A 60,948-nucleotide genomic window follows, 5' to 3' on the forward strand; every position below is an offset into this window, starting at 1 on the left:
AGGTTTGGGAGAAACCGCGTGAGCTTGTCCACATGTCCTTTTTTATTGTCTTCCCAAAATTTTTCATCCTTTCTCTTTTTTTTTTTTTGTTTTGTTTTGTTTTTGTTTACTCCTTCTTAGATCTTATCTTTTGTCCCCTTAGGGTATGTTCACACTGAGGAATTGGAGAGGAATTTCCACGAGTAATTCTGCTCGCTTTCTCCTCTCCCAATCATTCAGCAGTGAAAACCCCATAGAGCTGTACAGAATTTCTGCCCCTCAGTTCAAACTGAGGAATTTCCTAAAGCAGAATTCTGACGAGGAAATATTTTCCCCTTTAAGAAAGAACATGTTCTTTCTTTCTGGCGGAATCAGCGTTGTTCTCCCATAGAGATCAATGTTATATATATTTTTTCAGTCAGAAGCATTTCCACACGGAACCTGTGCGGAACTAGCACGGAATTCGAGCAGAATTTCCGCATGAAAAAAAAAGAGGAGTATTTATGAATAAAAAAAATACATATATTACACACACTCTCCACCCCGGTATTCCGCGCAAAATCGCTGCTAATTCTGAGCGGAAAAAAAACAGTATTTTGGGGTGGAAATCTTCAGCGTGATTTCCGCCCCAATTCCTCAGTGTGAACATACCCTTAGTCGTTCTCTTTATACTTATCCTAGTATTTTGTTTTACTACTTCTTATTACTTGTAGTGTATTACTCTCATATTTCACATTATCCACCACTTGCCCGAGTATAGTTTGAATAGAGCTGCCTACCAACAAGTTTAGCTACATTTAACTCTGGACCCAAAACATATGCTCTCCTATTCAACTTCATATAATAATATGGATATTCTTATTATGCTGAAAGGATATGCAACATTTCAATTTCAAATTGAATGCGGTCCAGGAGTCCAGGATTTTCTTTGGCTACTATTGTTTTCCACAAACGTACTACCTATGCTTGTCTGTATAGGCAAACAAGTGAGATTTAATGTACTATAGGACAGGTGCGATACTATACTTGTTAGAGAAATGTTATTGTATTTTTTCTTTGATGTTTTCTACCTTGTCTCTTTTGATAATATCAAAAAACAACAAAACTTGAATAAATAAACAGTTATATATATATATTTAAAAAAATACATTATGTCAAAGAAGGTGTGATTTGTAGTTTTTATTGGTACAATATATTTACATTTTTTTATTTTGGATCACTTTTTTGGTATTCGATGTTACCATAAATCAGCAATTCTGGCATTTGGTATTTTTTTCATTTAGGCCATTCAGTAACATCATATTTTAATATCTTAGTTGTTCTTTATAGTATTTCAGTTTTTCTGTTCCTCTAGGGATCATCCGATTGCTTACATTAATCAGTGCAATACATATGGCACAATGTACTGGCAGATCTATCACGGCAGCCATGGAGGTCTTTAGAGGGCCTCATGCTGTCATCACAACTGATCAATGTAATCATGGGGTGCCAATCAGACCCCTGAAACATGCCCAACATAACTGTCTAGATGTTGCCATCCCTATTGATCAGACAGTAAAATCTCTAATCCCAGTATTTGGTGGTGGGTGTCAGTGGCAATAGCAGCCAGCACCCAACGTGTATGGAGAGGGTTTAGCTTCTAAGCTTGTGCCATACTTCTTGATGCACATGTACATGACAAAAGAAAAAAAGCTGCAGTTGTACTGTAAATCACAGAATTTGCAATATTACCGCACAAACTGTATTATTTATTTATTTATTTATTTATTTTTTGGGGAGTGGATCACAATTCCACAATATTTGGGGTTTTGGCTTTTTTTTTACACTTTTACACTTCACTGTGTAGTGTAAATGACGTGAACATTATCCTAGGGGTTATTGCAATAGTCCTATTCTGACCCCTAAAACTTTCTTATTTTTCTGTATACTGGGCTGTATAAGGCTCTTTGTTTATCACGTTTGCATATATTTGATATTTTGATTGCTTCTTATTCCCTCTTCTTTTGGTATGTTATGTTTAAGCCGTTCACTGTTCAGGATCATTATTAGAGTTGAGCGAACCAAGGCCCCGGAATCTGAATTCGGTATGAACTTCAGGGGTTTCTCGGCTCCCAGAACTTTCGAACTGCGGGCACAGCTCAGACCCTATATTGCCAGGTTCGGCTGTGCCGAACCTGGCAATATAGGGCTGTGCCCACAGCTAGACAGCTACGAGCACAACTCATGCTGTAATACCTTGTTGAGCCAGTCCAGCAAGGAAGGAGTTAATTAGTGCTGTTGAGTGCTAAATGACTCTTTAGGGGGGTTGTACACAGTACACAGCCTTTGCTTTATACTGTATGCAGAAGAATATTACTTACAAACCTTGAAGATTACTTACATACTTCTTGGTCCATCAATCTTCTTCTATAGCCCCACCTTTAATGATGAAGTCATTAGAGGTGGAGCTACAGAAGAAGAACCCTTTTCCAAGAACAAGGCTGGTAAGTATGGGTCTGTTCACACTGAGCATTTTTAGCATAACTATGTGTTTTAAAAAGTCATGTTAAAAATGTATAACGTGACAGGAAACAGGAAGCCTCCAGCTGTTGTTAAACTTCGATCCCCAATTATTCCCAGACAGCCAAAGGCTGTCTGGGAATGATAGGAGTAGTAGTTCATCAACAGCAAGCCTCCAGCTGTTGCTAAACTGTAGGCTCCCTGTTGCTTAAGTACTTCTCTCATTATTCCCAGGCAGCGTCTGGCTGTCTGGGAATAAAGGGGGTTGTAGTTTAGTAACAGCTGGAGGCTCCCTGTTTGGAAACACACTGCTTAATTGGCACTCTTTCCAGGGAGAGTGTCTTAAATGTGCTAAGCCATTTTTTGTATTTTTCTTTCTTTCTAGTTTCAGATACGTGTATTGTGTTTGTGTGTTTTTTTGTAATAATTTTTTGTAAACATGTTTTGTGTTTTTAAATTTGATTTTACAAGCTTAGAAATTGAAGCCGTCTCATAGACGGAATCCATTACTAAGCCGGGGCTTAGCGTTAGCCCCAAAAACTGCTAGTGCTAACCCCCAGTTTTTACACCAGGTACCCACCGCCACAGTGGTTCTAGGAAGAGCCGGTATATTCAGAGTCAGGGGGTCAAAATTAGCGCTCCTGGGCCTAGGCAGTAACATAAATTTCAGGCATTTTGCAGTGTTCCCTTGTCTGACCTGCAGAAGTAACTGTACGCCGGACCATGCCACAACTGATGGCACTTTACCATCATATGTTGTATCAGTTAAAGGGGTACTCCACTGAAAAACATTTTCTTTTAAATCAACTGGTCCCAGAAAGTTAAACAGATTTGTAAATTACTTCTATTAAAAAAATCTCAATCCTTCCAGTACTTATCAACTGCTGTATAATCCACAGGAAGTTATTTTCTTTTTGAATTTCCTTTCTGTCTGACCACAGTGCTCTCTGCTGACAGCTCTGTCCATGTCAGGAACTGTCCAGAGCAAGAGAGGTTTACTATGGCGATTTTCTCCTACTCTGGACAGAGGTATCAGCAGAGAGCATTGTGGTCAGGCAAAAAGCAATTTCAAAAATAAAAGAACCTCTGTAGTATACAGACGCTGATAAGTACTGGAAGGATTGAGATTTTTTAATAGAAGTAATTTACAAATCTGTTTAAATTTCTGGCACCAGTTGATTTAAAAGAAAATGTTTTCCAGTGGAGTATCCCTTTGAGGCCGGTGATCAGTACTGAGCTGGATCGCTGGACATATGTGACATCACCCTAAATTATCAGCAGAAGAAGCAAGGCACCCATTAACTTCTATACTGCCCTACTCTAGCTATGCATGTTTTTGATGTCATAAAGAGGTTCTTTTTTGTTAAATTGTGCAGGAAGCGACTCTATGTTCCAGTGCCATCTACAAGAAAAGACGTTTTAGGGACGTTTAAGGACAGTACAGAGATCTTTCTAGTTATCTTTTTATACCTAGGGCAGTAACCATTACAAGGGGGCATCCTCTACATCTAGAGGAAACAATGTTTCACCATAATCACAGATGGGGATTCTTTACTGTAAGAGCAGTGAGACTATGGAACTCTCTGCCATGTGATGTCTGACTCAAGTTCAAGGGGGCTTTGGATGTTTTTCTGGGAAAATTTAACAATACAGGTTATGAAAACATACGATGGTAATTCGTTCCAAACGACCCATCGTTTGTCGAATCCATCGTATGTTGAGGGATCCGTGCAATGTAAAGTATAGGAAGCTGTACTCACCTGTCCCTGCCGCTCCTGACCAGGTCCTCACCGCTCCCGATCCTGTCCCAGGGGCTCCCGATGCTGTCCCGCTGCTCCGGTGTCTTCTTCGCGATCCTCCGGCTTCTTCCGCATCTTCTCCGGTGTCAGGGCCTCGCTTTCTGGTGACGTTATTACGCTGCTGCGCTGGCGCGGCGTGCGTAGTGACGTAATAACGACGCCGGAAAGCGAGGCCCGGACCCTGGAGAAGATGCGCAAGACACCGGAGGATCGCAAAGTGGACCCGGAGCAGTGGGAATAGGTGAGCGAACCTGCCAGGGATGCTTAAACTGCTATCCGACAGCAGCTTAAGCATTTTGCGCTGTCAGATAGCAGTTAATACGATGGCCCCGTCATATAAAAGCATCGTATGTCGATGCTGACATCGACATGCGATGGCCTCTGAGAGGCCATCGTATGTCGATTTTATCATATGTCGGGGCCATCGTAGGTCGGGGGGTTACTGTAGTAGATTTATGTGAATAGAACGTTGATCCAGGGATTTATTCTAGTGCCACATTGGGGCCAGGATGGAATTTTTTCTCTAATACAGTACAGACCAAAAGTTTGGACACACCTTCTCATTCTTTATTTTCATGACTATGAAAATTGTAGATTCACATTGAAGGCATCAAAACTATGAATTAACACCAGTGTTATAACATAGTGTTATTATATACATAACAAAAAAGTGTGAAACAACTGAAAATATGTCATATTCTAGGTTCTTCAAAGTAGCCACCTTTTGCTTTGATTACTGCTTTGCACACTCTTGGCATTCTCTTGTTGAGATTCAAGAGGTAGTCACCTGAAATGGTTTTAACTTCACAGGTGTGCTGGTGTGGAGGAGGAGGTGTGATGGTGTGGGGGTGCTTTGCTGGTGACACTGTTGGGGATTTATTCAAAATTGAAGGCATAGTGACCCAGCATGGCTACCACAGCATCTTGTAGCGCCATGCTATTCCATACGGTTTGCGTTTAGTTGGACCATCATTTATTTTTCAACAGGACAATGACCCCAAACACACCTCCAGGCTGTGTAAGGGCTATTTGACCAAGAAGGAGAGTGATGGGGTGCTGCGCCAGATGACCTGGCCTCCCCAGTCACCGGACCTGAACCCAATCGAGATGGTTTGGGGTGAGCTGGACCGCAGAGTGAAGGAAAAAAGGGCCAACAAGTGCTAAGCACCTCTGGGAACTCCTTCAAGACTGTTGGAAGACCATTTCAGGTGACTAGCTCTTGAAGCTCATCAAGAGAATGCCAAGAGTGTGCAAAGCAGTAATCAAAGCAAAAGGTGGCTAGAACCTACAATATGACATATTTTCACACTTTTTTTGTTATGTATATAATTCCACATGTGTTAATTCATAGTTTTGATGCCTTCAGTGTGAATCTACAATTTTCATAGTCATGAAAATAAAGAAAACTCTGAATGAGAAGGTGTGTCCAAACTTTTGGTCTGTACTGTATGTGGCAACTGACATCCGCCTCATGGGGGTTTTGCCTTATACTGGATAAACACAATAAGGATTTAGGTTGATCTTGATGGACCTTGGTAGTTTTTTCAACCTTACAAACTATGTAACACATGCATGTAAGATATGTAAGCGAGGCAGATCAAAATCAAATCCGGAAACACCCATTAATAGTTACCCAGGGATTTCAGAATATTTGAGGTATATCTGTATTGATACCATATTTGTCACAATGTTGGGGAATGAATATCCTTTTGTAAAATACAGATTGTACCCATGCAAGAGAAAAGTGTCTGATAAAACCCTCAATCTTGCATCTGCGTCACGTCTTGGGATAAACATATGCTTTTCTTTTCATGATTATAAGGAACATTACTTTGCAGGAACAGTAGAAGGAGGGATCCATCCACCCCATTGCATTGTATAATGACAGAGGAGACTATGTGATCATTAAGTACTTTGCTGTTTACATGGAAATATAATTAGTGAGTGGCGGATAAAGCAGAGCTGTGTGTGCGGCCCCCAACACTGGGCCCTCCCCTTAATAGAAACACATGAAGTTTTTCAAGATTTTTTTATATATATATATATATATTTTTTTTTATTTTTTATTTTTTTTTTTAATTCTTTTTGCTATCTTTCTTCCATAGCTACTCGAGTCTTCTAAGGGCACCACTGGCTTCTAGTGTTTAGATGTCTCCCTTCTCCCACTTATCAAATGATACAATTTTTATGACAGCTCTTGATGTTTCTGCCTCTTGAGGCAGAAAAAATAAATCCTGGAATACTCCTTTAATACGAAGTTATGATCATTATCAGAACTTCGTATTAAGGGGGTATTCCAGGATTTATTTGTATTTGACTGTGCTTCAGGGGCTGTAAAGTTAGTGTAGTATAGTGTCAGTACCTGTGTTTCATGGTGGTCTGGCAATTCTTATGTGATCTTTCCCCCGATGTTTATTTTTAACAGCATACAAAATGACTGTCATCTCAGGTTTTCCCTAGTTGCAAGGCAGCCTGAGACTTACTAGTCAGGTGATAAAAGGGAGCCTGTTTGCTTCATTGGGTGGAGCAACCGCTGGATGGGAAGGAGATCATTTTGCAGGGAATTGTAGTTTTGCAACAGCTGTTGGCACCCTGGTTAGAAAACACTGGTCTATTGTTCAAAGCACAGCATGGAAGGCAGATCACTTGTGCTTCAATGGGTGGAGTTGTGAATGTGTAGGAGGGAGAAAAGTGACCTCACACTTACAAACAAGGAATAATGGGACTTGTAGTTGAAGGGAGAGAACTCTAACAGGAAAAAGCCATTTCACAAAAAGAAATCAGAAGTATTAAAGTGGACTCACAAGACAAGACAAGCACAGATCCTTCCTAAGCATGTCCATTACTTTCTGGCAGGTAAGTACTAAAGTCACCTTATAGTGGATGACCCCTTTAAAATTTAAGGATTTCCTTTTTTATCAGTCCTGCCATTGGCATTTCGATTGCTATCATTTAAGTCGCTCTGCAAAGCACATGGACTCACAAGTCAAGTGTTAGCCGAGATATCTTGTCTTTGCAGGTAATTAGATTGGGAATTAAATGCCCTGGCCACAATGCGATGTGCAAGTTTTCATTACAATTTGGCCTTAATTAAATATTTCCCAATGTCGCCATCAATAATAACTTTCTGAAATAACCAGTAAAATGTAACAATTACTATTCATTACCAATGTTGGTGCGCTAAGCAGATACAGAGTTAGGCTATGTTCACACAGCAGAATATGTGCAGAATAACCTTTGCTTGATTCTACAGCACTAGGACTGCTCGCAAGTGTGGCGTCTTCATAGATAGCAATGCATTTCTGAGCAGAATCCACAGAAATAGTGAATTGGTTGAAATCAATGGGAGTCCTGTGGAATTTTACTTTGCTGTGTAGATTGACTGGGATCTCTCTTTAGGCTAGACACGTTTCAGGGATCTTTCTCTTTCTTCAGTATACTACTGAAAAGAGGGAAAGATCCCTGAAACGCATCTAGCCTAAAGGGAGACCCCAGCCAATTTGCATCAGAACGCTAACACAACAAAGAAGGAGCGCTTGTTTTCCAGCGCACTTCGCCGGACATCCCACCACCGCTCACAGAGTACCGAGCTTCATGGCGCTTGCTGTATAAGACGGCCGGCTCCCACCAGCAGCCACCACACACAGCTGGAAGTGCCACAGACAAGCCCATATTCCGCACCAGGAACGAGTGAACAGGACATAGTCCCCAGACTTTCTTTTCACAGAACATAGCTCTGCAGCATTACCTTCAGGGCCGGTTCTGCCATTAGGCAAACCAAGCGTCCGCTTGAGGGTGCAAGGACTGCATAGCCGTTGGGGGGCGGAAAAAATCAAGACTTTTTTTTTTTTTTACTAAGACCCCACCTATGCGCCCTGCCGCCGCAAAGCAGTGGTCCCTGCCGCCGCTTGCTCCGCTGTCCGCTCACTCTGCTTTTATTGCTGCGGGCCGCCTTGATTCCTGGGCACCACTTTCACTGTTAACCTATCTGCAGCCTGCGGCAGTGACGAGGTACGTCCTCCTGCGCCGGGGAGCCGCGCAGGAGGATGTCACACATCAATGAAGTAGCCGCCTTCTCTAGAAGCCCATGCACCGGCAGCAACAGATTATTAGAAGTTTCCGGCAGGCTGCCTTGATGAGGTAAGGGCAGCTTTCTAAGGGGGGGGACACCTTCCGCTGGGGTGGAACCCTGACTCCGGTGCAGCCATCCCATACCTGTCACACACTGTTGCACAGTACTGGAGGTGCCTTACTTCTATGCTGCACCTCCAGACATCTTCCTGTATCAGGTCAGAGGGGAGGGGGAGGGGCAGAAGGAGCACAGAGGCCTGAGAGGTCAAAGGCTATAAAGCCGGAGGCCCCTGTGCAGTCAGTCCCGTGCCCTCCTCCTCTTCATCACTTCTGCTGATCTCCTCCCGGCTGCAGACCCCCCTTCACAGCATCCCTGAATGGGGTGAAATGTAAGGAGACAGGCTGCATGAGGTAAGTGTATTACAGTGGTCTCCAAACTATGTACCTCCTGCTGTTACAGACTACACCACCCAGCATGCCCAGAAAGCCTTTGGCTCTCCAGCAGTGGCGTAGCTATATAGGTCGCAAAGGTCGCAATCCGGGCCCACCTACCACTGCCCTATACTATACTTATATGCTGCAGCGGCAGGGCCCTGGGCGCAGCCCAACATTTCATTGCATTATACAGTACTTATATTTCGCAGCGGTCAGGCCCTGGACGCAGCCCCCTGGCCGGGCCCGCTATTGCCAGCACTTTTTTTTTTATTACCCCTAAACGGTAAGCGATACACGAACAGGCCAGGGGCTGATGGGAATAGACGTGCCCCGTGTAGGCACGCACGTCGCTCCAAGCCCCTGACGTGTCACCGGCCTCTGACTCTCGCGATAGCTATGCCCGGCAGTGAAACAGTATCAGCAGCCTCCCCGGTCTCACAGCACTGCACCGCTGATCACCTCGGATCTCCGGGAAGGTGAGGAGACCAGGGATCGGGTGCGGGAGTGGTGTGATGAAAGAGGAATGAGGACGGGGTCCGGGGGGAGGGGGGGTGATTCCAATAATGAGGATGGGGTTCGGGGAGGATGGGGGGGTGATTCCAATAATGAGCATGGGGTCCGGTGGGGGGTGATTCCAATAATGAGCATGGGGTCCGGGGGGAGGGGGGTGATTCCAATAATGAGGATGGGGTCCGGGGGGGGGGGGGGCGATTCCAATAATGAGGATGGGGTCCGGGGGGAGGGGGGTGATTCCAATAATGAGCATGGGGTCCGGGGGAGGGGGGTGATTCCAATAATGAGCATGGGGTCCGGGGGAGGGGGGTGATTCCAATAATGAGCATGGGGTCTGGGGGGAGGGGGGTGATTCCAATAATGAGGATGGGGTCCGGGGGAGGGGGGTGATTCCAATAATAAGCATGCAGTCCGGGGGGTGATTGCAATAATGAGCATGGGGTCCGGGGGAGGGGAGTGATTCAATAATGAGCATGGGGTCCGGGGGAGGGGGGTGATTCCAATAATGAGCATGGGGTCCGGGGGAGGGGGGTGATTCCAATAATGAGGATTGGGTTCGGGGGGGAGGGGGGTGATTCCATTATGAGCATGCGGTTCGGGGGGTGATTCCAATAATGAGCATGGGGTCCGTGGGAGAGGGGTGATTCCAATAATGAGCATGGGGTCCGGGGGGTGATTCATATAATGAGCATGGGGGGGGCGGTGATTCATATAATGAGCATGGGGTCCGGGAAGGGGGGTGATTCAAATAATGAGCATGGGGTCCCGGGAGAGGGGGGTGATTCATTTAATGAGCATGGGGCCAGGGGGGGAGGGGATTGGGGGTGATTCATACAATGAGCATGGGGTCCGGGGGGTGATTCCAATAGTTAGCATGGGGTCCGGGGGGGGGGGGGGGGTGATTCCAATAATGAGCATTGGGTCAGGGGGGGGGGGGATTCATATAATGAGCATTGGGTCCGGGGGGGTGGGGTGATTCCAATAATGAGCATTGGGTCCGGGGGAGAGGGGTGATTCCAATAATGAGCATAGGGTCCGGGGGGTGATTGCAATTATAAGCATGGGGTCTGGGGGGGTAATTGCAATAATGAGGAACAGGGTTCGGGGAGAAGAATTGCAATGATGAGCAGAACGAGGATGGGAATGGGGGGGGCCGAATTAATGATGAGGAGATTGAGGATGGGGTGCGGGGGAAAGGATGGAATGATGTGTAGACTGAGGATGAAGTCCCCGGGGGGGGGGGGAATAACAGGATAATGAGGAGATTGAGGGTGGGGTGAGGGGGATATGGAGTGCAGGGGGGAGGAGACCAAGGATGGGTGGGGTGGGGGGTGAGGGTATGGCAGTATTACATTCAAGGGGTACAGTGTGTAGCAGTATTATATTCAGAGGGTGCAGTGTGTGGCAGTATTATATTCAGGGGCACAGTGGTTGTCAGTATTATATTCAGGGAGTACAGTGTGTGGCAGTATTATATTCAGGGACACAGTGGTTGGCAGTATTTTATTCAGGGAGTACAGTGTGGGGCAGTATTATATTCAGGGGGCACATTGTGTGGCAGTATTATATTCAGGAGGAACAGTGTGTGGCAGTATTATATTCAAGGGGTACTGTGGGTGGCAGAATTATATTCAGGGTACAGTTGTTGCCAGTATTATATCCAGGGGAAATAGTGTGTGGCAGTATTATATTGAGGGAGTACTGTGTGTGGCAGTATTATATTCAGGGGGTACAGTGGGTGGCAGTATTATATTCAAGGGGTACAGGGGGTGGCAGAATTATATTCAGGGGTACAGTTGTTGCCAGTATTATATCCAAGGGAACAGTGTGTGGCAGTATAATATTCAGGGGGTACTGTGTGTGGCAGTATTACCATATATTCGGGGGTACGGTGTGTGGCAATAATATATTTAGAGGGGACAGTGGTTGGCAGTATTATGTTCAGGGGGTACAGTATTATAATGATTATTGTCTTTATACAGAGGATGAGGATCTGCTGACAAATTAAGAAACCAATGATGTTCTGGCATCAGACTCTGCAGAGAAGATGGAGTTGGAAGACGTCCTGGTGTCTGGACCAGATGGAGAAGAAAAGAAAAGACAACAGAGAAGACGTCACTCAGGTCAGTGATATCATTGTGTGTTCTGTCTGACCCAATCTGTGGCTCTCCAGCTGTTATAAAACAGCAATATTCATAATGCCTGAGGCTCTCTAGACATGATGGGAGTTGTAGCTTTGCATCATCTGGAGAGCCACTTGAACCAAGGTGATTGGTGGGGGTCCTGCCCTGTCTTTAAGTGACTTCACTTTGTATTCTCCTGACTGTGTCTCATCAGTGCTGTGGTCACTGATCTTATTGTGCGGCCGAGTAAGGGTTCGTCAGGGAGTAGGGAGGTGGGTCGTCAGGGAGTAGGGGGGCCCAGGACAGTTTTTTGCATCCATGTGGTTTCTAGCTATGCCCCTGCTCTCCAGGTATGCTGGGAGTTGTAGTTTTGCAACAGCTGGAGGTACATAGTTTTGAGGCCATGGGTGTATTGTATAAAAATGTGAACAAGCCCCTTCCCCAATAAAATGGAGCTTCGCTTGTGTAGGCAGAAATCCTTGCACTGGCCCTGATTACCTTTACAGGCGAACATTGGGGCACTGAGCTCAGCCCATTGGTTGCCTATAGTTCCTCCTGAGGATGGTGCTAAAGCACTGAAACTAGTAGAGGGAGGCAAATTTCTATTGTTTTTAAACAGCACTAAGGCATTCCAGCTATAAAGGGAAAATGCAGGTCCCTACATTATACACTATGGGGTTGTCCCAATGAACAGTTACATCTGGAGCCTTTTGATGCTAAAGTTTTAACAATTTTTGTCACTAATATGCATTTTAGGTTATTAATTAATAAAACTTAAATTTTAAGGGAGCTTAATTTTAGAGTCCTGCCGCAGCTGCCGGAGCCGAGATCGTGCCAGTCTCGGCAGCATTAACCCCATAGATGCCGTGATCAATCCTGATTATGCATCTCTGGTGTTGACAGGGGGAGCGTGGCGCCACGATATGATCGTGGGTCACCGTTGGTTGCTATGGCAGCAGGAGGTCAGATCATCACCTCCTGTCTGCCTGCTACAGAAGCCTGTGAGATCAAGCAGAATGCTAGTGGCTGAATAACCACCTGAAGTTTGTGGCAGCATGAGGAGACCATATAGTGGCTGAATGGCACAACCTGGAGTTGGCGGCAGCATGAGTATAACATATAGTAGCTGAATGACACAGCCTGGAGTTGAGTATAACATATAGTTGCTGAATGGCACGTCCTGGATTTTGTGGTAGCATGAGGAGACCATTTAGTGGCTGAATGGCACAACCTGGAGTTGTCTGAAGCATGAGGAAACCACATAGTGTCTGAATGGCACAGCCTGGAGGTGGTGAAGCCTGAGGAGACCATATAGTGGCCGAATGGCACAGCCTGGAGTTGGCTGAAGCATGTGGAGACAATATAATGTCTGAATGAGACAACCTGGAGGGGGCAGCAGCAACATCAGGAGTCCTGAAAGGGTCCTGGTGACAGAGTGGTGTGGTGGGTGGCAATACCAGTACCCAGTGACGAAGGTGGGTTAAAAAAAGGTCTGATGCGGAGGAATGCTTGTAAGGCTAGGTTCACACTACGTTTTGTACTTACGGTTCCCGTATACGGCTGGGAGGAAGGCGGGGCTTAATCACGGCGCCCGCACTCAGCCGTATACGGGAACCGTATTTAATGCATGTCTATGAGCCGACCGGAGTTATCACGTTTTTTCCTGCGGTCGGGAAACCGCATACGGCCGAAAACGCAGCCGACCGGAGGCTGCGGTTCACTCCGGTTGGCTCATAGACATGCATTAAATACGGTTACCGTATACGGCTGAGTGTGGGCGCCGTGATTAAGCCCCGCCCCCCTCCTCCCAGCCGTATAGGGGAACCCTAAGTACAAATCGTAGTGTGAACCTAGCCTAACTTGGGAGCAGCGCCTTAAAACTATCTATATTTGTGAAGTGTTGGTGTGGCACCATGGTCAATCTATTCTGATGCATAAGGCATTAGTGGGTGGAAATCCTGGCTGATCCATGCCTGATTCATCTTCACAAAGGTCAGTCTCTCCACATTTTGCATGGACAGACAAGTTCTCCTTGGGGTGACTATGGCCCCCGTCGCATTAAACACCCGCTCTGATGGCAGACTACTGGTCGGACAGGACAGCTTTTCCAGGGCAAACTCTGCTAGTTGCGGCCACAAATTAAGTTTGGCTGCCCAGAAGTCCAACGGATCTTCAAGGTGTTTTGGCATGGGCATGTCAAGGTATGCCACCACCTGCTGGTTCAGGTCCTGTTCCAGGTCTACCTGCTGCTCATGTGTTGCTTCACTATGCGGGTGAAGAAAGGTACTCATCAGCGACTGTAGACTCTTGATGCTGCTGATGGAGCTGGTACTGCTCCTGCCACCCCACCCCTCCCCAGCAGCCATGGCAGTGGAAGGTGAGTGCAGAGGGCCCCCGGAGTCAGACCTGCGAGGGGATGGACGATGGCACCGGCCAACTGACTACATAGGGTGTCTCTGCAATTGGTCAGTTTGTCCTCCTTCTCAGTGAGTGTAAAAAAGGCCCCCATTTTGTGGCAGTAGCGAGAGTCCAATAAGTGCCAGGAGTCATCCCGCTGCTGAATGGTGACAATTCGGCGGTCACTACGCAAAGAAAGTGAGCATGCATCGTGCCATTTGTGCAAGTGACTTGGAAGGATTCCCTGACTCCATCTCCACTGCATACTGCCACGGTGTGTCTGGGACCTCTGTCTCACCTTCCTCATAACCCTCTAGCTCCTCTGGCTGCTCATGCTCCTCCTCTCCTGTCAGATGACTAGAAAAACTGCCCACTTCACAAAACCTAAACTATGCTCCACTGTGCCCCTTCCCCTCCTCCTCCAGTTCAGCCCCCACAGGGCTCATGTGGCCGTGAGATGTAGGCACCATGTCTCCATTGCCCTGACCAGCCATAGTTTCCAACACGTGTTGTAGGAAATGAAGCAGTGGAATGACGTTGTTCATCCCGTAATCCTGGCGACTGACTAATAATTAGTGTTGCTCACGAATATTCGCAATGCGAATTTTATTCGCGAATATCGCATATTCGCGAATTCGCGAATATTCGCGAATATAGCGCCATATATTCGTAATTTCGAATATTCCTTTTTTTTTTGTTTTGTTTTTTACAGTACACATCACAGTGATCATCCCTCTCTGCTTTCAGCTTGTGTGGTATAAAGGAGTCTCTAATACTACAGTGTGAGACTGGTGTGCGAATTTTCGCATATAAGAAAATTTGCATATGCTTGCTAAGTTTCGCATATGCGAATTTTTGCTTATGCTTTAATTTTCGTATACGCGAATGTTTGCACATGCGAAAATAAAACGGGATATTACGAATATGCGAATATTCGCGAATATTTGACGAATATTCGTCCATATATTCGCGAATATTCGCGAATTCGAATATGGCCTATGCCGCTCAACACTACTAATAATGTGGCTTCCTCAAAGGGCCTGAGCAAACGGCAGGTGTCACATATGAGCTGCCACTGGTTGCCATTGAAGTTACACAGGGGAGTCCCCCTATCTGCTTGGATCATCAAGAGATGGGTGATGGATTTTCACTGTTCGTATAGTCAGTCCAACATATGGAGGGTGGAATTCCAACGTGTGACAATGTCTCAAATAAGACTATATTGTGGGATACCGTTCTGACGCTGCAGCTCAAGGAGGGTGTGCTTTGCGGTGTACGAGTGGCTGAAGTGCATGCAAAGCTTCCTTCCCGTTGTTAGGATGTCTTGCAAATGGGGGAAACACTTCAGGAACCGCTTGACAACTAGTGTTGAGCGGCATAGGCCATATTCGAATTCGCGATATTTCGCGAATATATGGACGAATATTCGTCATATATTCGCTAAATTCGCATATTCGTAAAATTCACGTTTTTTTGCATATGCGAAAATTCTCAAATGCAAAAATGCACATATGTGAAAATTTATGAACTTTATAGCAAGTATACCAGTGTAACTTGATAGAAGCAGCAGAAGGGAGGGATCAATATTCGCGAATATTCGCCCGGCGGTCTCACACAGTAGTATTAGAGCCTTCTTTAGACCACAGAAGCTGGAAGCAGAGAGGGATGATCACTGTGATGTGTACTGTGAAAAAAAAAAAGAATATTCGTAATTTCGAATATATAGGGCTATATTTGCGAATATTCGCGAATTCGCAAATATGTGATATTCACGAATAAAATTCAAATTGCAAATATTCGCGAGCAACGCTATTGACAACCAGATTGAACACATGTGCCATACAAGGCGCATGGCTCACCCTGCCTTGTCACAGCGCAGACAAGATATTCTTCCCGTTGTCAGTCACCATGGTTCCCATTTCCAGTTTTCATGGAGTGAACAATGCTCCAATTTCTTTATGAATTACTTTTAGCCGTTCCTCCTGTGTGTGACTTTGTTCGCCAAGGCAAACCATGTGAAGAACAGCGTAACACCACCATGCCCTGCACACATGGTATGCTGAAGGGGCACTGAAACTTGTCTGGGTAGTGGAGGCTGAGGACACAGTGGAGGATGAGGAGGCAGAGTCGTACACTGTCACAGGACCAACTGCCTGAGACCTGTCCAAGTTGCTTTTGTGGCTGTGAAGGAACCACATTCACCCAGTGGGCCATAAATGACATGTATTGTCCCTGACCATAGTTACAATTCTAGACGTCGGCGCTACCGTGCACTTTTGTACACACCGACAGGCTCAAGGACTGGCCCACCTTTTGTTCCACAAAATTGTGCAGGGCTTGTACTGCCTTCTTCACAAAGAATTGACAGCTTTGCACTCACCACCTCGGCTCGGCACAAGCCATCAGTTCTCTGAAAGGTGAAGAGTCCACCATTTGAAAAAAGAGGGACTGCAGTACCAGAAACTTGGACAGGAGCATATTAAGCTTCTGCGCCATTGGAGTAGAAGCATACTGTTGTTTCCTTGATATGGCTTCGCCCATGGATTCATGGCAGAATGACTGACTAAAAGAAGGAGGAGCAGGAGCATCTGGAGCGACAGAAGGAGGGTATGACACACAGCTCTCTTCGGCTGAGGTGGTGGAACCTTTGCTGGCTGAAAGAGGGAGCGGCGTGCGACTGGGTGATGCAGCAGGCTGGACCACTACATCAGAGCCACGGTTCTCCCAGGCCGCTTTATGGTGGCGCAGCATATGTCGACACATGCCAGTGGTGCCAACATTGGGACCCTGGCCATGCTTCACCTTTTGTCGACACATCTTGCATGTAGCTGTGTTAACCTTCTCCGGATGCTTGATGAAAAACTGCCACACCGCCGAGTAGCTGATTTTTCCACCAACAGTCTGCACTGATTGACTGCTACTGCCGCCGTCTCCAAGAACCCCTGTTCCACTACCTTCTGGGAAGGTAGGCTGCCGCAAAGCAAGTGGTCTCCCCCGGGCATGTTTGGCTCCAGAATTTCCACTTCTGCCACCATGCTGACTGCCAACCATGCTACCACCTTTCTGGCTCAGCTGCTGCCTCACGGGCAACCTGCAACCCGCTTCTCCTGATGAAGATGAAGCCCCTTCTGCACCCGGCTCTCAATTGTGATCGGTTTCATCATCATCAAGTGTCTGCACGTCACTGATGTCCTCCTCAGGTTCCTCAACAGTGTCTGCTTCAGGACCCTGAACGCTGGCAACACTGCCTACCACATCCCTCTCCTCATCACTACTTGCCCGCCTAGTGGAGAAAGTGAAGGATGTCTCCTCCACTTTTTGGCTGGGCAGTAGCTGCTGACTGTCCTCTATTAGATCATCCTCACTGAATAGTGGAGCTGAACCCACAGCATAAGATACTTCTTTAGGGGATGGAACAGCATAGGCAGAGGCAGTGGGAGGACAGAGACTGCTCCCGGACCATGCCAACTGAGGGTTGTGTCTGAGGGTTGTTGACTGGGGTATCAGGTGTCACTTGTGATGAAGTGGATGACCGTGTTAAGCAATCAATGACGGCAGATGGGTTGCTGGTCGAGATACAACCGCTAGCTGATACCGGGAGCTCAGTCCTCTCGCTGCGACTCTTGCTGCCACTCGCCCCATGTCTGCTGCGACCCCTGCAGGATGAATTTATGCTTCTGCCACTCCTCTGTGCACGTCCTGGCACTTCTCTGCCTGACATACTTACGTGTGTATATGAGGGGAGTAAAAAACGCTTCACTACGCTTAAAACAGTATTTGTCTAAAACAGCAGGAGGTGTGTACTTTTGGCTGTCCTTTCACAGTATCTAGGCCCTTGACAGATTAACATGTACAAAATAGTACACTACTTAGAAGTAGGTATGTGGTATGCACTTATGAAAGCAGAAAAAATGGGCTACAGTACGCTTAAATAAACGTATGGCTGTAAAACACCAGCCGGTGATTATTTTTGGCTGTGCTTTCACAGTATCTAGGCCCTTGAGAGTTTAACAGGTACAAAATAGTACACTACTTAGATGTAGGTATGTGGTATGCAGTTATGAGGGCAGAAAATGCGCTACAGTACACTTAAAAAAGTAAAAACATCAATGGGCAGGGAAACCAATGTGAACAGGGATGAAAAAAAACAAAAAACTAATAAGTCAAAATCAACTCTTGCCTTAAACTCAAACCTTTGGTTTCCCTAGTGTCCAATAGGAACATCCAAAAAAATCCCCTGTTCAAAAGAAGTTTCCTAATATCTCCTCCTCTAAAGGTTTCCTAATTTTCTTTATACAGAGATGCAGAGATGTTGTAGGATCTCGGATTCTTTGCATCCGATATATGTCTTCAGATTCTAGTTTTAACACTGTTAGATGTGCAGCCTACGAATTGGCAACGGCAGGCTTCACAGGATGCCAAACACCACATTACAGGTGTTAAAATTTATGTAGTCCCTCATCCTGAAAATCTTGCCGTTGCCATACGAACTGAACTCCTTGGCTATGAGCATATGTCTGCATGTAATGCAGACATTGTGCCCACACTTTCAAATACCTTTGTTTCGGAGCCAGTTTGACTGTTCTTGCATTTTGTTGATGTTGCTATTCTACAAGCTATAGCCCAGCTTGTATTTCATATTTATTCTTCAATAAAGTGGATCCTTGTTGCCGGATTACTCTTTTCTGCTACTACTTAGATGTAGGTATGTGGTATGCCCTTATTAGGGCAGAAAAATGTGCTACAGTACACTTAAAAAAGTATCTGAATACAATGTCAGGTGGTGAGTACTTATGCCTGGCCTTTCACAGTATGTAGGCCCTTGAGAGTTTAACAGGTACAAAATAGTACACTACTTAGATGTAGGTATGTGAACTTATGGGGGCAGAAAAATGTGCTACATTTCGCTTAAAAATATGTATTTTGGCACAACACCAGCAATACACAACAGTGCTGCAGCACACAGTGGCTGTGTACTAAACCCAAAATTCCACTCTCTCACAGACTATTAGGAATGGACTGCTGGGTATGTATTATTCTACAGACTAGTATAACCAGCAGACCATTTGTTGTGGAGAAAAAGAGGGCAGAAATATGCACTACAGTACGCTTAAAAAAACATATTGGAGTAAAACACCAGTCGGTGATTACTTTTGGCGGTCCTTTCACAGTATCTAGGCCCTTGACAGATTAACAGGTACAAAATAGTACACTACTTAGATGTAGGTATGTGGTATGCATTTATGAGGGGGGAAAAATGCGCTACAGTACGCTTAAAAAACATATTTTTGCACAACACCAGCAATACACAACAGTGCTGCAGCACAAAAAAAGCTATATACGAAACCCAAAATTGCTCTCTGTCAAAGACAATTAGGAATGGACTGCTGGGTATTATACCGTCTACAGACTAGTATAACCAGCAGATGATTTGTTGTGGAACCAAGACACAGAATTGCGCTGAAAAATAATTCCTGACTCCTCTGCTTAGGGTTATGAAGTTGAGGCAGCTTGTTGAAATATATGAGGCAACACACAGCTCTATGCACCTCTCTGTAATACAATGCTGAAGAAAGTAACTGGGAGGTTACTGGCTGCAGTAAAAATCCTTTCCAGTGGAAAAAAGCACTGCTCTCTGTCCACTAGAACGCTGATGTGACTAATAGGTGAAACACTGCTGGAAAAAGCTTTTCTGTGTAACACACACACACAGGCTGTCCATCCTATCTCTCTGCAGTGTAATGAATGAAGTGACTGGCCAAAATATGGCTGCCGTTTATATAGGGCTGTAACATCACAGGGGTGGCTGGCTGCTGATAGGCTACATCCTGCATGTGATTTAGGGTCATCCGCCTACCCACCTTGCCTTCTCACCATCCCAGAGTTCCTTGCTCCATGTTCTCACATGTGAATCCACCAATTTAGATGCCCTGGAGCCTTAACCACACTAAATGGAGTTTAATGAAGCAATTTGCGCAATAAAATCGTGGCGATATTCGCATTCGTTGTGATTCGAAATTTTCCTGAAACGAATTCGGATACATCAGCTTTGTTTCGCTCATCTCTAATAGAGAACTATAGAGAACGTTTGCACTAGCGGACTTTGCACTATTTTTATACCATTTTTATACTATTTTTATATCTATCTTATCCCTAATTATTTTATCTCCACCTGTATCATTTAGCCAGATTTATTATACACCAAAATAATAGTGGGGAACATCTATTATATTGGCTTGCTATTATTGTTTTCTAATTTACCCATATCTACAATAATTATCTGGAGCCTGCGCAAGGGCCCTGTGCTAGACTTCAGTTATCCTATGTAATACATTTCATTTTATTTATATAATAAATATTCAATATTTCATTGTACTTGATCTAACTATCTTCTTTCTTGTATACCTTTGTGCACTGGTCACATATAATTTGTATATATAAATATATATATATAATTTTTGTACTGATTAAATGTAGTCTGGTAGGTTGAGATCTGATGCATGATTTATATTTTTTTGGATTTTTTTTTTTTTATATTTGTAATATTTTTACATTTTATGCATTTTATGTGGTTTGCCTTTGTACCGTATCCATTGTATATCATTTTATCATATATTACATCACGGAACAATACCAATTATTCTACATGTATTTTTATATGTAAGTTGGACTAAGAGTAATCACCATGTGAAGTAGAGAAAACAGACAGTAGAGAAAACATCAAGTAGAGAAAACAGACATGGTCGCACATCCACAATTTGTATTTTGATCTACTTGCTTCTCAGCATAAATTCAATAACTAACAGGTTGTTAGTATACATTTTGATCAAAAAGTTCAAGCCCACTCACCACGTCAAAGCCACCTATTTAGAGTGGGTACCTAACATCCCTACCATAAAATGGCGTAGCACTGTGTGGAGACAACCACTGCCGCAACACCAGTACCCACAGGGGGAACGGCCCAATGGCAGAGCAGCCCCAATGCCACTCAGACCAGTCCCAGGGCCGTACCTCCCCATAGACACGGTAGCAACGGACGCTGCACAGCACCACACCAGTGTGAACAAGGTGTAAAAGCTCACTTACCATGTGCTCCCAGTCAGACTGGGAGGCTGCCAGAAAGGAAGGGGCCCTGTGCAGCTTCCTGCTAATTTATATAGGGCTGGGCTGAGGGGGAGGGGAAGAGTGCACACCAAGTAAAAAAAAAAAAGGGGGGGATAGAAAACACAATGTGAATTCAAGTAGAGAATACAGACATGGTCGCACATCCAGAATTTGTATTTTGATCTACTTGCTTCTCAGCATAAATTCAAAAACTAACAGGTTGTTAGTATACATTTTGGTCAAAAAGTACAAGCCAACTCGCCACGTCAAGGCCACCTATATAGAGTGGGTCCCTAACATCCCTAGCATAAAATGGCGTAGCACTGGGTGGCGACCACCACCGCCACAAAACCAGTGCCCACAGGGGGAAGGACCCACTGGCAGAGCACCCCTTGACATGGCGAGTGGGCTTGTACTTTTTGATCAAAATGTACAGGGTAGGCCATTTACATGGATACACCTTAATAAAATGGGAATGGTTGGTGATATTAACTTCCTCTTTGTGGCACATTAGTATATGTGAGGGGGGAAACTTTTCAAAATGGGTGGTGACCATGGCGGCCATTTTGAATCCAACTTTTGTTTTTTTCAATAGGAAGAGGGTCAAGTTTCTGACCACTTATAAAATGTGTTCAATGTGCTGCCCATTGTGTTGGATTGTCAATGCAACCCTCTTCTCCCACTCTTCACACACTGATAGCAACACTGCAGGAGAAATGCTAGCACAGGCTTCCAGTATCCGTAGTTTCAGGTGCTGCACATCTCGTATCTTCACAGCATAGACAATTTCTTTCAGATGACCCCAAAGATAAAAGTCTAAGGGGGTCAGATCGGGAGACCTTGGGGGACATTCATCTGGCCCACGATGACCAATCCACTTTCCAGGAAACTGTTCATCTAGAAATGCTCGGACCTGACACCCATAATGTGGTGGTGCACCATCTTGCTGGGAAAACTCAGGGAACGTGCCAGCTTCAGTGCATAAAGAGGAAAACACATCATCATGAAGCAATTTCGCATATCCAGTGGCCTTGAGGTTTCCATTGGTGAAGAATGGCCCCACTATATTTGTACCCCATATACCACACCATACAATCAATTTTTGTGTTCCAACAGTCTTGGAGGGATCTATCCAATGTGGGTTAGTGTCAGACCAATGGTTTTGTTTGTTAACTTCACCATTTACATAAAAGTTTGACTCATCACTGAACAAAATCTTCTGCGTAAACTGAGGGTCCTTTTCCAATTTTTGTTTTGCCCACTCAGAAAATTCAGTGCGCCAATCTGGGTCATCCTCGCTGAGATGCTACAGTAGCTGGAGTTTGTAAGGGTGCCATTTGTGAGTAGCTAATATCCGCCAAAGGGATGTTCGACTAATGCCACTCTCCAGTGACATGCGGCGAGTGCTACGCTGTGGGCTCTTGCTGAATGAAGCTAGGACAGCCACGGATGTTTCTTCATTAGTGACAGATTTCATGCGTCCACATGTTGTCAAATCCAACACTGAACCAGTTTCATGAAACTTAGCAAGCAGTTTGCTAACTGTAACATGGGAGATGGATTGGCTCGTAGGGTGTCTTGCATTGAAATCAGCTGCAATGACCTGGATACTGCGTTCACAAGACAACAACACAATTTCTATCCGCTCCTCACGTGTTAACCTTGATGACATGTCAATGGCTGTAAACAAAGAGAAACTTGTAAATAACTCATGAAAGAATAAAGGTACGTTAAAACTAAGCACATCATTGTTTTTCTTGTGAAACTCCCAATAAGTTTGAGGTGTCACATGACCCGCTTCCTATTGAAAAAAACAAAAGTTGGATTCAAAATGGCCAACTTCAAAATGGCCGCCATGGTCACCACCCATCTTGAAAAGTTTCCCCCCTCACATATACTAATGTGCCACAAACAGGAAGTTAATATCACCAACCATTCCCATTTTATTAAGGTGTATTCATATAAATGGCCCACTCTGTATACTAACAACCTGTTAATTTTTGAATTTATGAATCTGAATTTATGCTGAGAAGCAAGTAGATTAAAATACAAATTGTGGATGTGCGACCATGTCTGTTTTCTCTATATGAATTTACTTAGAGTAATCACCGAAAGGGCCTTGCGGACTACCCTTCCCATCTTTTGTGCATTTAGTCTGGTAATAAAGCGACTTCATCTGACTACAGTGGTTTAGCTTTTATTTCCTCCACTTTATTTGGTTTCCCTCTTCCGGGACATGGGGATGTCTCTTTTCTTTTTTCTTTCCCCCTTTCCCTCCCCTTATCCTATCCCCTCCACTCTCCCTATTCTTTCTTCTCTACTCTATCCTCTTTACTTTACCTTTTTTCTTTACTCTATCCCCTTTACTCTACTTAACCCTGTATTACCCTTCCCCGCCTCCCCTTCCCCCACCCCCTTCCACATACATCCCAAAAGAGAGAGCTTGAGGACTGTCACCCCCACAACTATGACATTGAATTATCTATATTTTTTTTTTCTGCCATTTGAAACATTTTGTTGGACCACATTTTAACTTTGGTATGCTTTTTTTAAGACTTAAGGATATTTTAAAATAAGCTGAAATCTAGCAGTTTCCATTCTGGTCATTGGGCCTAAGACTAAGGGTGCATTCACACAGCCGTTTAGCCCCCATTCCGTTTAAAAAGAAACGGATAAAAAAAACGGATAGAAACGGCTGATCAAACAGGTATCCTTTTGAAACGTTTTTAAACCATTTTTTAATCTGTTTATTTTTATTTATTTATTTTTGTTAAAAATCAGCCACCTACAGACTCCTGCAGCGAGTAGTAGTTCCTGGCTGCAGGAGCCTGCTGGCTGGGAGGCTACATTAGTGCTTTTACTACTACCCCCATCATGGAACAGACTCTGTTCCATGATGGGGGTAGTAGTACAGGGGCTGAGGGATTGATCACACCGGGTCTCACTTCTGACACCCGATCCAATCAGAAGTTATCAAACAGGGGAGCAGGCAGTATGGTCCACAACCCTGCAATCACCAATGTATTTTTCTTTCATTTTTAAATTCCCTGTGGGGAGCTCTGAATGGCCTGTACTGAGGAGCCAATCAGGGCTCCCTGCGGGTTTTTTAAAATGGACAATGTATATTAAAAGCGCTGTATACTATATACCCCCCACCTACGCATTTATGTGACACCCCCCCCCCCCACTGGCGCATTTGTCATTAATGCAGCGCTATGTGTGAAAAGCATTTTACGCGCAGAGCATCGCACCAGCCGCCGGCGCGATGCTGCTGATAGAATACTATTCATACATAGCGCTGCAGGGGCATATTATATAGAAATGCTTTTGGGGCCAGATATATACTATATATATACTGCGGGGGTTATATCTTTATAAATGCGCTGGGGGGGCTAGATATATAGCATTATATATCTTGCCCCCCCCCACAGCGCTTTTAATATACATTGTCCATTTTAAAAACCCCGCAGGGAGCCCTGATTGGCTCCTCAGTACTGGCCATTCAGAGCTTCCCGCGGGGAATTTAAAAATAAAAGTAAAATACATTGGTGATCGCAGGGTTGCGGACCATACCGCCCGCTCCCCTTCTTAATAACTTATGATCGGATCGGGTCTCAGAAGTGGGGGGTGATCGCGGGCGTGCACTGGCTGAAGCTACTTGTGACAAGGGGACCCCTCTCTCTGGGCTTGAGGAAGAAGAAAAGGCGGCTTCAGCTGGTGTACTTAAATTGGATTCTTCTGTAGGAACCTCAGTCCAGGATCCCATGTCCTGTGGTGAGGGGAGAGTCTCACCGGTGATGCCATCGCTGGTGTCCCTGGTGATGCCCCTTTCAGGGTAGCTGGCCACTCGTCATCCTCTGGTAGAGGAGGCAGGTTACAGTCCTCCTCGGCCCCAAGGGACAACTGCTGCAAGTTGTTAGCAAGTTCCTGGAATAGTTGTGCTGCGGCCTTGGCAACGTTCAGCTGACTCAGCGCCATCTTAGGACTCTTCTCACATGTCTCGATGGGCTCCGCCATCTCTGTACTCCTTGCTGCCTGTTTCGGACTGAAGAAGGCTGGCCGCGCAGTCTCTTTTATTAGAGGCTCCGACAAAATGGCAGCCAGCCGGAAGGACGTCATCAGTGCAGCTCTGACTTCCTGTCCCCTGGCAAACACAAGCAGTGCAGAAAGGTTCCACTTCGGCATCGGAACGTCAACTTGATGTCCACGCCCAGGGGTGGGTTGCGGACCAGAGTGGGACATTTTCGCGTGCTTTTCAGGCAAGTCATTAACCCTTGCAGGTACTTGTTGCAGAGGAGAGCGCAGCATAGCTTCGCTGCAGATTTTTCACATGGCCACAGAAAAACAATCTTCACCTCCCCCTTACTTTTTGTAGCGCCCCATCAAAGCACAATTTCAGCAATAAAGTCCTGTACACTTATGGGCGCAATTTTGATCGCTACTTGCGATACTTGACAGTTCATAAAAACACATTCCTGAATAGGGGGAGGACTATGGCTTTGCATTAACGGTATACACCCGTTTTTCGTTGTGGGTGGTCAAGGTAGCAAAGTTATTAAAGGCACACACCGGTATCCTGTCCGTATGATGCCAAAAGAGTTGTGGTGACTGGGTGAGGCAATGATGTTACATGGTCTGGTGATATTAACCCTTGATTTGTCATGACGCCAGGATGCAGTTGTTTTGTATAGAAGGTCCTGCCGACAACCGGCCCAAAAACGACAGGAAAATAAATGGAATGTCCACAGCAGGATTCATGAGATAACTGGAACTTTTACTTAACTTCTTGTGCAAACAGTCTTTACAATTAAAGTTTCTCTTGAGGTAACCGGGATGCAGGTTCCTCACAGGCTTGGCTGGGACTAGTAGTCTTGAGATTTAAGCAGGCCACTGTATATCTACCTCATATTTTGTCCTTAAATCCTGTCCTCAAATCCTGACCTCATATTATGTCCTCATATCCCATCCTCATATCCTGTCCTCATCTCTCGTCCTCAAATCTTGACCTCATAATGTGTCCTCATATCCCGACTTCCTATCTCGTCATCATATTTTATCTTTATGTTCATATTCCATCCTCATCTCCTGTCCTAAGGTTAGGCTGATTTGTCATGAAGAGATTGTTGGCAAAAAATAGAGGGGGCATTACTTGTGGGAAGGGGTGCTTGTAAGCCATACGGACACATCCACCTGGATATACGGAGCTTGTGCAGTAAGGTGGAGCTGAGCTGTAATAAAGAGATTGTGGTCTAAGAACCCCTGTGATGTTTGGGTGTATCAGGCATAAAATTGTGTTTTCGGCCTTGAGCCGGAAAAAAAAAATGGAAGGGCGTGGCTTGCTTAGGGGCGTGGTTGGCAGGAGAGGTGTGGCTTGCAAGCTGGACCGACACACTCACCAGGAGATGCAGAGTGGAGCATGTGGGATAAGATACTGGAAGTTCCATAGACTTGCATGGAGGTGGGTTAGGGTTAATTAAACTATTCTATATTATAAGTTGACATATAAGTAACATGTAAACCAAGTTTTATTAAAATATCACCAGCTGTTTAGAAGTAATGCTGGAACATACAAACACATATATACTGTTTTCAATTATGTTTCAATTATGTTTCAGAGGTTGATTTACAGGTAGCTGCCTATAGGTGGCACAAGAGAAGCATATTTTGTTCACTGACAGTCTGATACACAATGTATGTTGGGTTATTGAGTTTCAGAATATTTTATTTTGCAGTCAATGAACATTATCTGCTGTAACCGATAAAAAGATAAAAATGTAACAATAATCTGCTAGTATCAACGGGATATATTAAATTACTTAGAACTATAAGAAGAAAAAATTGGACATCCAAATGAAAGCTCCCATAAACAGATAATATTGCTCATAATACGTTGCAACTGTTCATATATTTCTTATTAATAAAAAATGTTAACAAACCTTGTAAAAGGAGAACAGGCAGAAATAGCATGAGCCGTTATCTCTGTCTACCCCCTGTTGACCCCCTGCTAAGTCAACCATAGGGTATAGAGCATTGATGGCGAACCTTTTTGAGCCCGAGTGCCCAAACCGTAATGCAAAGTGCCAGCACAGCAATTAAATCAGAATACACATTAGGGTTGGCAGTATAGTTCCCCCACATTAGGGTTGGCAGTATAGTTCCCCCACATTAGGTTGGCAGTATAGTTCCCCCACATTAGGTTGGCAGTATAGTCCCCCCACATTAAGTTGGCAGTATAGTCCCCCCACATTAGGGTTGGAAGTATAGTTCCCCCACATTAGGTTGGTAGTATAGTTCCCCCACATTAGGTTGGCAGTACAGTTCCCCCACATTAGGTTGGCAGGGTTCCCCCACATTAGGTTGGCAGTATAGTTCCCCGAAATTAGGATGGCAGTATAGTTCCCCCACATTAGGTTGGCAGTATAGTCCCCCACATTAGGTTGGCAGTATAGTCCCCCACATTAGGTTGGCAGTATAGTTCCCCACATTAGGTTGGCAGTATAGTTCCCCACATTAGGTTGGCAGTGTTCCCAATCATTAGGTTGGCACTGTTCTTAAATATGAGGTTTGCTCTGTTCCCTCATATTAGGTTGGCTCTGTTCCCCCACATTAGGTTGGCACTTTTCCCCACATTAGGTTGGCACTGTTCCCCCACATTAGGTTGGCACTGTTCCCCCACATTAGGTTGCCACTGTTCCACCACATTAGGTTGGCACTGTTCCCCCACATTAGGTTGGCACTGTTCCCCCACATTAGGTTGGCACTGTTCCCCCACATTAGGTTGGCAGTGTTCCCAAACATTAGTTGGCAGTGTTCCCCCACATTAGGTTGGCAGTGTTCCCCCACATTAGGTTGGCTCTGTTCCCCCACATTAGGTTGCCACTGTTCCCCCACATTAGGTTGCCACTGTTCCCCCACATTAGGTTGCCACTGTTCCCCCACATTAGGTTGGCAGTGTTCCCCCACATTAGGTTGGCAGTGTTCCCCCACATTAGGTTGGCAGTGTTCCCCCACATTAGGTTGGCAGTGTTCCCCCACATTAGGTTGGCAGTGTTCCCACACATTAGGTAGGCAGTGTTCCCCCACATTAGGTAGGCAGTATAGTTCCCCCACAGACATACAGTCTCCAGCCACATACAGTGTATGGCTGGAGGCTGTATGTCTGGGTACTGCCCCACTTCAGTGTCCCGACCACCGCTCCTCCAGTCTGGCCATAGAAGTAGGTCCCGAGAGCGGGGGAGCGGTGGTCGGAAAACCGAAGATGTCGTCCCGCTGGTCACTTACCGTGCGCGCGTCATCCTCGGTTCTCCTCGATGCTCTGCTCTGCTTTTGGGCGTACGCACGGAGGGGCGGGGGAGGGGGAATGGGGGGCATTATATGTGAGGGGCACATAACGGGGGGCATTATATAAGTGGTGGGCACATGACAGGGGGTCATTATAAGTTAGGAGCCTATGTCAGGGGGGCATTATATGTGGGTGGCACATGACAGGGGGCAACTGTCATGTGCCCCTCACATATAATGCCCCCCTAACATAGGCTCCTAACTTATAATGACCCCCTGTCATGTGCCCCCCTGTCATGTGCTGCTAACTTAAAATCCCCCTCGTTGTTTGCCCTTTTCTGTGCATTCCCACCCGAGCAGCTCTCTCTGTTTTTACCTTTATCACAGGAAGCTCTATTCTTGCAGAGTGTGCGCCGCGGGGACAAGATCTCCGGGCGCCGGCGTGATGATGTGATGTCATCGCGCCGGCCTGCGGCGCACACTCTGCAAGAATAGAGCGCTTAATCACCGCTGCTGGTAAGACGTGACCCCGGGCACATTGTGCGGGTGGCTCCCGTTGGCTCCCCCGCTCCTGTCGCCCAGAGTTCGGGAGGAGCATAGCGGAAGTTCACAGAAGTCCAGCGTGGCGGAGCGCATCAAATGGCAACCATGGCCGCGTGCCCACAGAGGTTTGCCATCACTGGTATAGAGAAACAAGTTGTCTCATTTAGACTACCCCTTTAACTCTTTCCCAACACTTAAAGGGGGAGATTTATCAAAACCTGTCCAGAAGAAAAGTTGATAAGTTGCCCATAGCAACCAATCAGATTGCTTCTTTCATTTTTAGAGGCCTTTTCAAAAATGAAAGAAGCGATCTGATTGGTTGCTATGGGTAACTGGTCAACTTTTCCTTTGGACAGTTTTTGATAAATCTCCCCCTAGGTGTATATGTATGTAAAAATGTCAGGCAAGGAGTAGGATCAGGAGCTGTATTTGCTTTATGTGGCATTTACAGGGTTAGGCAGAGGACAGGGCTGCCTTTCACACCCAATTGCCTCTTGCCTCTCCTCAAGTGAAATGGGGTGAAGAGCAGTCTACATGGCATCTGCGTCAAAGACCTGTAATGTTAATATTAGTACTAGTGTATAGTATAGTATTCAATCACAGGTTCAAATCCCCTAATGGTATTAAAAACTATATATAAAAAGTCTAACTCACATCCCTTTTCCCAAGTACTATAAAAATACACGAAAAATACACACCGTGTTAGTAAAGTCCCAACTATTAAAATGCCATATTATTTATCTTGCATTTTTTATCACCTATCTCCTGCCAAAAATGGAGAAGAAAGTGATTAAAAAAATCACATATACCCCAAAATGGTACCAGCAAAATCTTCAGTTTATCCCACAAAGAAAGAATACTTGAAAGAGAAAAATAATACAAGTTTTATGTCTCAGAATGTAGAGATGCAAATTAAAAGGAAAAGTTTATTATTTAAAAGCAGTAAAACATTACAAGATTTAAAGGGGTACTCGGGTGAAAACCTTTTTTCTTTTAAATCAACTGGTGGCAGAAAGTTAACATATTTGTGAATGACTTCTATTAAAAAATCTTAATCCTTCCAGTACTTATTAGCTGCTGAATGCTACAGAGGAAATTCCTTTCTTTTTGGAACACTGATGACATCACGAGCACAATGCTCTCTGCTGACATCTCTGTCCATTTTAGCAACCATGCACAGCAGATGTATGCTAAGGGCAGCATGGTGGCTCAGTGGTTAGCACTGCTGCCTTGCAGTGCTGGAGACTTGGGTTCAAATCCCACTAAGGACAACGATAAATAAAGCGTTATTATTATTATTATTATTATTATTATAATAACGTCAGCAGAGAGAACTGTGGTCGTGATGTCATCAGAGAGCATTCCAAAAAGAAAAGAATTTCCTCTGTAGTATTCAGCAGCTAATAAGTACAGGAAGGATTAAGATTTTTTAATAGAAGTAATTTACAAATATGTTTAACTTTCTGCTACCAGTTGATTTAAAAGAAAATAGGTTTTCACCAGAGTACCCCTTTAATACATTTGGTATCGTTGAATTCGCAGTGACCTGCAGAATTATGTTTTCCTGACCTTTCCACAATACAGTGAATTCTGTCAAAATAAAACTAAAAATATCAATGGTGGATTTGGATTTTTAAAAACTTTCTTAACCTGTTGGGGACGAAGGGCGTATGCATACGCCCTTGCGTCCTGGTATTTAAGGACGAAGGGCGTATCCATACGCCCGTGGGATATCAATCAGCAGGCACCCCGCGCAAATGCCCAGGGGGGTCATCAGACCCCCCCCCATGTCGGCGATCGGCGCAAATCGCAAGTGAATTTACACTTGCGATTTGCGCCAATTCCGGGTCATTACGGGTCTATGGTGACCCGGCGACCCAGAAAATAAGGGGGATCGCGGTTGTCTAAGACACCCACAATCCCCCTGAAGAGATAGGAGTGAGGTGGCACTCCCTGCTATTGGTGATCTAGACGTGACTACCAATAGCAGATCGGTGGGGGGGGGGGGGGGTCACTTTTGTTTTCCCCGTCCTGCCCTCCCACAATAGGCGGGGCAGAACGGGGAAAACAAAGAGGACCGGGCGCCAAAGATCACTTACCAGTCCGGAGGCAGCAAAGCGACGGTGATCGGCGGGCTGCAGAAGAGGACGGCTCCCTGGATCCAACGGAAGCCGGTAAGTTGCCTAGCAACATCTGGGGGGCTACAGTCTGAGACCATATACGGTTGTCTCTAACCTGTAGCCCTCCAGATGTTGCAAAACTACAGCATGCCTAGACAGCTGTTTGCTGTTTGGGCATGCTGGAATATGTAGTTTTGCAACAGTTGGAGGACTGCAGTTTGAGAACACAGTGGTCTCTAAACTTTATCCCTCCAGATCTTGAAAAACTACAACTCCTAGCATGCCCAAACAGCTCTTTGCTGTCTGGGCATGCTGGGATTTGTAGTTTTGCAACATCTGGAGGGTCACAGTTTGGAGATCACTGGGCAGTGGTCTATAAACTGTAGCCCTCCAGATGTTGCAAAACTGCAAATCCCAACATGCCCAAAGAGCAAACAGCTGTCTCGGCAGTTGTAGTTGCGTACCACCAGCTATTGCATAACTACAGTTGGAGGCACACTGGTTGGAAAATACTGAGTTAGGTAACAGAACCTAACTGAAGGTTTTCCAACCAGTGTGCCTCCAGCTGTTGCAAAAGTGCAACTCCCAGCATGCACGGTCTGTCAGTACATGCTGGGAGTTGTAGTTTTGCAACAGCTGGAGGCACACTGGTTGGAAAATACTGAGTTAGGTAACAGAACCTAACTGAAGGTTTTCCGACCAGTGTGCCTCCAGCTGTTGCAAAAGTACAACTCCCAGCATGCACGGTCTGTCAGTACAATGCTGGGAGTTGTAGTTTTGCAACAGCTGGAGGCACACTGGTTGGAAAATACTGAGTTAGGTAACAGAACCTAACTGAAGGTTTTCCAACCAGTGTGCCTCCAGCTGTTGCAAAAGTACAACTCCTCAGGCAGTACATGCTGGGAGCTGTAGTTTTGAAACAGCTGGAGGTTTGCCCCCCCCCCCCCCCCCCCCCCCCCCCGATGTGAACGTACAGAGTACATTTACACAGGCAGGTTTACAGTTAAGTTTCCTGCTTCAAGTTTGGGCTGCGGTAAATTTTTCGCCACAGCGCAAACTCCTAGCGGGAAACTCACCGTAACCGGCCAGTGCAAATGTACCCCAAAAACAAAACACTACACTACACTAAAACATAATAAAGGGTAAAACACTACATATACACTCCCTTACACTGTCCCCCCAATAAAATGAAAAAACGTATCGTGCAGCAGTGTTTCCAAAACGGAGCCTCCAGCTGTTGCAAAACAACAACTCCCAGCATTTCTGGACAGCCACTGACTGTCCAGGCATGTTGGGAATTTAGCAACAGCTGGAGGCACCCTGCTTGGGAATCACTGGCATAGAATATCCCTATGTCCACCCCTATGCAATCCCTAATTTAGTCCTCAAATGCGCATGGCGCTCTCTCACTTCATAGCCCTGTCGTGTTTTAAGGAAACTGTTTAGGGCCACATATGGGGTATTTCCGTACTCGGGAGAAATTGCACTACAAATTTTGGGGTCTTTTTCTCCTTTTACCCTTTATGAAAAGGAAAAGTTGGGGGGTACACCAGCCTGCTAGTGCAAATTTTTTTTTTTTTACACTAACATGCTGGTGGTGCCCCATACCTTTTTATTTTCACAAGCAGTAAAAAGAAAAAAAGTCCCTCAAAATTTGTAACTCTATTTCTCCTGAGTACGAAAATACCCCATATGTGGGCGTAAAATGCTCTGTAGACGCACAACAAGGCTTAGGAGTGAGAACGCTTAGCAGTGAGCATTTATGCCCCACAGGTGTCTGACAGATTTTTGGAACAGTGGTCCGTGAAAATGAAAAATTTAATTTTTCATTTGCACATCCCACTGTTCAAAAGATCTGTCAAACGCCAGTGGGGTGTAAATACTCACTGCACCCCTTATTAAATTCTGTGAGGGGTGTAGTTTCCAAAATGGGGTTACATGTGGGGGGGGTCGACTGTTCTGGCACCATGGGGGGGTTTGTAAACGCACATGGCCCCTGACTACCATTCCAAACTAATTCGCTTTCCAAAAGCCCAATGGCGCTCCTTCTCTTCTGAGCATTGTAGTGCGCCAGCAGAGCATTTTACGTCCCAACATGGGGTATTTCCATACTCAGAAGAGATGGGGTTACAAATTTTGGGGGGCATTTTCTCCCATTACCTTTTGTAAAAATGGTAAATTTGGGGGAAAAACTGCACTTTAGTGGAAACATTTTTTTTTTTCATTTACACATCTGATTTTAACGAAAAGTGGTCAAACACCTGTGAGGTGTTAAGGCTCACTGGACCCCTTGTTACGTGCCTTGAGGGGTGTAGTTTCTAAAATGGTATGCCATGTGGGTTTTTTTCTACTGTTCTGGCACCATAGGGGCTTCCTAAAAGTGACATGCCCCCAAAAACCATTTCTGCAAAATTCACTCTCCAAAATCTCATTGTCGCTCCTTCCCTTCTGAGCCCTCTACTGCGCCCGCCGAACACTTTACATACACATGTGAGGTATTTCCTTAATCGAGAGAAAATGGGTTACAAATTTTGGGGGGGCTTTTTCTCCTATTACCACTTGTAAAAATAAAAAAAACTGGGTCTACAAGAACATGCGAGTGTAAAAAATTACGATTTAGAATTTTCTCCTTCACTTTGCTGCTATTCCTGTGAAACACTTAAAGGGTTAACAAACTTACTGAATGTCATTTTGGATACTTTGAGGGGTGCAGTTTTTATAATGGGGTCATTTGTGGGGTATTTCTAATTTGAAAACCCTTTAAATCCACTTCAAAACTGAACTGGTCCCTGAAAAATTCCGATTTTGAAAATGTTGTGAAAAATTGGAAAATTGCTGCTGAACTTTGAAGCCCTCTGATGTCTTCCAAAAGTAAAAACAAGTCACCTTTATGATGCAAACATAAAGTAGACATATTGTATTTGTGAATCAATATATAATTTATCTGGAATGTCTATTTTCCTTACAAGCAGAGAGCTTCAAAGTTAGAAAAATGCAAAATTTTCAAATTTTTTATCAAATTATTGCATTTTTCACCAAGAAATGATGCAAGTATCAACGAAAATTTACCACTACCATAAAGTAGAATATGTCACGAAAAAACTATCTCGGAATCAAATTTATAAGTAAAAGCATCCCAGAGTTATTAATGCTTAAAGTGACAGTGGTCAGATTTGCAAAAAATGCTCCCGTCCTTAGGGTCATAATGGGCTCCGTCCCCAAGGGGTTAAAGGGTAGCTCCCACCATCCCTTTTTTTTTCTTTTTCTGTCCCTGCCTATTGCCCATCTATCCCTAACCACCTCCCTGCCTTTAAATTTTTTTTTTACTATATTAAAAATGCTTTTTTGTCTGCCTGGTAGTGTGCTCACTACCAAACAGACTTCCCCAGCAAGCATGATGTCACTGATGCCTGCTGGGGGGTCCGACTTTCGCCCTTAGTTCAACTATACAGGGTGCCTCCAGCTGTTTCACCACTACAACTCCCAGCTTGCCCTGACATCTATTGGCTGTCAGGGCATGCTGGGAGTTGTAGTGGGGAAACAACTGGAGGCACCCTGTGGTGAAAACAATCTCAGCCGCAGCTGCCACATCTTCCGCTCCCCCAGACCCCGCTGTGCAACACCCCCCACCCTCCTCCCTCCACCCGCCCGAAAAAGACATTCCACTCCCCCAAACTCCGCAACTCCATCACCCCCAGACACCGCCGCGCAACATCAATACTGCAACATATATATAAAAAAAGTTCATGACAGTGCCCATTTAAAAGAGAATCTGACAGCTATTTCACCTGCACTAAACCCCATTATACTGGGTTATAGTAGGGGGGAACAGCTGTCATTTTTACAATGAGTTCTGCCCATTACAATATCATTGACATTGCACTCTGGCACGCAATGGAGGCGGGGAGCCAGCTCACCCAGCTCCCCTGCCTCATCAATATTCACTCCTTGGTCCGCCCCATCCTTGACAACCCCCACCCCCCACCCCAACACCAAAGACCCCCGAAAATTGTAACAGGCAGAACTCAGGAAATATCTAACCTAAATTTATAGACAGTAATAAGACAAGGAAACTAATTTGCTGATAACTGCTGTTCTACATCATTGGAACAGAATTGCTGTTATTTTATACGATCCTGTACAGTTCAGTTATTTCAGAAAAATATTAGACTATAACAAAAAGGGGAAGAAAAAAAACATACAAGGAGCAATTTTTTGTCACATGAATTGAAGTTTTCCATAGGAAAAGGAGGATTTAGCAAGAATATACCTAAATATCCTCATGCCTCTATGAAGTGAAATGAAGTGAGCCTGATCAGGGGAACATTTGACAGCTGAACATCTTTTATCCCGCACTCTCCTTTGATGTACTTTCATGTGTGAAGAACATAATATGTAAAATAAGGAAGTGGTCAATAATTCTGTTCTACAGAAAACAGTGGAGGACTGGAAAGCCACAGGACAAGGATTATCAAAACAGCTTAAAGGGTTAAGGTTGCTTCTTTTCAAAGTATATCTTGTCTCAAGGGGCGACACGCCTTCTTTACCGTGAGGACTGTGAATTTATGGAACGGTCTACCTCAGGAACTGGTCACAGCAGGAACAATTAACAGCTTTAAAACAGGATTAGATACATTCATGAAACAAAATAACATTAATGCTTATGAAGAAATATAAAATCCCATCCCTTCCCCAATATCGCGCCACACCCCTACCCCTTAATTCCCTGGTTGAACTTGATGGACATATTTCTTTTTTCGACCGTACTAACTATGTAACTATGTAACTTTATTGAATTTTGTCACAGATAAACAAAGTAGAACAGAAAATATAGCGTCTTACATCGCCTTCGCACATGAATATGTTTTGGGTGAACCAAGAGCCTCAAGGGTCAAGCAAGGAGCAAAAGGCAAACAGGACAGCGTTTCCAAACAGAATGCCGAGCATCATTAAACATGTCAACATTATAACATAAGTAAACTCTGCGGAAAAGTCCTAAGGCTATCCAAAAAGGATACGAAAAAGCATAACCTACGAGGCATTTGTGTGCAGTCAGGCGGTCGTGAACTTCGTGGTACCAAGTGAATGCTCAGGGAGCCACTAGAGGCGCTATCTATGGATATATTAGAGATCTAGATAAGTGAAGGTATGTTACGCCTAGCGCTCCGGGTCCCCGCTCCTCCCCGGAGCGCGTACGGCGTCTCTCTCTCCGCAGCGCCCCGGTCGGTCCCGCTGACCGGGAGCGCTGCCCTGTCATGGCCGTTGGGGATGCGATTCGCACAGCGGGACGCGCCCGCTCGCGAATCGCATCCCAGGTCACTTACCCGTTCCCGTCTCCTGCTGTCATGTGCTGGCGCGCGCGGCTCCGCTCTCTAGGGCGCGCGCGCGCCAGCTCCCTGAGATTTAAAGGGCCAGTGCACCAATGATTGGTGCCTGGCCCAATTAGCTTATTGTGTTCACCTGTGCACTTCCCTATATCTAGTCACTTCCCTTGCACTCCCTGGCCGGATCTTGTTGCCTTAGTGCCTAGTGAAAGCGTTCCCTAGTCTGTTCCTAGTCCGTGTTCCTGACCTCCTGCCGTTGCCCCTGACTACGATCCTTGCCGCCTGCCCCCGACCTTCTGCTACGTCCGACCTTGCTTCTGCCTACTCCATTGTACCGCGCCTATCTTCAGCATCTTCAGCAGCCAGAGAGGTAAGCCGTTGCTAGTGGATACGACCTGGTCACTACCGCCGCAGCAAGACCATCCCGCTTTGCGGCGGGCTCTGGTGAAAACCTGTAGTGGCTTAGAACCGGTCCACTAGCGCGGTCCTCGCCATCCCTCTCTGGCACAGGGGATCCACTACCTGCCAGCCGGCATCGTGACAGTAGATCCGGCCATGGATCCCGCTGAAGTTCCTCTGTCAGTGGTCGCTGACCTCACCACGGTGGCCGCCCAGCAAGCCCGACTGATCGCCCTTCTAACCCGTCAGCTGTCGGAAATGTCCACCATTTCGCACCAACTTCAGTCGCAACTTCTCCAGCAATCTTCTCCTCCGCCAGCTCCTGCACCTCCTCCGCAGCGAGTGGCCACTCCTAGCCTCTGCCTGTCCTTGCCGGACAAATTTGATGGGGACTCTAAGTATTGCCGTGGCTTTCTTTCGCAATGTTCCCAGCACTTGGAGATGATGTCGGACCAGTTTCCTACTGAGAGGTCTATGGTGGCTTTCGTAGTCAGCCTTCTGTCTGGAAAAGCCCTGTCATGGGCCGCACCGCTCTGGGACCGCAATGACCCCGTCACTGCCTCTGTACACTCCTTCTTCTCGGAAATTCGAAGTGTCTTTGAGGAACCTGCCCGAGCTTCTTCAGCCGAGATTGCCCTGCTGAACCTGGCCCAGGGTGTTTCTTCCGTTGGCGAGTACGCCATTCAGTTCCGTGCTCTTGCTTACGAGTTGTCCTGGAATAGTGAGGTTCTCTGCGCGACCTTTAAAAAAGGCCTATCCAGCAACATTAAAGATGTTCTGGCCGCACGAGAGACTCCTGCTGACCTACATGAACTCATTCATCTTGCCACTCGCATTGACATGCGTTCTTCCGGATGGCGTCTGGAGCTTCGCCTGGATATGGACTTTGTTCGCACGAAGCGTTTTTTCTCCCCGGCTCCTCTCTCCTCTGGTCCTCTGCAATCTGTTCCTGTGCTTCCCGCCGCGGAGGCTATGCAAGTTGACCGGTCTCGCTTGACACCTCAAGAGAGGACACGATGCCGTATGGAGAACCTCTGCCTGTACTGTGCTAGTACCGAACACTTCCTAAGAGATTGTCCTATCCGTCCTCCCCGCCAGGAAAGACGTACGCTGACTCCGCACAAAGGTGAGACAGTCCTTGATGTCTACTCTGCTTCTCCACGTCTTACTGTGCCTGTGCGGATGTCTGCCTCTGCCTTCTCCTTCTCTACAGTGGCCTTCTTGGATTCCGGATCTGCAGGAAAATTTTTTTTGGCCTCTCTCATCAACAGGTTCTACGTTCCTGTGACCAGTCTCGCCAGACCCCTCTACATCTATTGTTTTTACAATAAAAGATTGGACTGTCTCGTTCGTTTCCACACAGAACCCCTCCTAATTTGCATCGGACCTCATCACGGAAAAATTGAATTTTTTTTCCTCAGGTTCTTTGGCCCCAAGAAGAGGGGGAGACCTAAGGGGGGGGGTACTGTTACGCCTAGCGCTCCGGGTCCCCGCTCCTCCCCGGAGCGCGTACGGCGTCTCTCTCTCCGCAGCGCCCCGGTCGGTCCCGCTGACCGGGAGCGCTGCCCTGTCATGGCCGTTGGGGATGCGATTCGCACAGCGGGACGCGCCCGCTCGCGAATCGCATCCCAGGTCACTTACCCGTTCCCGTCTCCTGCTGTCATGTGCTGGCGCGCGCGGCTCCGCTCTCTAGGGCGCGCGCGCGCCAGCTCCCTGAGATTTAAAGGGCCAGTGCACCAATGATTGGTGCCTGGCCCAATTAGCTTATTGTGTTCACCTGTGCACTTCCCTATATCTAGTCACTTCCCTTGCACTCCCTGGCCGGATCTTGTTGCCTTAGTGCCTAGTGAAAGCGTTCCCTAGTCTGTTCCTAGTCCGTGTTCCTGACCTCCTGCCGTTGCCCCTGACTACGATCCTTGCCGCCTGCCCCCGACCTTCTGCTACGTCCGACCTTGCTTCTGCCTACTCCATTGTACCGCGCCTATCTTCAGCATCTTCAGCAGCCAGAGAGGTAAGCCGTTGCTAGTGGATACGACCTGGTCACTACCGCCGCAGCAAGACCATCCCGCTTTGCGGCGGGCTCTGGTGAAAACCTGTAGTGGCTTAGAACCGGTCCACTAGCGCGGTCCTCGCCATCCCTCTCTGGCACAGGGGATCCACTACCTGCCAGCCGGCATCGTGACAAGGTAGAGAGTGGAAGTGTAGGTACCAAAGGGAAAGAGGGGAGTAGAGAAAGAAGAGAAGGGGCAGGGGGAGGGGGATGGGAAAGAGGAGAGGGAGGAGGGTGAAAAAAGATCCAGAGGAGGAAGGGGCAGAGAGATTAAGGAAAGATAGGAGGGTAGGGAGAGAAGGAAAGGTCTAGGAAAGAATGTGTGCTTACCTCTCGGAGTAAACGAACCGGGAAACCCCAGGACACCACAGCGGAACCAACAAGGGCTATTAAGTAGCTCAAAACAGTGTGGACCCTACTAGTCAGATAAATGAAGGGTCCTGAAGTCTATGGAGGACATGAAGTCCGTCCATGGCCTCCAGATAGCATTGAACCTTTCCAGTTGATTTTTGGAGTCAGCTAGGAGTTCCTCCATCCTGTGAATGTGAGAAACCTCCCGAAGCCAGGACAAGATGGAAGGTGGAGTGGACGATTTCCATAACCGAGGGATGACGGCCCTAGCCGCTATTAGGAGATGTAGAAGTAATTTTATGGATGAGTTCGGTAGGGAGGTCAGGGGAATGGAAAGGAGGATCAGCTTAGGCGTCTTAGGGATCGGATGGGTAAGTATTTTGGATAGAATGTCAAGGACCTGTGACCAAAAGGGAATCAGGGCTGGACATTCAAGCCAGATATGTGTCATGGTGCCACCAGGGTCTCCACAGCGCCAGCAGACGTCCGGTACATTGGGATACAGACGAGCTAAAAGGAAGGGCACCCGGTACCACCGAGTGAGAATTTTGTAGTTTGTCTCGTGTGACTTGCACGACGTGGAGGACCTGTGGCACCGTGAGAATACCGTTTTCCATTCCTTCTCTGATATGGGACACCTCAGTTCTTTCTCCCAGGCAGAGCAGAAAGCCATCGGGTCGTTTGTGAAGGAGTCTAATAAGAGAGCATAGGAGGTGTTAACGGGCCTGCAAATCGCATCCGAGGATGTGCATAAACGTTCGAACTCAGTGAGGCCTCTATGGAACCTCAGGTGTTCCATCTGGGCATTGTAAAAGTGTTTAAGTTGGTAGTATTGCATTTGGTGCGTAGGTGTGGGGTGGGCATGTCGGAAGAGATCAGAGATGTGTTTAAGACCCGTCCAAGTTAGTACGTCATGTAATGACGGTGCATCATTCCTTTTAAGGGATAGAAACGTTGAGGAGTTATAAGCCGGCGGAAAGGACGGATTACCAAACAGTGGAACGAGCGGGCCCGTGGGGTAAACAATGGGTAGGCACTTCAGGTTGGTCTTATAAGCAGTGGTAATTGAAGCGGCCACTGGTGGAAGGGCCAATATCATCTTTCTAGTGAATGTATCACTCGGCAGCCAGAGCAGCGACTTGAGGTCAAACTTTGAGACCCTACTCTCGAACGCCACCCACTGTTTCTCGAGCCTATTATGAAAGCTATCTAGCACTCTAGTTAGAACCGTAGCCAAGTAGTAAGCGGTGAAGTCAGGCAGCGCTAGTCCACCTTTCTCCTTTCATCTAATTAATATCTGTCTGGCCAGGCGGGGGTGTCGGTGCGGCCAGACAAAGTCCTTCTGCAGCGCAGTGACCTCTCACAAGAATGAGCGGGGCAGTGCAATCGGTATACCCGAGAACAGATTCAGTAGTCGTGGGAGTACGTTCATCTTGAATACATTGACCCTGCCCAACCACGAGAAGTCCCTGCGCTCCCATCTGGACAGGTCGGAGCGCAGCGTTTGAAGAAAGGGTGGGAAGTTGAGGCGGTATGTGTCGGCTAGTTCTGAAGGGACTTGAATGCCTAGATATTGTAATGAATGGGATTGCCATTTGAACGGGTATGAAGCTTGTAGGGATCGGATGATGTGTTGAGGTATAGTAATGTTCAGTGCCTCACATTTCGAGGGGTTGAGTTTGTAGTTACTTACCTCTGAAAATCTGCGTATCACAGCTAATAGAGAGGGCAATGAAATTAATGGGGAGGACAAGAACAGTAATAAATCGTCGGCGTATGCCGAGCATTTGTAATGGCACGGCGGCAATGAAATTCCGCGTATATCAGGGTGCTGTCTAATGTCTATAAGCAAGTGTTCCATACAGAGAACATACAAAAGTGGGGGATAAGGGACAGCCCTGACGCGTGCCACTACAAATGGGGAAACTGTCGGAGAGTTGGCCATTAATGCGGAGCTGGGCTTTAGGGTTATCATACAAGGCCATGATCCGGTGTCACATGGAGTCACCCAGGCCAATTTGGGCGAGCGAGGCTGATAGGAAGTCCCAGTCTACCCTATCAAAGGCCTTCTCCGCGTCGAGAGACAAGAGCAAGAGCGGGATTCCCTGACGTTTGGCGTGATGGATGGTGGAGAAGGTTCTTAAGGTATTGTCTCTCGCCTCTCGTCCGCGAATGAAACCCACCTGATCTGGATGAATGAGAGAACCCAGGTGCTCCGCCAGCCTGTTTGCTATGAGTTTTGCAAACAATTTAGCATCAACGTTAATTAAAGAGATTGGCCTGTAACTGGGGCAGAGCAGGGGATCCATCCCTTCTTTAGGTATTACCGTAACATAGGCAGACATAAAAGAGGGAGTCTGAGACACACTATTGAAGGCCATGAGGAGAGGAGTCGACAGTTCCGATCGCAACACTTTGTAAAACTTTGCTGTATATCCATCGGGGCCCGGGCTTTTACCTGCAGGCAGCGATGAGACTGCCGACTCCAACTCCTCCAGAGTAAAGGGAGCCTCCATGGCCTGGGCAGAACTGGCCATGAGTGAAGGGAGCGCTGTCGACTCTATGTACCTTTGGAGAGAGGGTGGGTGTCGTGTCTGGCCAGAAAGTGCAGTCGGTTTGGGCAAGTTATAGAGATCTGAGTAATAATTATGGAATGCTGCTAGGATATCAGGGGTAAGGTATGAGGTAGTGCCTGAGTTCGTTCTAATGGCTGGTATAAAAGTGGAAGATTTCTTATGTTTAAGGGCAGAAGCTAAAAGGCGACCAGATTTGTTACTCCACTCATAGAATACCCTGCCAGTGAGCTGCCTTTAGTAGCGGTGTTTCTTGTTCATGAGATCTAACAGATCATGGCGCACCTTTATCAGTTCTCTATATACTTGATCTTGTTGTGTTCGTTTATGTTGTGTTTCCAATGTCTGCAAGGTTTTAAGTAGCGATTGGAACTTTACCGATGTCGCCCTTTTCAATCTAGCCCCATGCTTCATGAGGATACCCCATATAACACATTTTAAAGCGTCCCATTTCACTGTGGGAGCCGTTTGATCAGCGGCATGATCTTGCGCAAAGTGAAGGATTGCGTCTCTGATGTCTTGGAGACAAAGCGTGTCCAAGAGTAACGATTCATTAAGTCTCCACGAAGCATGGGGCTTGGTCAAAGATGGGAGCGTAAAAGAACAGAACACTGGTGCGTGGTCAGAGAGTGTCACAACCCCTATGGAGGCCGCAGTGGTGTGTTGGAGGAGGTGATGAGGAAAAAATATATAGTCTATTCTACTGTATGAATTTCTAGGGTGTGAATAAAATGTATAATCCCTACCTTGTGGGTGTAGGGCCCGCCAGACATCACTCAGTTGCATATCGTGTAACGTTTTTCGCAACACTCTCAATTGAGAATGGGAGATCATCGAGTGCCCTGTGAAAGTATCACAGGAGGGAAAAATCTGTATATTTAAGTCTACACATAAAATAATGGCGCCCGACGCAAAAGTTCGTAGGAGACTCAGGGTTGAAATCTAGAAAGAGACTTGTGCGTGATTAGGCGCATAGATGGAGGCTACTGTAAAGTGTCGGTCCGCTAAAGTGCAATTGATGAACAAATATCTAGCATTGGGATCTAGATTTAGTGGAAGTGATCTGTACCGGCAAGGACTTGTGAAACGCCAAGGAGACCCCCTTCGTCCTGGCTTCGGGGTTGGGACTATGTGACCACAGAGGAAAGTATCTAGAGGCCAGGGACGGAGTATGCCCTACTTTGAAGTGGGTTTCCTGCAAAGCGAGTATGTGCACTTTTTGCTTATGGAGGGAGTATAGTAGCTGGGCTCTTTTCTCTGGGGTGTTGAAGCCCTGAACATTCAGGGACGCTACCTTGATTTCAACCGCCATGTTGAGTGTATAGGAGAGTGATCGTCTTACCCGGATGACCAGGGGTTATCCCGTCGTTCATGCCGAGAGGCACAGGAGCATTTGTCAGGTTCGACCTAAAATAAGAGGTTGCTTCTTTTCATTTTTGAAAAGGCCTCTGAAAAATCAAAGAAGCAATCTGGTTGCTATTGGCAACACATCAACTTTTCCTCTGGACAGGTTTTGATAAATCTCCCCCAAAATGTTTTTGTGTTAAATTTTTTATCCCCCGAAGATAGTGCTAATTTTCATTTATGCATTTTTGTTTTTCCCTCCTCACTTTGTAAGAGGCACTTGTTTTTTGTGGGACAAATTGTACTTTGTAATGACACCTTTCAATTTTACCCTAACATGTAAAGTAAAAAAAATATTAATATTTGGGGGGGGGGGGTTATTGATAAGAAAAACTAAATTTTGGTTTTTATGCTGTGCATTTTATGGTAAAAATCTTTATTTTGTAGGTCGATGTGTTTAACCCCTTAAGGACCAAGCCCATTTTAACCTTAAAGGTGTACTCCGCCCCTAGACATCCTAGACATCGTATCCCCTATCCAAAGGGTATAAGATGTGAGATCGCCAGGGTCCCGCTGCTGGGGACCCCCAGAATTTCCGCTGCGGCACCCCACTATCATTACTGCACAGAGCACACTCACTCTGTGCGTAAAGACCGGCGATACAGGGGCCAGAGCATCGTGACGTAACGGCTCTGCCCCATCGTGAGGTCACGGCCCACCCCCTTAATGCTAGTCTATGGGAGGGGCGTGATGGCCGCCACGTCCCCTCCCATAGACTTGTATTGAGGGGACGAGCCATGATGTCACAAGGGGGCGGAGCCGTGACGTAACGATGCTCCGGCCCCTGTATTTCCTGTCATTACGCACAGAGCGAGCTTGCTCTGTGCAGTAATGATAGCCGGGTGCTACAGCGGAGATCCCGGGGTCCAGAGCAGCGGGACCCATGCGATCTCACATCTTATCCCCTATCCTTGGGATAGGAGATAAGATGCTAGGGGCGGAGTACCCCGTTAAAGGACAACTGCAGCGCAAGATACACTTCTACAAGATAGGGGATAAGTGTTTGATCGCGGGGGGTCCGACCGCTGGGACCCCCCCGCAATCTCCCTAACGGGGCTCCGCCATTAGCACTCAGAGTGAGCGCTAAGGCGCGTAGCGTCGACCTAGAGATCGACAGTGATGCCCCGTCTCCCCATAGAGATGTATGGAGGAGGCGTGCCGGCTGCAACGTCATGCTGCTGCTGGCAAGCCCCCTGCACAGGACAGCCGCGGCATCGTACAGGAGATCACAGGTGGTCCCAGCGGTCGGACCCCCCGCGATCAAACACTTATCCCCTATCCTGTAGATAGGGAATAAGTGTTAATCACGCTGCAGATGTCCTTTAAGGACCAGGCCAATTTAATTTTTGCGTTTTTATTTTTTATTCCTCACCTTCTAAAATCGATAACTCTTTTATATTTCCATCTACATAGCCATATAAGGGCTTGTTTTTTGCGTGACCAATTGTGCTTTGTAATGAAACCTCTCATTTTACAATAAAATGTACGGCGAACCCAAAAAAATTTTTTTTAGGGAGGAAATTTTAATGAAAACCACAATTTTACACATTTTGGAGGGTTTTGCTTTCACTCTGTACACTTTACGGTAAAAATGACATGTGTTCTTTATTCTGTGGGTCAATACAATTAAAATGATACCCATGGCTAGATACTTTTATATTTTTGTACCTCTTAAAAAAATCTTAAACTTTTTGTACAAAATCAGTAGCCCTATTGTGAAGATATGCAGATGTGCAGCACCTGAAACTACGGATACTGGAAGCCTGTGCTAGCATTTCTCCTGCGGTGTTGCTATCAGTGTGTGAAGAGTCGGAGAAGAGGGATGCATTGACAATCCAACACAATGGGCAGCACATTGAAAACATTTTATAAGTGGTCAGAAACTTGTAAATAACTCATGAAAGAATAAAGTTACGTTAAAATCAAGCACATCATTGTTTTTCTTGTGAAATTCCCAATAAGATTGACATGTCACATGACCCTCTTCCTATCGAAAAAACAAAAGTTGGATTCAAAATGTCCGACTTCAAAATGGCCGCCATGGTCACCACCCATCTTGAAAAGTTTCCCCCTCACATATACTAATGTGCCACAAACAGGAAGTTAATATCACCAACCATTCCCATTTTATTAAGGTGTATCCATATAAATGGCCCACCCTGTATATCAGAGATATATATCAGAGAGCAGGCCCTTAGCCTTCTGTCCCTGATGATACAGTTGTTCAAATTTGGTAGGTACAGATACAACTTTTGAGCCCAGTTTAGAAACCAATTTTTAAAAAGTCCCACATTTTATACAGTTGCAGAAAAAGTTGCAGAGGAGGCACCATACAAAGTGGAGTAAAAAATGTGTACCAGCACCATATTTAGAAGATCTGCTGCACCTTTTAATAAATTTGGTGCACGTACACAGTTTCCACCACACAAATAAAGGGGTAAAATAGATTCACCAACACCACTCTTGATGAATTCTCCCCATTGTGTTTTCATATAAGTAACCAAGTTCAGTGTCATCTGTGGAGGCCACCCAGCTTTCCCAGGCTTCTGAGTACAAAGCCAGAGGAGAGCTCATATTTAACCCCTTAAGGACCAGGCCCATTTTGGCCTTAAGGACCAGAGCGTTTTTTTTGCAAATCTGACCACTGTCACTTTAAGGATTAATAACTCTGGGATGCTTTTACTTTTCATTCTGATTCCGAGATAGTTTTTTCGTGACATATTTTACTTTATGTTAGTGGTAAAATGTTGTCGATACTTTCATCATTTCTTCCAAAATTCCAAAATTTGGTGAAAAAATTGAAAATGTAGCATTTTTCTAACTTTGAAGCTCTCTGGTTGTAAGGGAAATAGACATTCCAAATAAATTATATATTGATTCACAAATACAATATGTCTACTTTATATTTGCATCATAAAGTTGACATATTTTTACTTTTGAAAGACATCAGAGGGCTTCAAAGTTCACCAGCAATTTTCCAATTTTTCACAAAATTTTCAAAATCAGAATTTTTCATGGACCAGTTCAGGTTTGAAGTGGATTTGAAGGGCTTTCTTATTAGAAATACCCCATAAATGTCCCCATTATAAAAACTGCACCCCTCAAAGTATTCAAAATGACATTCAATAAGTGTGTTAACCCTTTAGGTGTTTCACAGGAATAGTAGCAAAGTCAAGGAGAAAATTCAAAATCTTAATTTTTTACACTTGCATGTTCTTGTAGACCCAGTTTTTGAATTTTTACAAGGGGTAAAAGGAGAAAAATCCTCTCAAAATTTGTAACCCGATTTCTCTCGAGAAAGGAAATACCTCATGTGTATGTCAAGTGTTCAGCGGGCGCAGTAGAGGGTTCAGAAGGGAAGAAGGGACAATGGGATTTTGGAGAGTGAGTTGACTCCTGTGGGGCTTAAATGCTCACTGTACCCCTTATTACATTACATGAAGGGTGTAGTTTCAAAAATGGGGTCACATGTGGGGGGGGGGGGGTCGATTGTTCTGGCACTATGGGGGCTTTGTAAACACATGTGACCTTCAATTCCGGACAAATTTTCTCTCCAAGATCCCAATGGCGCTCCTTCTCTTCTGAGAATTGTAGTGCGCCAGCAGAGCACTTTACATCCACATATGGAGTATGTTCTTACTCAGAAGAAATGGGGTTACACATTTTGGGGGGCTTTTTTTCCTATTTTCCTTTGTGAAAATTAAAAATTTAGGGTAACACCAGCATTTTAGTGAAAAAAAAATGTTTTTTTTCCATTTTCCCATCCAATTTTAATGAAAATTCTTCAAACACCTGTGGGGTGTTAAGGCTCACTACACCCCTTGTTATGTTCCCTGAGGGGTGTAGTTTCCAAAATGGGGTGTCACATCCCATGTCACATCCAAAATAGGGTGTCAACATGGGGTGTCACATCCCATGTCACATCCAAAATGGGGTGTCAACATGTCAGAACCGCTGTAAAATCAGCCACCCCTCCACCCCTGTGCAAATCACCAATTTTGGCCTCAAATGTACATAGTGCGCTCTCACTTCTGAGCATTGTTGTGCGCCCGCAGAGCATTTTACACCCACATATGGGGTATTTCCATACTCAGGAGAAATTGCGTTACAAATTTTGGGGGTCTTTTTTTCCTTTTACCGCTTGTGAAAATAAAAAATAAGGGGCAACACCAGCATGTTAGTGTAAAAAAATTTCTTGTTTTACACTAGCCCCCAACTTTTCCTTTTCATGAGGGGTAAAAGGAGAAAAAGCCCCCCAAAATTTGTAGTGCAATTTCTCCCGAGTACGGAAATACCCCATATGTGGCCCTAAACTGTTTTCTTGAAATACGACAGGGCTCTGAAGTGAAAGAGCGCCATGCGCATTTGAGGACTAAATTAGGGATTGCATAGGGGTGGACATAGGGGTATTCTACGACAGTGATTCCCAAACAGGGTACCTCCAGCTGTTGCTAAACTCCCAGCATGCCTGGACAGTCATTGGCTGTCCGGAAATGCTGGGAGATGTTGTTTTGCAACAGCTGGAGGCTCCGTTTTGGAAACACTGCCGCACAATACATTTTTCATTTTTATTGGGTGGGGGGATAGTATAAGGGGCTGTATATGTAGTGTTTTACCCTTTATTATGTGTTAGTGTAGTCATACAACAAAAACATGAAAAAGAGCACTACTGTGTGGGGTATGAACAAATCAATAAGTATTAGAAATGTATGGGATTGCCCAAAATTGGGTATTCATGTAAAAGATAATAAATGTATATATACAACTCAACCCCTAGCCACGTAGGCAAAACAGCCTCTTTGTTAGACTCCAAGTAATAATAAACCCAAAGAAAAAAGGAGCTACTCAAAAATTATAAGTCATAATATTAAAAACATAGTGCAATATGTTAAAAAAAGGAGGAATACGGCACAGACAGGCGACATACATGGGACAATGGCAATAAATGTGCAAATACTGCTAAATCTCATTAAGTTTTTGTATACAATTACTGAGGCAAGGGGATACAGTAGGTACATATGCTGGCAATTCCAGTTAAAGTGCAAGTGCAAACAGGATAAGGCCTAAGCATTGATCATATGGTAACAAATAAGTAACATATACATACCACAGTAATATAGAGAAAATACTGCAAGTCCCAGGATGCCGCCACCCCTACACGTGTTTCGGTCTGCTGACCTTCGTCCGGGACACCTGTGGGGTGTTAAGGCTCACTACACCCCTTGTTATGTTCCCTGAGGAGTGTAGTTTCCAAAATGGGGTGTCACATCCCATGTCACATCCAAAATGGGGTGTCAACATGGGGTGTCACATCCCATGTCACATCCAAAATGGGGTGTCAACATGTCACATTTATTTTTTTGTGTTTATGCCAGAACCGCTGTAAAATCAGCCACCCCTCCACCACTGTGCAAATCACCAATGTTGGCCTCAAATGTACATAGTGCGCTCTCACTTCTGAGCATTGTTGTGCGCCCGCAGAGCATTTTACACCCACATATGGGGTATTTCCATACTCAGGAGAAATTGCGTTACAAATTTTGGGGGTCTTTTTTTCCTTTTACCGCTTGTGAAAATAAAAAGTAAGGGGCAACACCAGCATGTTAGTGTAAAAAACGAAGGTTAGCAGACCGAAACACGTGTAGGGGTGGCGGCATCCTGGGACTTGCAGTACTTTCTCTATATTACTGTGGTATGTATATGTTACTTATTTGTTAGCTCCTGGATAAAGCCCCGTTGGGTGATACGCGTTGGAGGTCTGGTGGGTAACTGGGGAGCGGAGGGAGTCTTACTGTTTTATGCCACTATTATATTTGGTTTTCTCTGTGATCCGTTTTGTGTGCGTTTTTAAGATATTGGTCCTATTTACTCATGGCACGTTGCTGGCACTTTAAATTGTTCAGCACACTTGGACACTATATATACTATTGTTACTTTCTTTTTATCTCCCCCTGCTCCCTGGTTCCCACTTTTTGTTTGTCCACGCTGTGTGTTTAATCATTATATGTCTTTATATTATTCTCAATAAAACTCATTTTAGTTTATACATGGTCCGTTCTCAAGTGGTTTCTTTTTCTTTTGGTTTCATATTCAGTGCTGGTTTACTGTCAACTGTTTAATGCCACAGGCGTTCCTGGACAAAAAGATGAAGGGGTGCCAGATTGTGGTACATGATGCCCTCCGCGGGATTATGCACCACAATTTGGTGCACCTCTTGCCCAGAAAATCCTGTTTCAGGTAAAAGAGACAATGCTGAACCAAGGAGAGGTAGGTATATCTTTTTTCTTTACATTTTTTTTTACTTATCTGTTTATGTTTTTAAGTGTCCCTATCACTTGACATATCACACAGACATGTCAAAAGTTTTGATCAGTTGGGGGTCTACGTGTGATTGGTGGGGGTCTAAACACTTAAACACTGTTATACAGGCTGTGCACTACTTTACATTGCAGCAGAGAGCCATTTCTTCAGTGTTGTCACATGAAAAGATTAATAAAATATTAATAAAACTGTGAGGGTGGGCTCACTTATTGGAGATGCTGAATAATTAGTGGTGTAGATAAACTTGCTATTTATAATGATCATTTATATTTTGTTAAAGAAAAACAAATGAGCAATTATGTTGAGTTGTTGACGCTTCCGTCAGTGCTCCTGAAGTTAAATTCTGGAGCCTGTGGATTGTCCCTCACAAACATGTTTCAGCTCGCTAGCCTTATGAGTCAACAGGGTGTTGTAACTGAGTTTCCTCTTAAATATATGGAAGCCAAGCTGTCAGACTGACTCACTGCTATGTTGTGAACTGGTTCAGACAGCCACCTAACCTAACCTCTTTGAGTGGCCACTTGAAAAGTCTTCTAAGGCTTTCTTAACACATACATGTCTATTTTTTTTTTGTTTTTGCTTAACCCCGTAAGGACCCATTTTCCCCTTTAGCAATCAGACCTTTTTTTGCAAATCTGACCACTGACATTTTATGCATTAATAACTATTAGATGCTTTTACTTTTCATTCTGATTCCAAGATTGTTTTTTCGTGACAAATTCTACTTACTTGCATCCTTACTTGGTCATCGTTACTTGCATCCTTTCTTGGTGAAAAATCCAAACATTTCATGAAAATTTTGAAAATTTTGCATTTTGAAACTCTCTGCTTGTAAGGAAAATAGACATACCAAATAAATTATATTTTGATTCACATATACAATATGTCTACTTTATGTTGGCATCATAAAGTTGACATGTTTTAATTGTTTAAAGACATTATAGGGCTTCAAAGTACAGCAGGAACAATTAAACATCTGATTTTTTCAGGGACCAGTTCAGTTTGAAGTGGATTTGAAGGGCCTTTCTGTGAGAAATACCCCATAAATGACCCCATTGTAGAATCTGCATCGCTCAAAGTATTCTAAATGACATTCAGAAAGTTTGTTAACCCTTTAGGTGTTTCACAGCAATAGCAGCAATGTGGAGGAGAAAAATCTAAATCTTCAATTTTTTACACTAACATGTTCATATAGCCCCATTTTTTTCATTAATATAAGGGTTATAGGGAGAAAAAGACCCCAAAATGTGTAGCTCAATTTCGCTTGAGTATGGAAATACCTCATATGTTGACGTAAAGTGCTCTGTGGGCTTACAACATGGCTCAAGAGGGAAAGAGCAACTGTGGGATTTTAAAGAGACAATTTTGCTGTCATGGTTTATGGGGACATGTTGCCTTTAGGAAGGCCCCAATGGTGCCAGAACAGCAGAAACCTCCCACATGTGACACCATTTTGGAAACTACACCTCTCAAGGAATGTAACAAGGGGTATAGTGAGCCTTAACACCTCACAGGTGTTTGACGGGTTTGTGTTGAACTTGGACGAGAAAAATGACAAATTTGATTTTTAACACTAAAATTATGGTGTTACTCCAAATTTTTCACTTTCACAAGGGGTAATAGGAGAAAATGGACCTCATAATTTAATGCCCAATTTCTCCCGAGTAAGGAAATACTCCATATGTGGACGTAAAGTGCTCTGCTGGCACACTACAGGTCTCGGAACAGAAGAGTGTCCTTGGGTTTTTGGAGAGAGAATTTTGCTGGAATTGAAGTCGGGGGCCATGTGCATTTACAAAGCTCCCATGGTGCCAGAACAGCAGAAACACCCCACAAGTGAAACCATTTTGGAAACTACACGCCTCAAGGAATATAACAAGGGTTACAGTGAGTACTTACACCTCACAGGTTTTTTGAACAGTGGCCCGTAAAATGGAAAAAAATCTATTTTTAACACTAAAATGATAGTGTTAACCCAAATTTTTCATTTTCATAGGGGAAAAATTTGTAATGCAACTTAACCTGAAAAAGAAAATACCCCATATGTGGACGTTAAGTGCTCTGCGGGCGCACTGCAATGCTCAGAATAGAACGAGCGCCATTGGGCTTTTGGAGAGAGAAGTTTTTTGGAATTGAAGTCAGGGGCCACGTGCGTTTACAAAGCTCCCATGGTACCAAAACAGCAGAAACCCCCCACACCTGACACCATTTTAGAAACTAAGGAAGCTAACAAGGGGTACAGTGAGTAATTGCACCCACAGGTTTTTTTTAACAGTGGGCTGTAAAAGTGAAACATTTGTTTTTTTAACACTGAATTGCTGGTATTAATTTCACAAGTAGTTATAGAAAAAAAGCTTCACAAAATTTGTAGCCCAATTTCTCCAGAAAAAGGAAATATACCTCATGTGGGCATTAGGCACTGTGCGGGTGCAAAACAGGGCTTAGGAGTGAGACATCACCAATGAGATTTGAGGCCTAAAGATTTTCACTGCAATGGCAGAGAATCTGACATAAAATCTAAAAAAAACAAAAAAAAACAGGCAAGTGAGGATGGACAACAAGGCTCAGAAATCATAGAGGTCTGTTTGCATTTGAGGCCTATGACATATTAGAAGCTGATGGTTACATACATTCAGCGGAAAAAAAACAAAAAAGAAGCACCCACATGTGACACCATTACCGAAAGTACCCACCCTGAGGAATGAGTATAGGGGTAAAGAGGACATTTTGAACGCACAGGTGTTTCCTGAATTTAATCTCCAGGAATGGATAAAGGATAGTTTTGAAAATTGCAATTTTCAACCTATGCTCTGTTTCATCATTCTGTGAACAACTAACATTCGACTCCGAATTGTTGCCTGGAAATACGACAGAGCTCATGAGCAAGAACGCTTCGCATTTGAGGCCGATGTTTCTTACGGACCTAACAGTTACATACATTCAGAGGAAAATACTAGAAAGGAACACCCTATTACTAACAGTACACCCCCTAGGGAAGGCGTATAATCAAGGTACGACAAGAGCAACTGCAGAAAAGTGGAGGTGGTATAGTAGGTATAGATACATGGAGTACAGGGAAAAAGTACTTATAATTGGAGAGTTAAGCCAAAAGGGGCAAATATGACCCCCAAGTATACATAAAGTCAGATAATAAAAAATATGTTACAGGAATATAAATGTCAAAGTTAGCACAGAAACACAGAAGACCAATAACATCCTGCCATGCACTACCTACCTACCACCTCCAACCCAAACGTACATTTAGCTTGTGCTTTGTCAGGGGGCGTTGTTGACACGCCCCCCTCACGAAGCACAAGCAAAATGTACGTTGGGGTTGGAGGTGGTAGGTAGGTAGTGCATGGCAGGATGTTATTGGTCTTCTGTGTTTCTGTGCTAACTTTGACATTTATATTCCTGTAACATATTTTTTATTATCTGACTTTATGTATACTTGGGGGTCATATTTGCCCCTTTTGGCTTAACTCTCCAATTATAAGTACTTTTTCCCTGTATTCCATGTATCTATACCTACTATACCACCTCCACTTTTCTGCAGTTGCTCTTGTTGTGCCTTGATTTTAATATCTCTTTATATTTTAAAATTATGTCATATTGCCTATTTGTTAAATAAACAATATTTTTCATTACTGGTTTCTCTTTGTTGGTGTATATGTATCTACCACAAACCAGTGGTGTTTTTTTTCCCTCTTGGGCTAGGTCCCTTTTTCTTTCTGTTGGTGATATAAAAATATAAAATAAAACTAAACTAATAAAAGGAAACCTTTTTTTTTTTCTAGAGTAAAAAGCCCTGTGCCAAATAAAAAGATGTTACCAGTGGTGTGGCACACTGATTAGCACTTGGTGGTGGCAGGGGGTGCAGAAGTCAGTGGGGGTCTGGCCACTCAGCCCAGAACAGTGGCTGGTGAAACATACACAGACCCACACACAAAAAAAAAAAATAAAATAAAATAAAAAACACAAAAAAAAGCACTGAACCCCCCCAAAAAAAACTCTGATCAGTGCTACGGAACTGATCAGCAGCGGGTGGGCTTTAGCTAACAGTGGCCTGCCACTCTGTTATATGGAAGAGGGGTCTGCACCCCCCAGAAAATGCTGGGGGGGCAGACTGCAGCGACCCTGTAGGGCCCAGGTCACGCAGCTAAAGGTGCTGCAGACCCGCGGACAACTACAGACAGTACGCTGACAAAAAAAAAACATTTATCTTCTTTTTTTACCAGCTAAATCTGCCCCTGCCTAATCTACAGCTGTCCCTAATGTCTACTGTGCCAGGGGACACTTTTTTCACTGTGAGGGGGGAGATGCAGGACGGGGCTTCGTTCTGCTCAGCATCAGACACAAAATGGTGCTGAGCAGAATGGAGTAACATGCTCCTGCTCTTCTCCCCCTCCTCAAACAATGTGATTGGTGCGGTCACTAAGACTGCCCAATCACAGCTGTCCTGGGCGGGTGGCAACGCTGCCACCTTCCAGAATAGTGCGGATGATGATTGGTGGTGTATATTATACCACTGATCATCCTCCTTTTCCGGGTTAACGGGTCAGATGTGACCCCAATGACCCAGAATCGCTGCTGATCACTAGTTTGTATTTAGGACCCCCTTCGGCGATGTGCCAGTATGCCTGCTGAATGATTTCAGCAGCTATCCCGGTCCAATCCCCGCCTGGCGAGCGGCGGGGACCGGAATCACCGCAAATTAATTGACCAGTGATTTGCACCAATCCTCGATATGAGGGGTCCTCATGACCCCCCTCGGCGATATGCTGGGAGTCCTGCTGAACGATCTCAGCAGGCATCCCGGTCCAGTCCCTGCCTGGCACGGTACAGGTACGCCCTGAGTCCTTAAGGATCGGGGATGCAGGGCGTATACATATGCCCTGTGTCCCCAAGAGGTTAAGTGATTAAAAAAATAAAAAATTTCTTTGTTTTTTTTTACTGCACAGTCTTTATAGCATCATTTTTTGTGGAATTTTTCCCATTAAAAGCCATGTGATTCTTTGACTCAAGGATTTCTTATAAAGAGTGTGGGGAAAAAAAATGTATATGGTCATTTTTTTCGGGTTAATCTTTTTGTTAATTATAAAGTAACTTATGCATACAGAGAAAGAAATCATAAGATTATAAATATACAGAAGAACCAGAAAAATCTGTCAGCAGATCAATTTTAAGAAACACCTATGGAGGCCTATGGCCATGTTCACGTGTCCAATTCCATGCGGAATGTCCGCCAGGAGAGCATGGGCAGCCATTCCGCACAATTGAATGATCTGGCAAGTGCTAAGACTGCACGGAAATGCACCGACCCATAAAAAATTCAAATCACCTACCCTGTTTTCCAATTTTTTTAAATAAAAAAAGATATAAACAAACAAAAATCCAATGAACATAATTGGTTTTGCCGCTTGCAGAAATATCTGAACAATATGCCATTAATGAAACTGAACGATGACTGGCGTAAATGTTAAAAAATACCAAAATGCAGAATAGTTTTTTTTCTGGTAACTTTACATCCCAGAAAAAGGCGCTATTAAAAAAAAGTCCAGGCCTTGCTAAATTTGAAACAACAAACATTAAAGATTATGGAGAAAAAAGTTAGCTCCTATAGAGCTGCATGACAAAAAAAAGTAATAAAGTTGTAGGGGTCAGAAAATTGAATTTTTTTATTAAAATAATAATAATAAAACATGAATATTTATATATATTCATCTTCTGCTCTCAAGCATAGCACTGTTATGTGTTGTTTGCTCGTAATCATGTACAACCCATTACCACGAGCGCACATGCACCACTCCTGCCACGTGACACCACAACCCTCCTCATCCACCATTTACTACAAACACAGCACTACTTCAAAACGTAAAAGCCAAGTATCCTATCTTAACCTGTTCCTATGCATCCCTCCCTCCACAAAATATTGAAAGCTTTAGCTAAGCTAAGGGGTACTCCGGTGGAAAACAAATTTTTTATAATCAACTGGTGCCAGAAAGTCAAACATATTTGTAAATTACTTCTATTTTAAAATCTTAATCTTTCCAATACTTATCAGCTACTGTATGCTCCACAGGAAGTTGTATTTCTTTCTGGAGTTCTTTTCAGTCTGACCACAGTGCTCTCTGCTGATACCTCTGTATGTATCAGGAACTGTCCAGAGCAGGAGAAGTTTGCTATAGGGATTTGCTTGTACTCTGGACAGTTCCTGAAAAGGACAGAGGTGTCAGCAGAGAGCACTTTTGGTCATACTGAAAAAAATTCCAGAAAGAAATATAACTTCCTGTGGAACAGACAGCAGTTGATAAGTACTGGAAAGATTAAGATTTTTAAATAAAAGTAATTCACAAATATGTTTAACTTTCCGCACCAGTTGATTTAAAAAAAAGTTTTTTCCACCGATGTACCCCTTTACTAGCTGAATAAATCTGTAAATAAGGGCCTTTATAGGACTATATCATAGTGTGGCTGCCTCTCCTGAGAAGGGGCGGAGAGTTGTCCAGGTACTAAAACCTCACCCCTCAAGTGCAACCCTTAAGGATAAGTAAATCGCTGTCTATGTAGAGGACAGGAGCTTCTTCAAGGTCCTGTACAGTACACACTGGGGGAGATTTATCAAAGGATTTAGACTGGTTTTTCTCATCTAAATTTGTCGCACAGAAAGTCGCAGTCTAAATCTGTGCGACCTTTTTGCAACTTTTGTTTTAGAGGATTTTTAGAACATGATGCATTCTAGTCTATTCTACACGGAAAAATGCATTGGTGCTGAATTTATCAAAAACGACTTTTCGGCGACAAGTTGCATCGGCTGAAAGTACGCTGAAATGTCAGACCATGCTGGAGCAGGTTTAAATACAGTCTAAAGCATAGATCCTGACAAGTCTGTGCACAGAATTTATCAAGAGCCGTGCTACTTTTGATAAATTAGGCGCACAATAGACCGGCCTAAGACCCTTTGGTCTATATTGATGCGGGAAATAGACAGCGTTGATAAATCTCCCCCACAGTGTCCCAAAAAAGTAAAATGGAGCTGCCCTATCTGGTGTCCAAATGAGCAGCTAACCCTGGCACAGCTTAAGAGTAGTACAGAACATGTAGTGCCACAATGTACTGTAGGGGGCGCTACCAGACAGCCAGTCAGTGCTTACACTTCAGTAATACAGGTGTTTTACCAGTGAATGCCCATTCTGATTGGTCAGTTCTTCCAGCCATCCACACGTTTCACAGATCTGGACTGTCCATAGCATTGTATGTGGAGTCTGGTTTCAAGTTATGATGGTTCAAAAAAAGACCATTTTATGTGGAACCTATTACCCGAGGCCATTTTAATTTTAGGGACCACTGTACTCTTCTGTACCTGGCAAAGATGTTCGGGATAACATTAACTTTGAGCATCTTGTATGTATCTCCTGTTGTTCTTTATTTTGAGTTTATTACATCATTCTCTGTAATTATAGGAATGCAGAAGCAAACAAAGGAGCATAGACCGTAAATATCAGAAGACGTACTAAAATAGGTGTAAATACTCGGAGACATTTGTCCATCACCTGAAACTTCAGAGACTGCAGCTTTTCCCAACCTAATGTGAAATTGATACTCACAAAGCTTACCCAAATGCTGAGTACACAGATAATGGAACAGGTTATTTATAGCAGCCGGAGAATGTTCTGAGAAAGCTGTCCCCTCCCTGTCTTCCTGTACCAGTCCACATTTTCTCATTGTTTCCAGACAGCAAACTTGATGTATTAACTCTATTATTCCTGATTCTGAGTGATACACATTAAAGAATAAAACATTACAATTGTGTCCGTGAGATGTATGTAAAATTTTATTCAGGAATAGGATTAGAATGACATCCAGTCACTTAATATGTGCGGTAGTTAAAACAGCAAAACAGATATAGAACACAATACTCTAATAAACACCCTTTTGGGACACTATAAATGCATCTTAAGGCTATGGTCACACAGAGCATTTTTTGCGACATTCTGCATACAGAGGGGGCCAGCAGAACATGCCTGTGCTAGACCACTTAGAAATGTGCCATCTCCATGGCAATGTATTTCTGATGGGATTCCGCAGAAACAATTGACAGGCCAATTCTTTCTGGAATTTTGTCTCAAGGCATTCTATTGAAGATATTAGGGACCCGAAAAAAGAAAAAACCCACATGGAGTTTTTCATGGTGTTTTTTTTTTTTCTTTAGCTCTCATAGAATTCTATTGGAGGAAAACACTAAGATTTATACCCTCAAAAAATTCTTGATTCTTAAAAACTAAAGGAAAAAATGTCCAGTGAGTTTGTGTTTCATAATTTTCTATTAACTTTCAGCTAACATCTGGCTGCAGCGTTTAAAAAAAAAAATAAAAAAACAGAAACCTAGTCTCATTACCACATGGTGACTGGAAATTCCATAGGTTGGACTCCCACTGATATTGGACGGATACACCATCACTTAAGAAGAGCAAAATCCTTCTTTAAAACTATTAATTAAAGGGGTACGCCGGCACTAAGACATCTTACGTCACGCTCAATGCAAGCCTATGGGAGGGGGCGTAACAGTTGTCACACGGGGTGGAGCCGTGACGTCACAATACTCCGTCCACGTGATCGGCATTCATCAGACCCGGAGCGAACATGCTCTGGGGGCTGATGGTAACGGGGTGCTGAATGAAAGATCACGGGGGGTCCCCGGTGGTGGGACCCCCGCTATCAGCCATCTTATCCCCTATTCTTTGGATAGAGGATAAGATGTCTTAGCGCTGGAGTACCCCTTTAATGGCAAGAGGGTCCTGATGGATTTATTGACCTTTTTTATAAGACATGCAGAGAGGTCTTGTCTGGTCCCTTAGTGGCCTCTTATAATGCCATCGCTGACGGTGCTTTGTTTTCTCGTCAAGCCTTGATGGCGCATATTATTGTTATACCTAAGCCTGACAAGGCTGTTGCGGTAACTACCGCCCCATTTCCTTCTTAAACTTGATGTGAAGATCTATTCTAAGCTTCTGGCATCTAAGAGTCTGGGTCAATGGAATGCTGTCCTCCCCCTTCCCTATATGCAATGGTACCAGGCAGGGGTGCCCATTTGTCCCCCTCCTGTATGTTATATTCATGGAGTATTTGGCGGTGGCGCTGAGGGAGAATCCTTCCATACAGAGATTGGTGCTCCGGGGGTTTCCTACAAACTGTCCCTGTACGCAGATGATCTGCTCCTTTATGTTACTACCCCCCCCCCCCCCCAGAATTCTATGCTTTTGTCCAATTTTAGGGCTAATGCTCATAAATCTGAATTGCTTAACATCTCCTTAACCCCGGAGACCCTCTCATGGCTAACTTCTCAGTTCCTTTTACATGCCAACACCGTTCTATCCGTTACCTGGGAGTTCACCTAGTAGCGGACTTCAACTATTTGTTTGTGGTCAATTTTCTACCTCTTCTGTCTGCCATTGAAGGGGATTAATAAATGGAGGAAAAAAGCGGAGGTAGCGCCGGGTGCGGTGTAGGTCTGTAGCCAGTGTAGGTGGGTACCCAGGTAGGGGTAGCGTATTCCTTGCCGGTGATGGTAGCTTGGTATGCAGGCCCGCAACGTGGGGACGGAGCCCAGAGGAGAATCCGTAGAGAAATGCAGAGGTATAAGAGAAAAAAGCTGCGATGGCGCTCCCAAGGAATTAACCCGAAGTCATGGGTATTGGTGAAAAATAAATGATTTATTCTTACAGCATAAGAAATCAAAGAAAATTATAAATATAAAGCAAGACACGTTTCGAGAGTCACAGCTCCCTTTTTCAAGCAACCACCTGCAATTGAAAAAGGGAGCTGTGACTCCCGAAACGCGTCTTGCTTTATATTTATTATTTTCTTTGATTTCTTATGCTGTAAGAATAAATCATTTATTTTTCACCAATACCCACAACTTTGGGTTAATTCCTTGGGAGCGCCATTGCAGCTTTTTTCTCTTATACCTCTTCATTGAAGGGGATTGGCGCAATGGCATCTTCTCTCGCTCTCCTTGTTTGGTAAGATGGCCACCCTGAAGATGAATGTCCTCCCTTGGGTCCTGTACCTAATGCACATCTTGCTTATAAGACTATTGGCTGCTTTACTTGCTAGCCTTTGCTCTGTTTTTATGGTCCCCAATGGGCCCGAGACTTGCTCATGCAGTCTTGGTTAGGTGGAGTGGGTCTCCCTGACTTTCGTCTCTACTATTTGGCCAAGGTCTGCACCAGGGTACTGGATCTCTGTCATCACTCCAAATCCAAACAATGGCTTGTCCTAGAATCTCGTCTCTCCCATCTGCACCCTGCGGCGCTGTTCTGGATTCCCCCGGAGCATCACCCTTTGGGTTTATTGCTTCCCTGCATCTCCTGGGTTCTGCTTCCCATCTGGGATCATGCTATGGGTCATTGGAATCTCTCCACTAGGCCTGGTCCCCTGACCCCCATGTTTAGCAATCCACAGTTCCCTGATGACTCTGGTCTTTGCTCTCTCCTGGGATTGCTCCCGCCCATGTCTGCACCAGGCTCTGGTTAATGGGGAGCTAGTAGCTGACCCGATGCCTCCGCTCTCTCTGGCGCTTGGCTGGTATATGGCAGGCTATGTCACTTCTACTCCTCCCTCTCCCCCCCCCCCCCCCGTACTCACCTCTATAGGCAGGTTACTCCCTTTGAGCAATTGTGCATGCTTCCCTCTCCTCCCTCCCACACGATTTCCCAGATTTTTGGCGCGCTGTGAATGGAGATGGTGACACCTATGAAACCGACTTATGTTCTCAAGTGAGAGTTGGATCTGGGTAGGTCCTTCTCTGATGCTGAGCTTTCTAAAATGTTCTTGCTAACTCGCAAAACTTCTCTGTCTCCTAGGTCACAGGAACGCAACTTTAAGATCATGTCTAGATGGTGCAGATGGCCGGATCGGATTCATGCGATGTTCCCCTCAGCCTTGGCCCTGTGTTGGCGCTGTGGTAGGGCGATTGGCTCTTACCTCCATATCTGGTGGGATTGCCTTTTGATCCGTCTGTTCTGGGCCTCTGTATATGACTTATTGAAACGGGTATTGTCTCTGTACCTATCCCTAGTTCTATCCCGAATGCTAAGAAGGGTCTGCTGAGACATTTCCTTTGTGCTGCTCGGATACTTGTCCCGCGACATTGGAAGTTACACCTTCCGGGATGGAGTTTGTGGAGACGTTGAATAGGTTTCGTAGAATGGAGGAGTTGCTGGCTTCTGACGAGCACAAGCATGCAGTATTTTTGGGGATCTGGTTCCCTTGGGATACTCTTCTGGGTTCTCCTTAGTTCTCCCGCTGGGTTTCTTGATTGATTCCATCCCCCCTCCCTTGCCCCACCCCCTCCTTCCCTTACCCATGTTTCTCCGTGTCTACCCTTTCCATTCCCCATCTGGTCCTAGGTTAGTCTGTAAGTGTGTTTTCTGTTGTCCTTTCTTCTTGTTTTCCTTTTATTTCTTTTCCGTTCTCTTTATTTGCATGTTTTTTTTTTCATTACTATTTATACCTGTGAGTTATATATGAGTGGGCATGTGTGGCTTCCCTTTGAGTCTCCTAACGGGGAATGACCCATATTGTTACTTTGATGTTTCCACGCGTTAGCTTTACGGTGCTCACACTGTACACGTGTGTTTTTTTTTGGACCTGCGTGTCC

General features: G+C 44.9%; 1 long non-coding RNA gene across 2 annotated transcripts; it reads left to right on the forward strand.

Moving 5' to 3' along the window:
- Positions 1-8,628: 8,628 nt before the first annotated feature.
- LOC130281824 (uncharacterized) lies at positions 8,629-57,072 on the forward strand. Of its 2 annotated transcripts, none has more exons than XR_008846118.1 (3): positions 8,629-8,759; positions 11,279-11,419; positions 56,750-57,072. It is a non-coding gene; the product is annotated as an uncharacterized LOC130281824 (long non-coding RNA). The 2 variants fall into 2 exon arrangements; XR_008846117.1 differs by lacking the exon at positions 8,629-8,759 and adding an exon at positions 9,198-9,259.
- Positions 57,073-60,948: the final 3,876 nt, after the last annotated feature.

Source organism: Hyla sarda, chromosome 7 (assembly GCF_029499605.1).
Source record: "Hyla sarda isolate aHylSar1 chromosome 7, aHylSar1.hap1, whole genome shotgun sequence".
Classification (NCBI taxonomy): Eukaryota; Metazoa; Chordata; class Amphibia; order Anura; family Hylidae; genus Hyla; species Hyla sarda.